The 72,089-nt window shown below is 44.9% G+C and overlaps 1 protein-coding gene across 1 annotated transcript; it reads right to left on the bottom strand.

Annotated features, from left to right (window-relative positions):
* Positions 1 to 48,030: 48,030 nt before the first annotated feature.
* On the bottom strand, positions 48,031 to 50,237 carry SLITRK1 (SLIT and NTRK like family member 1). Its single transcript, XM_060233627.1, has one exon. The coding sequence runs from the start codon at positions 50,118 to 50,120 to the stop codon at positions 48,045 to 48,047; it is 2,076 nt and encodes a 691-aa protein (XP_060089610.1). The 5' UTR covers positions 50,121 to 50,237; the 3' UTR covers positions 48,031 to 48,044.
* Positions 50,238 to 72,089: the final 21,852 nt, after the last annotated feature.

Genomic DNA, 72,089 nt, shown 5'->3' with positions numbered 1-72,089 from the left:
TTGTGATAAGCTGAGAAATAACTGCCCATCCATTTTGGCATCAATCTAATACGTCTATATTTACTATGACTTGCGTAAAATAAGTAACTGACAGATAAGGGCAGATGCCAAAATACCGAGAGCTGGACGGTAAGAATAAATCATACATCATCAGATGATTTGGTATGAAGTAGATACGTATCACCTGAAGCAGGCATATAACTCCCAAGTTATTCCCAAAATGTATTGTTACCTTAATTTATGGTATATCCCCCGTTCCATGTTAGTTGACATGCCTTTAAATCCAAATTTACAAGGATCTGATAACATTTTCCTGCTGATATAAACTCATTCATTGCTGCTGTTCTTTTCTGGTGAGCCAACTATGAAAATAAAGGCCAGAAACTATTAACTATTTGGCCAAGAAGATGGAGAGAGATGCTGGAAGAGGGGGAGTCTAATTTTTGTATGCCAACTGTGCATGCTTCATGCATCTTGAAGGGGACACAGAAGAAGAAGAAGAAGAAGATGATGATATTGGATTTATATCCCGCCCTCCACTCTGAAGAGTCTCAGAGCGGCTCACAATCTCCTTTACCTTCCTCCCCCACAACAGACACCTTGTGAGGTGGGTGGGGCTGGAGAGGGCTCACACAGCAGCTGCCCTTTCAAGGACAACCTCTGCCAGAGCTATGGCTGACCCGAGGCCATGCCAGCAGGTGCAAGTGGAGGAGTGGGGAATCAAACCCGGTTCTCCCAGATAAGAGTCCGCACACTTAACCACTACACAAAACTGGCTCTCCTATAGTCTCTCATATCTGTTTTAAATACTGACCTTTTGTTGAAAGAGTCCAAACAAAACACATCTGTTTTGTTGAAAGAGTCCAAACAAAATCTTTACCTTCCCTCATTGGATGTAATTAAGAGTAGATGCTAACAGCCTGCCTTCTGTTAATGAGAGCTTAATTTCAGTTGTCATAGTATGGTAGGACAGAAGGTAAAAGTGTGCTTGAGTCAGGCCCATAGCTATGAGGGGGCCTGTAGGGGCACAGCCCCTGACTTCTGGGTGAGGCCCCCTGAATGGAGGCCCCAACCAGCCCCTGGGGCCTCTGCCATGGTTCTGGGGGCTGCCACTGGCCCTGTGAGCATTTGGCAGGTGAGAGGGTGTCAGAGAGGGAGAACAACTAGAGGAAAGGCCGTGTGGGGCGCTGGGGGGCATCAGTGCCCCCCCCCGGAAAATGTAAATGCTCCCCGATCTTCCAAATCCTGGCTAAGGCCCTGGCTTGAGTTCATATGAACATGGTCCAATGCCTTCACTATTGTGGTAGAAGAATAAAATGGGAACTAGGGATGGGCACAAATGAGTCATGAAGCAAAATCCATCATGAACTTCTACAGACTTTTAACGCAGCTGTTTTTGGCTGTCTTGTGCAGTCCATTTGAACTTTAAAAAGATGGCCGAAGACAGCGTGAAAACAGTTGCATGACAGGGAGCCAAGCGAGAATAGGCCAAGAGAGAGTAGCTGCTTGCAAGATCACCAAGTGGTCCTTTATGAAACTGGGAGCTGAACAATGGTCTCCCCAATCTGAGTGCAGAGGCTACATTTTTATATATTTTAGCAAAACATTATTTTGTAGACTCCACTGTACATTTCACCCCCACAGAGAAATTGGTTCCACCTGATTTCACCATGTGGTGGTTGTAAAAGTCAATGCACACTGCGGAGAGGAGGGAATCACCTGTGTTGCCCTTGTAACTAGGACACAATGACTTAAAAGAGAAATGAAAAATTTCCCCTTAGAAGAGTTTGTGAATCATTTCCACATATTCAAACTGTGAAAAAAAAACTCTTTCCAATTACCTCCTGCCCTGAAAAATGAGCCATCCTTTGTTTTATTTTGCTTGCAAGAAGTTGTTTTGTGTTTTGATGATGTCACATATGCATACATTACAATTCACCTTTGATGCCCTCTTTTCCCCCTTCTTTGTTCTAGAGAGCCAATTTGTTAAGACAAATGAGAATCTGATACCTTCATTCATTAGACTGCTCAGATTCATACAGATAGAGGAGATTTTTAATTCAAATTCATTGAGAATACTGCCTCATTTCCACTATTTGCATTAGACATGATGCATCCCAGCCATATATAATAGAATATAAAGGCCTAGATAAGAGCAGCAAGCTCACGACTTTGGCTGCATCAAAAGTTATGGGGCAATATAGAAGGGGACCACAAAATATCAATGCCAAGACACTTCAAAGAGTGGTTTGCTGCCCTGATTGTCTAACATATCAATATAGCCACTGTGTGACACAGAGTGTTGGACTGTATGGGCCATTGGCCTTATCCAACACGCCCCCCCCCCTTTTCCCTTCTTCTTGTCAAGTGGGACTTTATTATATATACATTTAGAAGAAGAAGAAGATCACAGATTTATACCCCGCCCTTCTCTCCGAATCAGAGGCTCAGAGCGGGTTACGATCTCCTTTATCTCCTTCCCCCACAACAGACACCCTATGAGATGGATGGGGCTGAGAGAGCTCTCCCAGAAGCTGCCCTTTCAAGGACAACTCCTATGAGAGCTATGGCTAACTCAGGGCTATTCCAGCAGCTGCAAGTGGAGAAGGGGGGAATCAAACCCGGTTCTCCCAGATAAGAGCCCATACACTTAACCACTACACCAAACTGGCTCTAGCTATGCATCAGAGTCACTGAGTGCACTGCCTTCATTCTAATCCTCTGTAGATGACATCATCATCTAGCCCAGATTGACTGACCACACAGGGAGACTTTTACTAAGAAGAAGGCCAGTTCTGAACAATAATAAAAACATGTGTCCATATTGCTGCTTTGATGGGACTAAGAAAAGGCTCAACATGACACCTTTGCTTGATTGCCAGGGTCACAGACAATGTTCCCTCTAAGCTGCAGAGTCTTGTGAGCAAAATTTTTACTTTGTGAGCTACTGGCATAAAAGTCATGGGCTACTGGCATTAATATTGTGAGTTACTGCATAAATTAGTGTGCTCTGGGGTAGGAGTGTGCATTCGAATAGACTGCTGTATACTTCCTAATCCAATTAGAAGGCATTACACGGGAGCCGTATACGGCTCCCCATATACTTCCAAATCAATATTCGGAAGTATACAGAACTCAATGTAAAGGCGGGAAAGGAGCTTCTGCAGCCTCAGGGAAGCTGCTTGCCTACTTTCCCACCTTTGGAAGCCTTTTCCCGCCTCTCCCATAGCCTCCCTGGGATCAGGAAGGGAGGGGAAGGGGGAGAGGAGCCTCAGCAGCCAATCCAAAGCATGCATTTGCAAAATGCATTGCAAATACATGCTTTGCAGGGCTGTTGTGTAGCTGATGGTTGGGCTAATCCCTCAGGCATCAGCACCATTGTTGTTCTTTTTTTTACTTGGGTATCCAAGTAAACACTGTTATCTGGCCAATCACAGAGCAGTGTAGGGCCAGAGAACCTTTTCAAGGAGTCTGCCTGGCTGGATTCCATTCCATTGCTGCTGTGTTGGTGTGAGAGATTGTGCTGTGCTGGGCCTTGGCCTCAGCTGCTGCTGCTCTCTCCCAGCCTTGCCTGACCTGCCTGGAGAAGACATCTAAGGTAAGACAGGCTTGAGGTTCTTGTTTTTATTTTAACTAGGATAACTGTAAAAGGACTTTTTAAGACTCAGAGTCCCTTTACTTATCCAGATTTGGGTGGGTAGCTTATTTGGGGTTAGGGTTCTGGGGTTCTGGTGGGGGGGTTGCCAGTTTGCCTATATCAAACTTTAGTGAGAGGACTTTTAAAAGTGTAGTGTCCTTTTACTTTTCCTGATTTGGGTGGCTTGGATTTCTTGGGGTTAGGTGAAGGTTTTTTTGGGGGGAGGGGTTGGTTAAGTTTCTGTATTGTTAAAAGTCAAGTTTTTTACTGTTTTAAAAGGATTCTGTATTTGATTTGTTGCTGCTGTTGTTCTTTTCTCTTCTGGTTCTGGTTCTTGGCGGGGGTGGGGGGTGCTGTTTGGCCTAATTTTTATTGGATTGGAGTGCAAATCTCAGTTGGATTTGTTTGGATGTGTTGTTGTTGGTTTTGCATCCTGTCCTGTTGTCCCTTTTCCTGGTTCTGTTTTTTTTTTTTTTTTGGGGGGGGGGATGTTGACTGATTTGGCCTGAGTTTTTTTTATTGTTAAAAAGTTCAGGTTTTTTTAACAATTGAGTTTGTTGGCCTTTTCTCGGATTTGTTTGGATCTGTTGCTGTTGGTTTTGCATCCTGTCCTGTTGTCCCTTTTCCTGGTTCTGTTTTTTTTGGGGGGAAGGGGGGGTTAAAAGTTAAGTTTCTTTCTGTCATGTTTTTTGGGGTTTTTTTAATTACCTTTGGTTGGTGTGAGGGGGTTGGTGTGTGGGCTGTGTGGGGTGGGTCATTTTCATGTTTTTATAGAGCTATTTTTGGAGTCTGAGGGTTCCATGCAGTTTTGGGGGCTCTCCCTCAAACCCCCTGCCCCTCAATAGCCTCTGATTATGCCCTATGTTGCCATTGAGTTAAATGGTGGGTATAATGGTGGGATAGGGTTCCCCTGGAATGGGAACCCCTGGCCCAATCTTTTTGGGACTTGGGGGGTTCGTAGGGGAGAGTCCCCTGCAGGTCCCCTGCAAATTTGGGGGCTCTCTCTCAAACCCTCTCCCCTCCAGGTGGCTTTCAATATACCTTATTTTGCCATTGATTTCAATGGTATATAGGGTATAATTGGGCCGTATATTCGGAAATGGCCGTATATCTCCCAAGAAAAGCTTGGAACCATTTAAATCGAACAACTGTGAAAAAAAATCCCTGCAAAAATCTGTGGGATGGAGAAAGCATGGGTTTAAGCTTTAAATAACGCACAAATTGATATAACTAGGTTTATATTGGGTCGTGGTTCAGTTCATAGTTCAGCCATGAACCGAGCCACAAAAAATATGGTTCATGCCCATCTCTAAAGAAGTCACAGAGGGGAGTTACTGTAATTTCCCTTAAAGAGAGACAGGATATCTGGAAGAATTAGGGCTGTCATGCCCATCTCTAAAGAAGTCACAGAGGGGAGTCACTGTAGATTCCCTTAAAGAGAGACAGGACATCTGGAAGAATTAGGGCTGTCAGTCTCCAGGTGAGGACTTTCATTCCCCTAGAATTGCAATTGATTTCCAGACTATAGAGATCAGTTTTCTGAAGGTAATGGTAGCTTTGGAGAGTAGACTCCATAATCTCCAAATATCATCCCCAAATCTGCAGGAATTCCCCAAACTATAGGTGGCAACTCTAGGAGGAAGAAGAAGATATTGGATTTATATCCCACCCTCCACTCCGAATCTCAGAGTCTCAGAGCAGCTCACAATCTCCTTTATCTTCCTCCCCCACATCAGACATCCTGTGAGGTGGGTGGGGCTGAGAGGGCTCCCACAAGCTGCCCTTTCAAGGACAATTCCTATGAGAGCTATGGTTGACCCAAGGCCATTCCAGCAGCTGAAAGTGGAGGAGTGGGGAATCAAATCCAGTTCTCCCAGATAAGAGTCTGCATGCTTAACCACTATAAATTGGCTCGAATTGGAAGTGAGGCAATTTGGTTCAGGAATGCTATTCTGTCCCCCCTCCACATTTATTTTCTTGTCTTTTTGTGTGTCCGTTCAATTTGTCCATTTTAAACTACGACCCTCCAGGTCAGGAAACTGGCTATTTTTATCATGTCGAAGTCCCTGTTCCTTATAGATGATGACAAAGAGGAGGAGGCTAGCTCTACATTGTAACAATCATCTGTATCAACTAGTAGGAAAACAGAGTACGTTTCTAGGTCAGCTACAGATTGTATTACGGAAAATAATCAACCTCTTTTTTCTCCATTATTCCTAAGAGGAAAATGTTGTCCACAGATATCAAATATTGGCTGTGATGTAACCAAAGATGATCATGTTTGTACAAAACAGATTTCACTAGAAGCATTAAAAATGTGCTTCGAACTGCAATCCTATGAGCGCTTAGTTGAAAATATAAACCACAGTAGACTTTATGGGACTTAGAAGTATTTTAGCAAAGGATCAAGATGTATGTTTATTTCCTTTACTGTTGTTCTAGGGAAGGGAATTTCTTTTTCCAAATTCACTTTTTAGCTATAGCCATTGATTCCTCTTATTCCCTCTCCCCTACCCTTTTTTATAAGAGGGATTTGTCTTTCATTTCACTTGGTTTTCTATTTGTAGAGAAAGTAATGCACATCACTTTTGCAACTTCTTGTCCTTGCAGTTCTTTTGTCTTACACACCACATGTTGGTGCTTGGGAAGACAATACCTTTCTGTGCATATACAGAGTGCAGTTCTCAAATTCTGCAGAACCTTTTTCTCTGCTCTTCTTCTCTTCCAGTTTCTCTGTGCTCAAAAAGGAATCGATGAGAAACTTATTCCATATTTCTAATAAAGAGGAAAAGAAAGATTTCTGGGAAAAAGTGGGTAGAGAAAAATTAAGAGATTTTTCTCTTAAAATGCTAATTTAATTGTCACGACTAATATGGTTCTATTGGGGAGGAGAGACTCAGCAGGCCCTTATCCTGCCAAAACTGTGGAGCATAGCAGTTCAGCAACCCAGTCCCAGGCATGTTGACTTTTAAATGAGATTCACTGGCTTCAACAAGCTTATTTCCAATATGTAGATTTGCAATGTCTTCCCCCACTCTTCAAGAAAAAAGGTATAATAAATGTCTGCCCTTGTACAGGCACAAACAAATCTGAATCTTCAAATCTTCAAATGCACGAATTGTTCTTCATTAATCTCATGCAAAAAGACAAAGTATGCGAGTACTAGTCTCTTGTAGAAGTGTGAGATTTTCTGTTATGATGTAGAATGTCAGTATTCTTTTTACTGCAATAGCAGTTATCTTTCTTCTCTTCACACCTCCAGCCCCATCCTCCATCTAGGTAATCACTTGGTGATTACAATGATTTCATCATAGGGCTGGTTCACATGCATAGCAGATGGCTTGCAGTTATGCCAGCTTCGAATTCAGCCAGACGTTCCATTCCTAAAGAAAAGATCAATCAATCACGTTTCTCGGGCCTTTGGGCCATCTTTTTTCAAAGATCATTGCTTAAAGATAGATCAAGATGGGTAGCCATTTTTGTCAGTAGCAAAGCAAAAGTTCAGTAGCACCTTAAAGTCTAACAAGCAGGCAGTGACTCATGAAAACTCATACCTTTGCAACAACTTCCTCCTCCCCCCCCCCACTTAAAGAAGAAGACTGCAGATTTATACTCTGCCCTTCTCTCTGAATCAGAGACTCAGCGCGACTTACAATCTCCTATATCTTCTCCCCCCACAATTTATTTATTTATTTATTTATTTATTTATATTAAGATTTATACCCCGCCCTTCTCACCTAAGTGTCTCAGGGTGGCTGTGTGATGTGGGTGGGACGTGGGTGGGACACCCTGTGACGTGGGTGGGACTGAGAGGGCTCTCACAGCAGCTGCCCTTTCAAGTACAGCTCCTGCAATAGCTATGGCTGACCCAAGGTAATTCCAGCAGCTGTAAGTGGACAAGTGGGGAATCAAACCCGGTTCTCCCAGATAAGAGTCCGCACACTTAACCACTACACCAAACTGGCTCTAAACAAAGATTTCTTTTTTATCCCCTCTTGGTAGGCAGAACTGTTTCCTTTTATACCCTTAGGTTCCTTCCTCAGCGCTGAGTCTTCCTGGGAGGAAATTAGGCCACACCCACTTCCTGATCACCCCAAACGGCTTAGCAGGCAGCCATTCTCTTAGCAGCCTTCCCTCATGAGTAGACCTCAGGTTCACTTTGCTAAAACACAATGCATGCCATACTTCATATAATTTTCCCAAAGGAACCTTATCTACATTTACTAAAAAAAAAAAAGTCCCATTCAACAGGCCTTACTCTCCAGGCCTGATGACTTCACACTTGAGCCTAGTGGCTGAATATGTCAGTCTCTCCCTCTTTTAAGCACTGTGATACCAAATGCTAGCCACAATACCATATGTGCAGTCCTAAATCATTTGTTGATTTCAGTTAATGAAAAAGATGCAACCCTTTTGATGATTACAATGTATATTATGCATGGTTAAACAATTGAACAGGGTGGAGATTGGCAACAGTGGTTCCCCTGGAGTGACTGGTTTGGAGGGTGAAGTCTATATCATTGTACCTGTCTGTTGCCTCACCCCTCCTCAAACCCTACCCTCCCCAATGCTTCATCCCTCGAATCTCCAGGAATTTCCCAACCTGGAGTTGGCAACTCTACCTCCAGACAACAGATCTCTCTCTTCTCTGGCTAGCAGCTTCCCCAGTGACACAGTAGTATTCTGCTCTCAAAAGGATGTATGCATCCTATTCATGATTATCTGATGAATCAGAATCAGTGATACAGTGCAATGATAGGCATACCTATACTTGTTGCTTGGAGCAGAAAGCATTTTACACATATATCTTGGTTTTGGCCTAATGAATACAGGTGGGAATCATTCATGGTAGTCTGGGTGAGGTATATTTTTAGATATTCACCCAAAGTAGAACATGTATGAAATCAATGGGGACCTAAATTTGGCTGGATGGTAGGCCGAATGTTGTTTCGTTAAACATGAACACAAAGCAAAAAGCAATTAGCAGGCATTTTATAAATGACATTCCTATACAGTTCCTAATTATATGTAACTAACATTTTCCTAATTCACAATTATAATGGAAACCATGCCTCCATTGAGCACGTCTTTGATGAAGCAGGGTTAATTATGTAAATGACATACTGAAAACAGCGAGATAAAAACCATATTCTATGCATTTCCTGAAAGGCTGAAAAAAAATATAGTTTACTTGCCAACAATATTAATGAGAGGCTATATAGACATCAACAGCTGTGATCTACCAACCACAGAAGGTGGGATACTGCATGCAGACTGCTCCGAGTCCTTTAATCAGGAGGATGAAGAGGCAGTGCATTCTAAAAACCAATTACAGGTAAATCCGAAGAAACACAGCTCTGCCTTCCAAGTGCCTGTTCAAAAGCTCAGGCACTGATAAGGAGAGTGCAGTTGATATTGGCATTCTGAAACCCTACCGTTGATACCCAGAATGGCACCTATGAGCTTCATGGTCCCTGCTTTTGCATATTAGGCCACACCCTCCTGATGTAGCCAATCCTCCAAGAGTTTACAAAAAAGAGCCTTGTAAGCACTTGAAGGACTGGCTACATCAGGGGTGTGTGGCCTAATATGCAAAGGAGCTCCTGCTAGAATTCCATCCCTGCTTCTTAGTAAAACATCCTTGGAACTACCAAAGCTACCAGATGGCCATGGGTCAATTCTCCATTAAACCCTATGGGAATCAGTCTCCATAGGAAATAATGGAGTGCCCAGACATTTCCCTCCCCACCCCCACCTCCACTTTCTGATGACCCTGAAGCGGGGGGAAGGCCCTCCAAACTGGGGGATCCCCTGCCCCTACCTGGGGATTGGCAACCCTATCTAAGATGGTAGATGAGATCTGTTCCCCCAAATGTAGCTGATAAATTCACTTAACTAGTCAAAAGAGATGCAAATGCATGTATAAACCAAGTCAACAGATGATGTAACCATCATCTTGAATGTGAATTAAGCCTTATGTCCAAGTAAATTCAGGGCTCTAATGTATTTGCTAGAAGACAAAGCAGCAAGGTAATGGCCAATCTCATCACATTTTAGAAGCTAAGCTGGTTTGGTACTTGGATGAGAGACCACCAAGGGAGGCTCTTCAGAGGAAGGCAATGGCAAACCACCTCCTCTCTTGTCTTTGAAAGCTCCTTGCTGGGGTCACCATAAATCAGTTGCAATTTGATTGCACTTAATATATTTGCCAGCAACATTGATTCAGCATGGTGTTTATATCTGTAAGCTGATAAAAAGCTTCCTTTGCATGATACATAATGAAGCAAGTGCATAACTGGAACACTTGCACATTTTTCTACTCCAAAGTCAACCAAGTAATAGATTTCAATGCTATGATAATTCTTATCTGGAAGCATACCTATTAGGAGAAGTTGCTAGCGTGTGACTTGAAATTCCAGAGAAGTCCATCATCAGAGACAACCATTCAAGACACCATTGCATTACCAAGATGTGATATATGTGATACATTCCACCTACACAATATACTTTTGTTCCCAGTGGCTAATCAGAGCAAGTTGTCATTGTAATCTAAAGTTTCTTATTCTGTCACCAGAGGGGGAAACAAAAACTAAACCACTCTCTGGTGGGAAGGCTGAATCCTGGGCTTGCCTGAACACAGCACATCTCTCCTCAGATGAATGAGATGCAAATCTAACATGTTTACTAATATAAAAAGACACCTGTGCCAAGATAACAAGAATATGCTAAGGCCTAATCCAGGGTGCCAAACATGTGGTCCAGGGACTGAGCAACTGGCTGTCATCTGCTTCCTTCTCCCTCTCTCTTGCTTCCTTCTACATCACAGGTTGCTTTGCCAGGCTTGCTCAATTGCACAGGAGCTATAGAGCAAAGCCTCTCTTCCTTCTATTGGCTGAGGCTCCTCCCCCTCCTGGTCCCCTGGGGAAGGAAGGAATGAGCCAGAGCTTCCTTTGCCCAACTCCTCGGATCCCATGGGAGAGATATGAAGAAAACACCTTAAAGACCAACAGGTGCTAATATTGTAATCATGTTTAAAGTTTTTTTTTTTTTTAAAAAAAATACTTAATTGTGTTTGTGTCCTTTATAAAGTTACTATCTCTGCTACCTGGCATTACATTTTATGACACACATGGCCCGGCCCAACAAAGTCTCATTTATGTCAGATTTGTCCCTCATAACAAATGAGTTCCATACCCCTGACCTAATCCTTTGCTTCAGTACCTCTCATAACAAACAAACAAAAATACCCAGGACTTTTTTTTGTAGCAGGAAATCCTTTGCATATTAGGCCACACCCTCCTGATGTAGCCAATCCTCCAAGAGCTTACAAGGTTCTTAGTACAGGGCCTACTGGAATCTTCAGGAGGATTGGCTACATCAGGGAAGTATGACCTAATATGCAAAGGAGTTCCTGCTGCAAAAAAAGCCCTGAAAATACCCAACCAGTCTGCCTATCTATTCTATCAACTGGGTTACATATTTTATATTAATACATAGCAAAGGGTCCAGTAGCACCATTAAAAGTGCTTAAAGGTGCTACGGGATTGACTCTTCATCATTTTTCAGCAACAGACTGACTCCGCGGGATATATTAATATACGCTTCCTGTGTGTAACTCTGCTTTATGATAGATTTAAACCCCCTCCCCCCAAAACAACAACACCCCCCCCCCGCCACCGAACAGCATTAATATCCTTCACACTGCAAAACAAAACAAAACCCTGAACATTGCTATTTGGGTTGCCATTCTCATTCTCTTGAGATCAGGTTCAAGATCTTGAAGCCTTTGCCATTTCTAAGCAATGTACCATTTCAAGTCCTTGACATTAAAAACAGACATTTTTGCAAAGACTTGGTATGTGCGCTGGAAAATAGAAAGAATAAGAGCTGTGCTTTCAATTAAGCAATATCGGGTTTCAAGAACAGACAAAATAATGGAGACCTTTCCTTCTCATCTCAGTCTTTGTCATACTTGGAGACTCATCCGACTCGCTTTCTATGAGGGGGGAAAAAAAGGAACTTCAATATTGTGCCTTTATGTACAGGCTTGTTGATGTTGAAAATATGTCCCATGGGTTGTTTGCTGCCAGAGACAGAAGGAAAAATGTAGCCATCATTATCAAGGCAGCTTTGAGCACTAGGCAATGAGAGGACCAATGATGTTTCAGTCCTCACAGAGAATGTGCTTGAAAATGGACCTTCTCCTGCTCAAAATGCATATTTGTCCTTGAGTCAGGAACCCCATTTCTTTCCCCATCAAGTCATAGCTGACTCATGGTTGATCCTGTAGGGCTTTCAAGGCAAGACCGATTTTGCACTAGGGCTTGTTCTGAGTGGAGAGCCCTTTTGATCCTGGTGCTTTGCCCTGTTTTCGCACAAGTTGCCTCAGAGCTGCGAGTTGGCGTGCTGTTCTCCCGCGGCAAGCAGAAACACAACAAAGAGGATTCTGCTTGCTGCAGAAGACCGCTGCACCAACTCGCAGCTCCAGGGCAACTTGTGGGAAAATGGAGAGAAGCCCCGGGAGCAAAAGGGCTCTCCACCCGAAACAAGCCTCGTGCAAAATTGGTCCAAGAGACAATGAGAGATGGTTTCTATTGCCTGCCTCACATGACCCTGGTACTACTTGGTGGTCTCCCAACTAAATATTGACAAAGCATGACCCTGCTTAGCTTCCAAGATCTGATGAGATCAGACTAGTCTAGGTTATCTAGGTCAGGGCTATATACTCACGTAGATACGTATAAATTAAAAAGAAAACTATTTCGTGTTCATTTGTGCCTCCACAGGTGGCAGTATTCATCATTACACAGGCTTGGAAGCTGCTGTTTATGCTTGGAACTGACTGGATTGCTGATGGAAATTATCTTCCAATTAAAGTAATCAAAACTAAAATCCTCATCAATCATGGCAGGGAAATACTTTGCATGCAGAACGTCCCAGATTAACTCGCTAGATGGGAAATATCCTTGCTTCAGACCACAGGAAACCGCTGTCTGTTGGAACAGACAACAGGACTCTAAACTTGCCAGTCATATAATTCATTATAAACCAGCTTCATATGCATATTCACTGAATATGTAGGAGATGATACCTGCCTATTGGAAAACGATTTAATGACTGCTAATTTGTTGAAATGACACATGCTGAAATTTCTGTGTTCCTGTCTGTTGTACATGGGGAGGTGAACGGAGGGGGGAATAAATTCAGTCTCAACTCCCAAGCTGCAGGTGTTCCAGAAACCTAGACTCCCCTGCATGCCTAGCAACTGCTTTCTATATATAAACCACACACTACCCACATGTGCATTTTTAAACCAAACAATATAAAAATTCTGTGCAGTCTGTTGTGTACTAATTTCTCTAAAACAGTCACTGGCCAGACATTGTTACAACTAATTGCCATCATAATGTGTAATTCATGAATAATTCAAAAGTGACACTCTAGCTAGCAAGCGAAAGGCACCCACTTACGTTTACACATGTGTAAATCAAAGCAAAGTTTTACTTTTGAAAAAATTACATTCTTAAGTATTGTTACTGGGATAAAGCATATGACCCATTTTATGCTTAAGGAAAAAAAATGTTTAGCTAATTATACTACGTATCATTTCAGGATTACGTTATGATTTCAGCACAACCTTGTCCTTGTGAAACTCTGGGCTTCCACCAATGGATTTAACTATACCCCTTATCTATAGCCCAGCCTATCCATTAATATATTTGATCTTAAGGATGTGTCGCTGGCAACCAAAAGCAAGATAATTCATAGAATCATCGAGTTGGAAGGGACCTCCAGAATCATCTAGTCCAACCCCCTGTACAATGCAGGAACTTCACAAATACCTCCCCCTACACACATACATCCCAAGTGACCCCCACTCCATGCCCAGAAGATTTATCATCATCGTCGTCATCATCATCCAAACAAACTGTGCACAAATAGCGTACATAAAATCCAAAATAGTATATTATTATAGAAAAATCAATATGTACTACAATTCTGTTTGTTCAAAAATACTCTATTATACAGATAATAATACAAATTGTCTTCTTCAAAGGATGTAAGGAAGGAGTTTAGAGATTTCAAATACACTGTTAGTACCTCCTTAAATGTTCAATATGTTCGATTTCAGTTCACACACACACAAAAAAAATCTTCTTCACCGTACAGATCTTCCTTCTTTCTCTGACGTGAATGCTAGTTTAATTCAATCGAAACATGTTTCCCAAATGCTTTCTCAAAGAACAGATACGATTAGATTTTATTCCCGGTGGGTACTCTGTTATAATTTCAGCTGGGCCATAGTCCTCTGAAGTGGATTGCATTGAAAAGCTGTGTCCTGGTTTTGAAACAAGTAAAAGCTTGTCTTAATCTAACTCTTGTCTTCATAACTCATCAGTTCCTTTCAATACCTCTTTTACCATTTCCCCAACTACCATTTCTTCAACTGACATTCCTTAACTGCCTGCTTTTCAACCTTTTCTCCTGCTTCTCCTTCCCCAAGATTCTAAAAAGGATCTCCCTATGGAGATACAGGGCCACCACCCGGATAGGCTCAACTCTGTCTGTATCCTGATCATATCCCAGTTCTTTTCTAACCAATGAACTCGGGTTTTACAATTTCAGATAACATAGTTTTAAATTTACATATTAAAAAAGTGATTACGTGTATTTAAAATGTTTATAAAATTGTCAGTCATTTCGTAACCCTGTGAAACGGGCTGGCCCTGCCACTAGGCAAACTAGGCAAATGCCTAGGGCGTTGGCCTTCTGGAGGCACAAAATTGGGCACCTCCCCATGTGACTTAGTGATGTTATTAGTGTGGGGAGGGATGTACACCAGAAATTAGCCTTGTCTAGGATGCCAGCCCTGTGTGAGACAGGACACAATCAAATGTACACCTTTAGACTTCACACACAATGTCCAATCTCTGTGTGGAGGTCTGGAGCAGAATGTGTTTCTGTATTCTCATTTCCAGCCTCCATGTGTTGACCAGACTTTCTTTGGCATTATGGTAAAACAGCTACATGTGTTCAAGATGCGTATTCATTGAAGAATATAATTAGGATCTTTCACACAGAGGAGTATTTCAGTTAGCACAAAGAAGCGTGAAAAGACAGACCAGCATCCACCAAATTCCTTTATAACAGTTTACCTAGATCTAGTCTAGAGATAGAAGAGTCATAAACAAAACCTGCCTTGGAACTTCTCCAGATTCTGGTACTTGGGAATTGTAACAAAACACAGGCAGCTATCTGCTTCCATAAAAAAAACAAAATCTTGACTGCTTTCACCTGCTTCCAGCAGTATCTTCCAGCCCTGGGAATAATAATCCTTGAAGACATAGGACATATGTGGAGTAACAGCAATTGAAGCTGGTGAGCTGCAGTGAGGAGAGGGAAAGGATGAAAAGTGCTTCCTCTTTCATCAATGCAAGCCTTCTCACTGCAGCCAATTGATCCATATAGCTATTGCATAGAGCTTCTAGGTCTCCTGCTATTGTAAATGACCTCCGGCTAGCTGTCCCTGTTCCCCTATGTCACTTGGTGGAGCAAACCTGGAAGTGACATCATTGCACCAGTGCACCACCCTAGGATTCTTCAGAGTGAATCCTAACGCATCATGTCCGTGCCCCATCATCCCACTCAGGTGCCGTCCACTGGCTTGCAACCCTACTAATTAACACTTGCTGGTCCCGTGATTCCAGAAATCATTTTTTTTCCTAGGGTTGGAAGGGATTGCAGGGGGGGAATGTAAAATAGTGTATATTCCTGTCAACGCCTTCCGTTCCCTGGATTCAATGCATTGAGTGGATATTTGAATACTGAATTGTGAAGGATCAGACCTTGAATGCAGGCAGAAGACAGTATTAGAGTATGAGCCTACACTGTCCACCACCAGCCATACTAATGAACCCATTGCCCCTTAACTTCATGCAACTTAGAATCGCTTTCTCATTTCAATCCCTAAATCATTTCATTATTTCTGTGTGTACTATATGCATCGCCAGCTGGATAAATCAAGTATCGTTACATATTGTCTGATACTTAGTGTTTATGAAATGTGGACACATATTGGAGTATCTCCAGGCAGAGTCAAACCAAGCCCTGTCACTTGAGAAACCCTATGGGTTTCCCTTACCCTTGAATGCCTTTTCCTAGGCAACCATCACTCTACATCCTCTCCTCTGTATAAACACTCAGCCAGCTTCTGGCACTGAACCACTTCTTCTCTTTGAAGAAGTTCTCTGTTCATGACTCTTTCTAAAGACAAACTCCGAAAGTCTTTAATCAAACAACAGTGTCATTGAAATCAGCTGGAGTTTTAGTCACTCATGCAGCGCCTGACTTGCTAACAAAGATTTAAAGTTCAGAAGTGACGGTGTTTGTATTTCTTGGACTTCAGTGCTAGTCATTCAGAGAGTCCTACTTCTGATGGAACTTGTCAGGAAAAGGGGTTACTGGCATTGCTGGGCAAAAAGGGGGGAAAAAAAGGAATGAAAAAGGAATCTTAGGCTGTTATCACACTCACTGCATAATGCACTTTCAATCCATTTTCAATGCACTTCCCAACTGGATGTTGCCAGTTCACACAGTATTAGAATATGAGCCTCACCAGAACTATACTAAGCAGAGTTACACCCTCCTATATCTACAGAATAGATGGCTTAGAAGGGTGGTACTGTGAATTCCCTTCCAAACATCTTTGGACCAAATCAAACAACTAGCAGTATCCTTGTGAAGACTTCTGAGAATGTGAGGAACAACTGATGGCTTGCAACCTAGCTGATATTGCATAATGATATGGATTTATGATATAAACCCATGGAGAGAGCATTTGTCTTCTACAATTTGCATTATCTCAGCTGTCAAGGGTCACCACAATCAAAAATATTGCATGAACTGCATTACAATACCTTTATATGGAAGCATTAATTCCATACAATCCTAGCTTAATTATGCTGTGTTGGAAGTCCCTCTATGTCCTCTGCATTTATTTGATCATGACAATTATTATGATGCTCTACCACCATTTTTTCAGCAATCTACCCACAGATCTTTGGCATATTTCTTTATGAGCTGTCTACCTGACCAGATATAGCACCAGAATGGTTTCACCTGATGCTCATTTTGCTAAACTTTTGAGTCCTAGGGTTCTTCCACATTCTCATTTCCTTTGCTTGTGTGTCCTTATTGCTTCAGGCTTGATCCCCCGACCCCCATATGTGTTTTGCTTCCTCTGCTGGTCAAATTAATAATATACTGCTATATGTTTGACATCTCTCCCTGAAATTTAAAGTGCAAGGAAATATGCCAGACATGCAACAATATGTGAACTAACTTGATAGAAATGTGTTGCATCAGAGGGTATATGAAATATATATATGAATGTTTTGTGCTGATATATCTGTGACTGATATATCCAAGTCACCACAGGACACTTCAATCATTGCTTCTGTACACCAGTCGTTTCCAACTCTGGGGTGACCTCACATCATGACGTTTTCATGGCAGACCTTTGCAGAGTGGTTTGTCATTGCCTTCCCCAGTCATCTATGCTTTCCCCCCAGCAAGCTGGGTACTCGGAAAGATGGAAGCTTGAGCTGGCTCCCTGAATCCAGCTTCCACCAGGACTGAACTCAGGTTGTGAGCAGAGAACTTGAACTACAGTGCTACAGTTTTACCACTTTGCGTCACGGGGCTCCTACCTCTGTACACTTACTAGACCACAAATACTAAATAAATAACAACAACAACCATCATCATCATCATCATCATCATCATCATCATCATCATCATCATCAGATTTGTGAATTGCCCAATCCCTGCAACTATAGGGCTCTGGATGATATACAACAATAAAACATCACAACCACAGAATAAAATATGTAAATAATACTAGTACAGCAAACCTAAAAAAAGATGGCAAATTTCATCACTAGATGATGAATTTCATAATTTCACCATCCACCATCCATATAGAGAAACCAAGAAAATGAGGCCATTATCAAACGGTCATCTTGAAGCGCCCCACCCCCATCAGCAATCACATAGCAACCTTCAAATGACTTTCCAAAGGAGTAATAGTTGTATTATCTTCATCAGCATCAGCGTGCTGTCAGTGATTAAGAGGACTTTGGGAATTTCAATTTCTGGTTCTGATGCACTGGCTAATCATAATTTGATTTGATCTGATAGCTGGTATCTACTCTGTGGATCCCCACCATTATGCATTCTGGTTCTTATCATTCATGCTATAGATGCTGGAGACACATCAAAAGCAATAGGGCTTTGATGCTCCCTCTTCCCTATGGTGTACATTTACAGATATATTTAATGCTAAATTCTCATATTGAAATGACTTATGGGGGAAAGGCTGTGACTCCGTGGGAGAACATCTACTTGGCATTCTATAAGGTCCCCACCCGGTTCAACCCATTCCCTCTCCATTTCTTAGCAGGGTTTTTTTTTTGGGGGGGGGGGGTAGCAGCAACTCCTTTGCTATTAGGCCACACATCCCTGATGTAGCCAATCCTCCAAGACCTTGCAGGGCTTTTTGTACAGGGTCTACTCTAAGGTCCAGGAGGATTGGCTACATCAGGGATATGTGGCCTAATATGCAAAGGAGTTCCTCTTGCAAAAAAAAAGCCCTGAGTCTTAGGTTGTAGGTGACATGAAATACATTTGCCTGAGAGCCTGGAAAGCCACCTCCAGTTTGAGAAGACCAGACTGACTTGGATGAACGAAGGGTGTGATTCAAAGGGCAGCTGCATGTGAACTAACTGGGATTTTGATGAGTCAGGGGATCTGCTTCAGAAGAAAGTAGCTTCATGTGTTCACATGAGCTAATTTGGGAAATAGCAAGGGATTTGAATTATACCTGACAGCGGATTAATGCAGGATGTACATTTTCAGTGCACAAAGAAATAAATTCACAATTAAATAAATATTTGATGTAAGTCACGGATTTCAATGAAACTTTTTTCATGTAAGTATGGTAAGAATCTTGGAATTGTAGCCTTGGGCTGTGGTCACACACACTAAATAATGCACTTTAAATCCATTCTCAATGCACTTTCCAATTGGATTTTACTGTGTGAACTGGCAAAGTCCAGTTGGACAGTGCATTGAAAAATGGATTGAAAGTGCATTATTTAGTGTGTGTGAACACAGCCTTAGAATTTGCCTAGGCTTGTAGCATTTCAAGGAGTTCAGTTGATTAGGGACCATACTAAAACTTCCAGTCTTTGCTTGGATCAACTATGGCTCCCTGACAAATGAGTTGTTTCAGCTATGTTCTGCTTTTCTCACCATGAAACATCATCATATTATATCATGAGCAGTATGAAGCTCGCCATCTTAGCTATTGCTGAACTGCACAGCTTTTTGAGCCTAATTTCAGCTTTGGTTTGCAATAAGGGTAAGGATTATTCTCATTCTAGGGGAATCAGCTTCTTCATCATCGACAAGAAGGATCAATACTTTCAGTCACCTCAGTCCATAGGTTTGTGAATAGCAGACCTGAGATACATGTTTGTTGGGAAATATGTTTAGCTAAAGCAAGAAAACGGCTGATGTCATATATTGACTACATATATGAATGTTTAGTTGGTACAGTTAATATTTTTTTAAAATGCTTGGATAAAAGGACTCTGCTTCTTATTAGATTGGAAGGTTGGGGGAAAAAAAACCATTTTAACAAAATAGCTACTTCTAGCTCATCACTAAAACAGCCACAAATTCTGGATTCATGTCACAACTACAGCCAGCCAAATCACCCACTTGATTTCTCTCTTTTGCCCTTTTCTCTTCCTGTCATTCCCATGGGTTGCTCTCTCTGCTCACCCCATTTTCCCAAGCCCCACTGCCTCCTCCAGACCACAGCTCCTCCATACCTAGGTTGGGTCTCATCCCTAGTGCTTCTGTAACATACAATACATTTAGATAATTGCTGCTAGAGTTATCAGTCCTGTGAAATATTTGAAATAATTAAATACTGATAAGTTTTACAATATAGGGGTGGGAAAGGAATGCAATTCACAGTCAATCTAGCCCATTGCTTTAATTGCTTATTCATGAACATATGAAGCTGCCTTATACTGAATCGGACCCTCGGTCCATCAAAGTCAGTATTGTCTATTCAGACTGGCAGCGGCTCTCCAGGGCCTCAAGCTGAGTTTTTTCACACCCATTTGCCTGGACCCTTTTTTGGAGATGCCAGGGATTGAACCTGGGACCTTCTGCTTACCAAGCAGATGCTCTACCACTGAGCCACCATCCCTGGCTCATTCAGGGTAGAATGAAACACACACCCACACACACCGATTGGAAGAGACCCTGAAAATGGCAGCCAATGTCTCCTTCCCTAATGTTTAGTAAAACTTATTCTTTACTCTGATGTCATTATCCTGAGCACACAGGACTGCCAGCTATGAATTAAGAAATAACTGGAGATTTTGAGGGTGGAGTTTGGCAAGAGCAGGATTTTGGGAGAGGATATACCTCACTGGGGTAGATGCCATTATACCATGCTAGCATTGCCAGGACTTTCTTGGGGTATATGCCATTACGCTGTGTTAGTGTTGCCGGTGGGGGATTTCTCTATGGTGCCATAGAGTTTCTTACCCAAATGCTAGAGCATCCTTATGCAAGGTGCCAACATGATGATGTCATTTCCAGCTGCCTTCATTGTGCCAGGCACGTCATGCTCCAACAGAGCTCTTTGAAGGCAGGGCTCCCCCAGCAGCCAGTTCTGTGCTGGTGAGGTGGAGGCCCAGAAATTGGGGAAATCATCACCCCCAGTAGGAGACTGGGAATCCTATACTGTACAGTCACAAAAAGGGTTGCCAGATATGAATTAGGAAATACCTGGATCATGTGAGGGTGGAGTCTGGAAAGGGTGGGGTTAAAAACTCTAGGTATTTTTCCCCTATATTGCATATATTCCACTTTCCTCAGCAGCCATTTTCTCCAGGGGAACTTGTCTCTATAACCTGGAGAACAATTATAATCCCAGGAGATCTCCAGCCATCACCTGGAGTCTCCCTAAGGTACATATCAGACTTTTGTACCTACACTGAGAGACAGAATCATGTGGAAACCCATTTCCATGCCCTTCCTAACTGGAGGGGGTCCAGAAAAAACCCACCATTTCTTTTTCGTTCTGATTCCCCCTGAAATCTGCTTCGCTGTGACTTTGATCCACTGCTTAATGTTCTTCTTGTTCTTCTCATAGTAACCCTGAGAAATAAATCTTCACCTTTTTCTTGTTTCCTCTTCCATAAAAAATACTGCATTCAAAGGATTAATAATCATTCATGGCCCTTAGGTGGTAGCTGACAGAAAGGGAAAATATTCTCTCTGCAGAGAAGAAAGAGACAGAGAGAGAGAACTCTTCAGATATTCAGCCCCAGAGCTGATAAACTATTGTGCTAGTTCAGCCATTCCTTTCAGGGGCACAATATCCAATACATATCGAACATAAGCAGACATCTCCATTGTTACCCTGTCTGAACCACAGAAAGGTGGCTGACCTAAATGTGGTTGGACAATCTAGCTCTGTGCCAATAAAATGACTCATGCATGTGAAGATGTTAGTAAACCCTACTCATTTAGAATATTCTAATGCACCTTAGAACATCCATAGGACTCTGGATAGTGCTGAATATCTTCTTTTGAGTCATTATTTAAAACCATTGGGCATTTCTCTCCCCAATATTACAGTTCAATGAGATAAGGACCGCAGCTATGGAGCACAGCAAATTAGAATCTCAAAAGACAACCTGATTTTTCAAAAGTCATGCCGAGCTTTCAAAAGCAAAGAAATGGTATGTCGGGAGTTTCCACTTGGGAGAAATGCATGTAAAGGCATCTGAAGTTAGATTTTTGCAACAGCTAGGCCAGAAAATTAGTTTCCAAAGTTCATGCTTTCCATTTATTCTAATCCTTTTATCCCTTCAACTCAAGTCACTGAATTTAAAAGGCATAATTCAATCTTTTTGGGGGGTGGGGGAGGATCTAGTAATCCTGTATAAACAGGAATATCATCATACCTGGAGCATTCTTGAAATATATGGCATTTGAGTATATCTTAAACTTGGGGGGGGGGGAGATTTTTAGCATATCCACCAAAGAAGACACCCAAACAATTTCAATCTCTATGAAATTTGTTCATATTCTGAGAGCTTCAAAGTGGGGTTAAGACAGTCTGAAGCTATTCCATATTTAAGAGCTTAGAGACTCAAGACGAAAGTCCTTGTTTTCTCATCAGTTATGTGAGTATAATTGAAACAAAGAGCTATATTAAAGTCATTCATAATTTAACGCACATGCTTTGCCAGTCTGCCTCTTTACTGCCCAAGAGAGGTGATGGCAGAAAATTACTCTTGATCTCTTTGAAAAGATTTTACCTATAATTCTAGAAGATGTGACTAAAGAACAGAGCAGTAGATAGGGTTACCAACTTCAAGGTGGGGGCTGGAGATCTCCTGGAGTTACAACTGATCTCCACGTGACAGGGATCAGCTCCCATGGAGAATATGGCTTCTTTGGACAGAAGACTGTATGGTATCATCAGGGCTGGCCCTACACTGTCTGGCACTCTAGGCAAGGCTAACTTCTGATGACCTCCCTGCTCTGATAACATCATTGAGTCACACGGAAGACACCCAATTCGGCACCCCAAGAAGGCCAACAGTATAGAAGTGTGGCATGTCCTTCTATATTTTGAGTGGCATAGCATTCATTCTTAGGAGGTGTAGATTTTCTAGCCAGCTCTCTCCGGTTCTACACATCAAATGTGCTTTATTAAAATTAATCAGTTTAAGTCGTTAGATAGACATTTGCTTTCACTAAGCATGGTGGGCCCTGGTTGGTGTTTGAATGGGAGACGACCAAGGAAGTCCCTATGCAGAGGGAAGGCACTGGCAAACCACCTCTTGCCTTGAAAGTGCTTCATGGTTGCCATAAGTTGGCTGTGACTCAGTGGCACTTTATAAACACAGGCAAAATGAAGACGAAGAAACAAACTGGTGCTGAAGGAAATGAGTAATAATTATACAACCTTACACATTTCACATGCAGCTTCATCAAGGAGTTGCAACTCTATCTAGAGTATACCATTGTCTATGTGGGGGTCTTTTTTGGGGGGATACTCCCTCATGAAAAGCTATTTGAATATTGCAAGCTAGCAATGGGTAAAGGTAAAAGGTAAAGGTAGTCCCCTGTGCAAGCTCCAGCCATTTCCGACTCTGGGGTGACGTTGCTTTCACAACGTTTTCACGGCAGACTTTTTACAGGATGGTTTGCCATTGCCTTCCCCAGTCATCTACACTTTCCCCCCAACAAGCTGGGTACTCATTTTACCGACCTCGTAAGGATGGAAGGCTGAGTCAACCTTGAGTCGGCTACTTGAATCCAACTTCTGCCGGAATTGAACTCAGGTCATGAGCAGAGTTCAGACTGCAGTACCGCAGCTTTACCAAGATTTCTTCAAATCCCCTGTAGCAAGAGGCATTGTCTATGCAGGTCAAGCTTGCCTGATTCCATCCAGCATATTTTATTGAACTGCCAACTGTATACTAATCTCCAGAAGGTTCTGTTAGATAGTCTTTCCTTACCATCCTATAATCAAGAAAACAGGATTGATTGACGTTTCCTACTAAATGACAACATAACCAATATCACAAGAGCTGTTGCCAAATTCTTGGCTGAAATTGTCAAAAAATAATTCTAAGCAGGTTTTATTGTGATCCTTAATCTTATTTTAGCCTTTTATGCTTTGAACAGATATATTGGATTGTTGTTTGGTTGACAAGTCTCTGTATATCTCTTTTGGTTATTCCAGTAAAGGTATGCTATTGCTATTGCAGGCTAGCTCATCAGACAGAGGTCCATGTTCAACCTTTCTGCTAATTTATTACATGCAGGGAAGTTTTACATAAGGGAGAGATATTCCTTTTCTCTGCAATCTGTGCAGTACAGAATTACCTCATTCACCTTAATGTGTAGATCAGTTTTTTTACCATCCATAATGCTGAAAGATTATATTCAGCCTACCAGTTATGATCTGCCTCCCAAGTCCTGCTGTTTGGTGGCTTCCGCATGGGGACAGAATGTTGTGTTTTCCTCATTGCTCTTTCAGCTACAGATAAAGTGCAGCAGCAAAACACAGCTTCTCTACATAGCAGGTTTCCCCATAGTTCCCTGGCCCCAATCCCCAGGACTGGCTACCCACCTTCCCCAGGCCACCAAGTATTTTGTACTTTTTAAAATCAGCATTAGAATATCATCATACCAACATACCATTGTAACAATAGTTATAGTTGGTTCTCTGAATTCCCAGAGTTCCCAGAGAGAAACTTACTTCAATAGGGTTGCCAAGTCCGACATAATAAATATCTGGGGACTCTGGGGGTGGAGTCAAAACCAAGGGTGTGACAAGCATGATTGAACGCCAAAAGGAGTTCTGGCAATCACATTTAAAGGGACCATGCTCCTTTTAAATGCTTTCTTTCCATAGGAAATAATGGAGGATAGAGGCACCTTCTTTGGGGGCTCATAGAATTGGACCCCCCGTCCAATCTTTTCAAAACTTGGAAATTGTTTTGAAGAGAGGCACCACATGCTATGCTGAAATTTTGGTGCCTCTACCTCAAAAAACAGCCCCTCTGGAGCCCCAGATAAAAAGGCAAGCACCAGTCATTTCTGACTCTGGGGTGATGTCACATCATGACGTTTTCATGGCAGACTTTTTACAGGGTGGATTGCTATTGCCTTCCCCAGTCATCTACACTTTCCCCTCGGATACCCACAGATAAATTCTCCATACAGTCCATTCTTCAAAGCAGTGCTTTTCTCCGGGGAAATTATATCTATATTTCTGGAGATCAGTTGTAAGTCTGCAAGATCTCCAGGCCCACCTGGATTAGGCTTCCCAACCCCCCCCCCCACTCTGGCGGGGGACTTCTGGGTTCGCAGCCTAATCTCCCGCCCCCCAGAAATTGGGAAGCGGGGGGGGGTGGAGGGGGGTGGAGAACATACCTGCAGGCTTCATATTGTTGAGATCCTGAGCCGTTTGTAAAATGTGTGGCCCCTTTAAGGCTGGGCAGCAAGCAGGAAGGGCTTCGGAGAACAGCCCCTCCCTTTTTTTCCCCTTTCGTTTTCACAGCAAGAGTTGTCCGGAAGAAGATCTGGTAAGTATTTGTGTGTGTGTGAGAGGGAGGGGGCAGGGGATTCCCTAGTTTGGAGGGCCCCCCCTTTAGAAAGCGTGGGGGGGAGGGAAATGTCTACTGGGCACTCTATTATTCCCTATGGAGAACGATTCCCATAGGGAATAATAGGGAATTGATCCGTGGGTATTGGGGGCTCTGGGGGGGCTATTTTTTGAGGCAGATGCACCAAATTTTTAGTATAACATCTAGTGCCTCTCCCCAAAATACCCCCCAAGTTTCAAAACGATTGGACCAGAGGGTCCAATTCTATGAGCCCCAAAAGATGGTGCCCCTATCCTTCATTATTTCCTATGGAAGGAAGGCATTGAAAAGGTGTGCCGTTCCTTTAAATGTGATAGCCAGAACTCCTTTGGAGTTCAATTATGCTTGTCACATCCTTGTTCCTGGCTCCACCCCAATGTCTCCTGGCTCCACCCCCAAAGTCTCCTGGCTCCGCCCCCAAAGTCCCCAGATTTTTCTTTAATTGGATTTGGCAACCCTAACCTGGATGTTGGCAACCCTAAAATCTGAAGAACTCTTTCCTGAAAGTAAAATTGATTGAACAGACCTAACTAGGAGTCTGAACATGCCTGCTGAGGATTGTTCTCTAAGTAATGTTTAGGGAATTTTAATTACGTTTGACTGTTGTAGGTTAGACTGTTTATTAATGATAGCTTAATGTTAATCACTGATAAACAAAAAAGCATAACAAAGCAGAGGAAGGAAGGAAGGAAGGAAGGAAGGAAGGAAGGAAGGAAGGAAGGAAGGAAGGAAGGAAGGAAGGAAGGAAGGAAGGAAGGAAGGAAGGAAGGAAGGAAGGAAGGTTCATATTAATAACTAGAAATCAATCCAGCACATCAAACTAATCTAGCAAGAGTAAGCTACAGACAGAAAAGGTTCTTTATGATTGCAAGCAGAATCTTCACCATCCATGCCTCCAGAATACATAAAAAGGCAGGCCAAGCCACACATAAAAGCCAATTTCTATGCATAGATCATCTTTACTAGTCTTTACTGTATTTCATTCATCTCTGGTTGGATTGGAAAAATCCAATGTGTGATTTGTTTTCAATTGTTCTGGAAAACATCCAAAGGCTTCAGATAATCGACAGCAGAGTTCAAAGGCAGTGTTGTCTTCACAGGGTTAGCGTGATCCACAGCTATATGAGCACGGTAAATTCAGATAAATAGGAAACCATCACAGTGCAAATAATCCATTAAATGGTTTTCATCAGGGCTTTTTTGTTAGAAAAAGCCCAGTAGGGACTCATCTGCATATTAGGTCACACTCCCTGACATCACCATTGTTTAAGACAGGGCTTTTATGTAGAAAAAGGCAATCAGGAACTCATTTGCACATTAGACCACACCCCCTGATACCAAGCCAGCTGGAACTCCACTCCTGCTCAAAAAAGGCCCTGGTTTTCATTGAAGTGTCATCAACCTGATCATCTTCCTTGTAAAGTTTGAAACATTTTTTTTTCCTTCAATTTCTGCCCCCCCCCCAAAAAAAAAAGGAACTCATGTTTAACGGGACAATGGTACAGAAGCCTTCAAAACATTTGTTTCTTTGGGCATATCCTTATATTACAGAGATGTTAAAAGTGGCAGGTTAAATTTTGCTCTCAATTATACTCAGGTTATTCTGTAATTAAATAAATGAATGGAATGGTAATTGCCCAGAACAGAATTCGATTCACTAATAAGGGGCAGCCCAATCCAGAGAAAGTGGTGAGGAAACATCCATCCACATGCCAAGTCTGGCAGCAACTCCTTCCAAGGTTGGACGGATAATTTGGAGTCCTCTGACCTGTACCTGGTTCTAGCAACAGCACAAGAGTCCAAAAGCAGCAGCAGAAAATCAGTAAAGGAAAGCTTCTGTGCTGGATGCTGCTTCATTTGATTTGGGGGTGCAGTCTATTTAGAACGGGGTTTGGGGAGGAGAAGGACCTCAGTGGGGTATAATGCTATAGAGTCCACCCTCCCAAGCAGCTGTTTCCTGAAGGGAAACTGATCTCTGTAGCTTGGAGAACAGCTGCCATTCCAGATCTCCAAGCCTTACCTGGAGGATGGCAACCATAATTCAGCCCTAAGTTTTATAAATGTGTTAGCCAGCATATCACAGTGTTCGTTTGTCTGTATTTTCTCTGCTAATTCATCCCTATACATATGCAAACATGTACTATGTTCAGTTATTCAAATAACCTGACCCTAAGTCAACAGCATAGGGCATCCAACAAAAGAAGCAATATAAATCCCAAGTATGTCTCATTGCTTATTGCCTCAATAAAATAGTGAATTCCCAAGATGCCACTACAGTATTATATTCATGGTTATTGGTCCTTACTAACATTTAGTCCATCCTGTGCCATACATGTTAACCTATTGTCTGTTCTTCCAAACTTTCATTTGAAACAGATCTACCCCTAGTAACTGGCTAGGATGCTCAATGATCTGCCAGTTCTGCTTATGTCCTATTATATTAGGGGGATGGTAAAATAGGAAGGTGGCCAGAACTCTAAGGTACATCACCTTACATAAGAGAAGCCTTGTTGGATCAGGCCAATGGTCCATCCAGTCCAACACTCTGTGTCACACAGTGGCCAAAAAACCCAGGTGCCATCTTTTGCATGCATAATGCAAAACCAAACCACAAATAACCCCAAGGATCCATTTTTGGATCCCCAGATGTGGAACCGAAGCAGAAAAAAAGCAACCAAGGGGAGAGAGAAAACGATCAGGGCCATGGTACTAGGGAAAGAAGAGTAACTCTTCCCAGTGCACTATTTCCAGATCAGCAATCTTCCCATCACCCAGGATCATTAACCCCTATGGGAGACAAAAGAGAGGCATGATGTAGCTGTTTGAATTTTCCCCATACTGGGGTATATAGCAACCAGGGAGAATTTCAGATTAGGGGAATGGCATGAAGGGACAGTGATTCCCTACCTTCTGCCATGCAACAGATTCAATGCACACATACACATATGTACACAGCTGCTTTCTACTGATCAACTGCACATGTAAGCATCAGGACCCTTAGCATCACGTGTACCTTGGCTTGTGGTTAAGACTGGAAGTTTAAAGCTTCTTACATAGCAGGATGGCAAATGACCGCTGTCTGAGACCCTGCTGAGCTGCTGAATAAATAATACGGGGATATATGGGTCAATCTAAATCTGTATCTATCTATCTAGGAATTTTTGTGGCAATAATCACTGGTACATTCAAACATAGTGCATGTTTGCAGCCCATTTCATATGATCCCTAATGCACATGCACGCTGCAAAACATTATAGTCTCATGAATGCACGAAGTTCCCTTCTATCACATCAGCAGACTATTGGTTTATCAAGGTCAGTGCTGTCTCCTCTGACTGGCCACAGCTCTCTAGGGTCTCAGGTAAAGATCTTTCACATCACTACCTAATTCCAGGATTGGAATTCTAGCAGGAACTCCTTTGCATATTAGGCCACATGCCCCTGACGTAGCCAATCCTCCAAGAGCTTACAAAAGAGAGCCCTGTAAGCTCTTGGAGGATTGGCTACATCAGGGGTGTGTGGCCTAATATGCAAAGAAGCTCCTGCTAGAATGCCACCCCTGCCTAATCCTTTTAACTTGAGAGAAGCCAGGGACTGAACCTGGAACCATCTGCTTGCCAAGCAAATTCGCTGCCACTGCCATTTCTCACGATAACCTGTCCCTCAGCTTTGTAGTTTGCAATGGCTTTATCTACATCATTCATTTTATTTTCCACACGTCTGTTCAATAATGATGGGAAAGAGCTAAAAATATACCACAGCGGATCTAGCATCCCTCCCTCCCTACCAGGGCCTATGCAATCATTGACAAATGGCTTGTTTCAGAAATTATACAACACAATTCAAGCTTGCAGCCTCCGCTCGCGACTAGTTGGCAAACTCCAAGGGGAGGTAATGAACTGAAACTATTTCACCATTCAGGAGAATAACGCCATAAGAATTTTAATAAATGTACAGAAACTTACAAGCAAGAGTGCACAATGCCGAAAATGATATTCACGCGCAGGGGCCGACTCCGAGTGTAATAATAATAAAAAAAAAACACATGGAAAGTAATTAAAACTCACTATTTGCAAAGGAATGAGCTCCATTAGGAACAGAAATTCAAATTATTTTTTTGTTTGTTGCAAATCATCATACTCCATATAATGTAATGGAAATGGAAGCGGGAAATTCCCCGTCGGGCCTCAAGAAATGAAAAGCCCAAATGCAATTTCACATACATTCATGTAAAATAGGACTGGCTGACTTTGACATGGTATACCAGCACCAAAAACCCATTCCATTTGGAGTCAAGAAAGGGAGTTTGAGATAGGGGCTTCCGTTCAGTTAACCAAAAAGCAGAGGCTTTGGGGCATTATTGCCTTGTCCCATGCTGTCAGGCAGGAGAAAAAAGCAAGACCTTGCTATGCCACTTTGCATCAATGCATTACTCTGGTTTGGATGGCATCGGTAAAGGGCTCATTGAAGAGGAAGCATAATCAAGTTCCTTTGCAGTGAGAGGAGCAGCCCTCATTTGGGGCAGGAGCTCACAGGAGCAGAGCTCCAGAACCTCTAAAGGTTATTGTGCTCTTTCTTGTTTCTGGGCTCAGTTGTTCAAACCCCCTGTGAGGATTTTGCTGAATTCTAAGATTTGAATTCTAACATTTTCCCTCCCACAAAAATGGGGATATAACCAGAACATGCCATGCAGACAGGCGGAAATCTTTATAATGCTACTGTGTCCGCATTAGCAAAAAGTAATTTTGAAAAGTGTGATGGGAATAAGGTTTTGTTATGACAATTATAATTCAAGAAGCATTTTAAGCTAGATGCTGAGCTAAGGTAGCACACCTTCCGGTGATGCCGGGGGTGTGTGGCATATGCAAATGAGTTATGCCAATTAGTCATGCTAATGAGCTCCAGCACCTCCTTTTTTCTACAAAATGACCCCTGGAGACACTCGTTGGCCAAGATGCTGCCCTTCTCGCCCCGCAACTGCTTCTGACACCACTGTAAATCTTGCAGTGCCACCTAATGAAGGAGGTCAGCTATAGACTTGCTCCAGTTTTAGCTTGAAGCTCCGATTGGTGACATGATCCTCGATATTCCAAACACAAAGAGGAAACCTCACACTGGCTTCCTCCCTCAGTGTGGTCATGAAGTTTCAGTCTGCTTCCATTGCATCTGAAGCTTGGCAAGTTACTTCCTTACTAAAAAAAAACCATGCCAATCTTTCCCCAATGGATTTTTTTTAACACTATGAAATAAAGCATATAGTTTGCATTATTTTTTAAAAACTATATATACAGGAATTGACGGAATGCTTTGCCCAAGGTCCAGGAATTTGATCCTAGTAACTGAAGAAATCTGCATTAGTCTTATAGAAATAGGTGCATACTATAGATTTATGTGCCCTGGATGGCCCAGGATAGCCCAATCTGATCTGATCTTGGAAGCTAAGTAGGGCTGACACTGGCAAGTACTTGGATAAGAGACCTCCTTGGAACACCAGAAGTCAGGAGGCAGAGGCAGGCTTTATTCAACCACCTCTCTGAATATCCCCTAGGCCCCCAGTAGAGGTCAGTCACCAGAGGTTGCCCTGACTTCCAGGAGCAGACACACACACACAGGATGACGACATTGGATTAATATTCCGCCCTCCACCCTGAAATCGGTATCAGAGCAGCTCAGAATATCCTTTATCTTCCTCCCCCACAACAGACACCCTGTGAGGAAGGTGGGGCTGAGAGGGCTCTCACAGCAGCTGCCCTTTCAAGGACAACCTCTGCCAGAGCTGTGGCTGACCCAAGGCCATTCCAGCAGGTGCAAGTGGAGGAGTGGGGAATCAAAGCCAGTTCTCCCAGATAAGAGTCCACGCACTTAACAACTACACCAAACTGGCTCTAAAGGGTAACTACATAGTCAAAGGATAACTACATAGAGGCAGGCAATGATAAACCACCTCTAGTCATCTCTTGCCTTGAAAACTTTACAGGGTCACCATCAGTTGGCTGCAATTTGATAGCCTTTCCCCCACACAGAAAGAGTCCACTCTAAAGGCTACCAAGCCAGTTTTGTTAGCATGCACTCAAGAGATGATATGCTTGCTGTCTCTGCAGCAAGAACAATGCCACCTTTTCCCGCATGTGGTGGAAATGTAATCAAGCTGACATGTCCTGGAAAATAGTAATAGAAATAATTTGTTACGGATATGAAATGCCTGTCCAAAGGGGACTAGTGTTATTGAGCTATATAGCAGCAGTATCTAATAGCATGGATTTGCTATTATAGCGGCACATTTAGTGTTAGTTTGATACTGGAAAAAAAAAAATAATAACCTCTCCCCTTCTACCAAAAGAATGGATTGAAAAATCGCAGGGTCTGTGCTGTACAATCAAGGTAAAACCATCAGCCCCGTCAAAAAGCCTACAGAGTTTGAATAGATGGTCAAAGAAGGTTCAGTGTATGAACCTTTACATGAATGCAATGATATATATTCCGGGTTTTCGCCTATAAAAATTAAATTGCCCTGTTTGCCTCAGTCTTGTAAGCAGTGTCTGTGTTTGTATTTGTACATATTTTATAGTTTTTAATGTCTGCATTTGTACACATTTTATAATTTAAAACATTGCAGTGTGACAGGAAGTGAAAAGGGGCATGGACATTGTGACTTAGAATTCTGTGCATCCATCATGGACACAAGAACACAAGAAGAGCCTTGCTGTATCTAGGGCTGCCATACCCCTGTCAGGGGCAGGGGAAACCCCGCTTTTGTGGGGCACTTCCCCACTGCTGGCTGGCAGGGAAAAATCCCACAACCAACTGCCTTGAAAGGCGACATGGTGACAACACTTGGAAGTGACATCACGTTGCTCTAGTTTTTGGGCAAAACTCTGTGGCAAAATTGGCTACAAACCATACAAACTAGAATGTCACCCCCTCCAATGCTGGGAATGTGATGACATTATTTCCTGGTGACATCATCATCAAGAAGACCCTGGAAAGCACCCAAGAATCCCTTGCTGGCTGCAAGGTAGGACCTGGAAACTCTAGCTGTATCAAACCAGTGGTCCATTAGTCCAGCATCTTGTCTCACACAGTGGCCAACAAGTTTTTTTTTTTTTAGAGAACCAGCAACAGGCATAGCGACCAAGGCCTTCCCTGAATTTGTCTCCAGGTGCTGGTACTCAGAGAATTATTGCTTCTGAATGTGGAGATTCCCTTTAGTCACCAGGGCTAGCAGTCACAGATAGACCTATCCTTCATGGATCTGTCCAAAATGCTTTTAAAGCTGTCTGTGGCCATCACTACATCCTCTGTCAGCTAATTCCACATTTTAAACACTTGTCACATAAAGAAGTTTTCCCTTTTGTCCCTCCTGAACCTATTGGCCACCAGCTTCACTGGATGCCCTTGAGTTCTAGGAAGAGGGAGGAGACTTTTTTCTGTCCACTCTTTCTACAGATGACTAAGGAAAGACATCCACCTTGTCTTCCCTTAACCATATGTTTCCTAAACTGAAAAGTCCAAGAATCTTCTGCCTTCCTCACAAGAATGGCATTCCAGCTCCCTAACCACAATAAGAACACATGCCACATGTGAGTACCTAAATCACACAGTGGGGAGAAATATATTTAAAAGGTAAAGGTAGTCCCCTGTGCAAGTATCAGTCGTTTTTGACTCTGGGGTGATGTTGCTTTCATAACATTTTCATGGCAGACTTTTTACAGGGTGGTTTGCCGTTGCCTTCCCCAGTCATCTACACTTTCCCACCCCCAGCAAGCTGGGTACTCATTTTACCGACCTCGGAAGGATGGAAGGCTGAGTCAACCTGGAGCTGGCTACCTAAGCCAGCTTCCACTGGGATCGAACTCAGGTTGTGAGCAGAGGGCTCCAACTGCAGTACTGCAGCTTTACCACTCTGCGCCATGGGCCCCTTCTTGGGGAGAAATATAGATAACAACATATCTTTCAGAAACCTTCCTACCCTAAGGTATTTATATACTTTTTGGATTACAGTACAACAATCCCCATGATACTTTTCGAGGTTAGGCATGGGAGTCTGGTTCTGCTAAATTTCAGGGAAAATGTTGCCGATTTACTGAATTTTCTAGATTAAGAGCAGTTTCTTCCTTCCATTTCACAATATAAGGAGAGGGGGAGCAGAAACAACTAAAAAGAAACACAAATAAGTACATTCGTTATTAGCATAATTATTACTCTATAAATATTTATGCTTATATAACAGGTGTAGATCTTCAACTTGCCTCATAAAGCACTAATGAAACTACACCAATTAATGCACAAAAGAGACAGCGTAGCTGCTCTAAAGTTCTGAATTCCCAAGTTGCCATCCTCACTAGTGAGGTTGTCAACTTCCAGGTTGGAGCTGGAGATGTCCTGTAATTACAACTGATCTCCAAACTACATAAATCACTTGTTTTTTTTAATTATTTATCTTAAACATTTATTCCACTTCTCCTGGAGAACATGGATACTTTGGAAGATGGACTGTATGATATTATACCCTACCAAAGTCCCTCCCTTCTCTAGACCCCATTTTCCAGGTTCCACCTTCAAACCTCCAGGTCTTTCCAAACCAGAGTTGGCAACCATAATCCTCAGCCATAAACTTATTAGGTGACCATAGCTAAGTTACTAATTAATTTATCCACCCCTAGGACATTGTCGTTCCTCCCTTCCTAGTGGTTCAGTGGTAGAGCATCTGCTTGGCATGCAGAATTTCTCAGGTTCAATCTCCAGCATCTTCAGGTTAAAAAGATAAGGTAATAGGTGAGGTGGGGACCTCAGCCTGAAACTCCAGAGAGCCACTACCAGTCAGAGTAGACAATAGTGGCATTGATCGACCAAGGGTCTATTTCAGTATAAGGCAGCTTCATATAGTCATGTATTCCTCCAGAGAAAAGAAAGAGGGATATATTATTCCTCCTGATTTTATCCTCATATCAAAACCTAATTGGGCCAAGGTCATCCAGTGAAATCTATGGGATGGGGTAGGGAAATTTGAACCAAGCTTTCCCAGGGCCAAGTTTGACATTCTCAGTAGACTTACCAACCTCAAGTTGGAACATTCCTGAAGATTTGCGGGCAGAGCTTGGGGAAAATGGCATCTGGGGAGGGGGAAGGAGTTCAGCAAGGATGTGATGCCATAGAGTCCGCCCTCCAAGGCTACCATTTTCTCCAGCGTGGAGGAAAGTTGAAATTATGGGAAATCTCCAGGTCCCACTTGGAGGTTGACAGCCCTAGCTCTGACTCCCTGCATGACACTGACCATTCATCTCAACCCTTTTATCTGAATTCCAGAAACAACTGTACTGGCTCATATCGAAGGACTGTTGTAAAAATACTGAAATGATATATGTGCAGGGCTTTGAACGCTAAAGCATTCTAATGGTGGAGGAAGGGAGATCTATGAATGCCACCTTGAACTTCTTGCATGAAGGGTGGGGCAAAACTGGAATAGACAGAAATACTGTACACTTGGGGAGTGGAGATTAGTAAGGTATGAGAGAGACTGACAAAACTCTTCATGGCAGGAAGAAAGTAGATATAATCTACCACCCATCCTAACATCTGAGTTCAAGACCAATGAAATTGACCAACGATGACATTCAGGCAAAGCCAGACAACAACAAAAAAAATTCAGGATGAGTAAAAAAGTAAGTACTTTTTCAGATAACACAAACTGAACTGATGGACTTTATTGTCACAGGGTCTGGTGATGTTCCTAGCCTAGAATCTGTGTTATGTTCTTGGAATTCAGCCACAGTTTTTCACAATGCAGCCTGGAGATCGATAAAAGTCACATGTAGGATTCCTCCTGTGGCCTTTAACATATTGATGCATAAGAAAGTTTAATACACACCAGTTATCAATAGCTGATCTGCCTTTTCTCAATCCAAGTGGTCCCAGTCTACCACACCCATTATTTTACTAGATGACCACTAGTTTACATGGCTTTTTAAAGGACTATATGAGTTCCTAAAAAATAGAACCTCTCAAGAGTTAACCATGAGTGCCAAATAAAACCTTCATGCTCAGAGGCAGTATAACTCTGGACACCAGTTACACTCACCAGATAAAATCCTCTTCTCAAGCTTTTTGCCCCCCACCTTTAAGCAGCCAGAGACAAGCTTTTTTCGGCTGTGGAACCTCGCCTTTAGAATACCCTCTCCTTTGAGATTCATGCAGTCCTGCTTCACTTTCCTGTAGACATCAGGCTAAAACATTTCTCTTTAACCAGGCTCTTAATTAAGAGCATTCATCTGTTTTAGCTGTTTTATAGGTTGCTCGGAAGCTGGGGTCATTTTTATCAATATCATTTTAGACTGCTCTGCTTGTTTTATGGTTGTTGTTCTTTTTAAATGGCCTGGCATGGTTTTTTTTAATTAATCTGTTTATATTGGCTTATCAGTTTTATTATTTTATCATCTTGGCTTGGTTGTATTGACTAGGCTGGTGGTGGTGTTTAGTTTTTAATCTATCCACTGGTATAGTTTTATTGTTTTAATTGTGACCTGCTCCCAGGAAATTCAAGAGAAGTGGCATACAAGTTTTCTAAATATATCTATCAGTACCATATATTTTGGCCCAACTAGCATTGCCAACTCTGGTTTGGGAAGTTCTTTGAGATCTGGGGACCGAGCCCAAACAGGGTTCAGTTTCTCCTAGATTCTATTATATACCACAAAGTCACATGAACACATGAAGCTGCCTTATACTGAATCAGACCCCTGGTCCATCAAAGTCAGTATTGTCTACTCAGACTGGCAGCGGCTCTCCAGGGTCTCAAACTGAGGTTTTCCACACCTATTTGACGGGACCCTTTTTAGTTGGAGATTCCGAGGATTGAACCTGCTTACCAAGCAGATGCTCTGCCACTGAGCCACTGCCCCTCCCCTTAAAGTCCACCCTCTGAAGCTGCTATTGCCTCCAGGAGAACCTATATCTGTAGTCTGGAGATCAGATCAGGGCTGGATTAACAATTAGGCCAAGTAGACTGGCCTATGGACCCCTATGCCTTTAGGGGCCCTGGGCCAGCTTTCCCCTCTGCCGCCCCCCCCCCATCCCATTTGCAGCCCTCCCAGTCTGCACATGCAACCAGCAACTGAGCTGCTCTTTGCCCAACTTGCCTGGTGTGACTGGCATTGTTGCTGAGTTTGCCTCTCTCTGCCTCTCCCCCACATAGGGTTGCCAAGTTCAATTCAAGAAATATCTGGGGACTTCGGGGGTGGAGCCAGGAGACATTGGGGCGGAGCCAGGAACAAAAGTGTGACAAGCATAAGTGAACTCCAAGGGAGTTCTGGCCATCACATTTAAAGGGACAGCACACCTTTTTAAATGTCTTCCTTCCATAGGGAATAATGAAGGATAGGGGCACCTTCTTTTGGGGAGAGGCACTAGATACTATACTGAAAATCTGGTGCCTCTACCTCAAAGAACAGCTCCCCCAGAGTTCCCAAAACCTCCAGATCAATTCTCCATTATATCCTATGAGAAACGATCTCCACATAGAAAATAAAGAAGTGCTCAGCAGATGTTATCCCCCCCCCCCCCGTTTCTGGCGACTCTGAAGTGAGTCAGGAGTTGCAGCCAGTACATGTCAAAAACAAAAGCCTACTCATGAGTTGCAGCCATCTTCTTCCAAGTAATACAGACACCCCATCCCAAGAGGAAGCCTTTCCAATCGGAGACTGGAGCCTCCGGAGGGGGTAAGTTACATGGTGGCTTTGGGGGTGGGGCTTCCCCTGCCAGCCAGCTGACTGGGGGCGGGAAGCAGCCTGGGAAAGTGGAAGAACCCCCACTGGGACCTGGGGATTGGCAAGCCTACCCCCACAGCTTTGACAAAGGAGCTTTTGAGAAGAAGAAGAATTGCAGACTTATACCCCAGAGACCCAGAGCGGTTTACAGTCTCCTTTATCTTTCTCCCCCACAACAGACACCCTGTGAGGTGGGTGGGACTGAAACGGCTGTCACAGCAGCTGCCCTTTCAAGGACAACCTCTGTGAGAGCTATGGTTAACCCAAGGCCATTCTAGCAGGTGCAAGAGGAGGAGTGGGGAATCAAACCCGGTTCTCCCGGATAAGAGTCCACACACTTAACCATTACACTAAACTGAAGGTGCCTGCAGGCTGCAGCAGTGGGCTGAAGATGGTGGGGTGGGTGTTCCAACTCTGAGATAATGTGGAAGGGGGCCCTTGAGATTGTGACTGCCTAGGGGCCTCCACAGGGTTTAATCCGGCACTGGATCAGATGTAATTCTGGGAGATCTCCAGTCGTTATCTGAAGGTTGGTAACCCTAGGTTCAACGAAAGGAGAGGGGTGTCAAATATACCCTTGCTTGGGAGCTTCTCAAAGACACCCGGCTAGTAAATTCTGTCCTAGATAGACCTGAAGGATCTTTTTCCTTACGTTCTCAGGGAGTATTATTAGGACACCTTAGCAAACTACATCTTCTGTTAAACAGTTTCTGTTTTATCCGCTCACCATTCCCATCACCTCTTTTCACATCTTCAGAGCCTGAACGTTCTCATTAAAGTTGTTGGCATCTCATCTCCTTCTCATCCCTATGGTCAGACAATGTGTAATAAGAGGTCTGTCGCATAACACTGACTAGCTGCTGCAAAACGGAATCCTTTTCATTAACAACTCTCGTCAAAAGTTCCTTGCTACCAATACAACACTTCCACAAGTCCCAGTCTGCACTGAAAGCTGCAAAATTAAGTGCCTGCCAGAGTCACAGTTTTCATAAACAAGTTGTTCACACCTGGAAAAGTGTTTGAATTTTACATCTCAGAGATGGATGCAATTCCTTAATAGACAGTGAGTGTCGCAAAGTTTGGTGACTGGACCAAGAGATGAATCAAAGCGACAGAACAGAAATAATATAAGAACCAACACAGAACAAAGGCCTGAATCACTTCAAGAGGGGCAAAACACACACATGAAGACGCCTTGTATCATTAGTTCAAAAGCTTTGCATGGTCTCAAACTCTGGCCTTCCTGACACTGGACTTTAGATCTTTTACATAGACACAGCAGGGATTGAACCTGTGGACCCTTGATTGATTGGCATATGCTGCACCATGAAGCAATGGTCCCTCACATAGGACTCCTCTAAGACTTATCTTTATGCATAAGACCAGGAGTCTAGGATCACCAGCTGCCAATCAGCAGTGGGCAATCCCTCTCCATTACACCCAACTGCCCACTGCCAATCAATGTGGCACTGAGAGGAAAAAGGGGAAAGAAAAGGTGGTATTGCCAATGCCATGATGTCATTTATGAGTGAAACCTGTTAAGTCACATCACAGGCTACTGTGATATTCTAGGAATTCCACTGATCTCTATGGTTTTTAACACAGAGATTTGTGGGATTCCTAGAGCACTGTAAGGTGGCTGTGACATCGCTTCTGGGCTTTTGCCTGGAACGTATATCTTGACATTGGTGATGACATTTACCAGGTCTTCACTCCTGGGAAGCTCTTTGGCTTTGCCAGTGATGGGCTGCCAACCTGATGGGGAGCAGAGGAACCCTGCATAGCAACCTACAATAACCCTTCCCAGCCTTGCTAGCAATAATAAGAAGATTTTTGGATTTATATCCCGCCCTATACTCTGAATCTCAGTCTCAGAGCGGTCACAATCTCCTCTACTTCCCCCCCCCCACAACAAACACCCTGTGAGGTAGGTGGGCTGAGAGTGCTTTTACAGCAGTTGCCCTTTCAAGGACAGCTTCAATGAAAGCTATGGCTGACCCAAGGCCATCTCAGCAGGCGCAAGTGGAGGAGTGGGGAATCAAACCCGGTTCTCCCAGATAAGAGTCCACACACTTAACCACTGCACCAAACTGGCTCTCAATAAGTCAAACATGTGTTACTCATAGTAAAACAAGTCCCTCTCAAGGCTCACTTCCAAGCACCCATCAGCCTGTTTCCCAACATGCTCTCCTTTGCTCCTGATTGAAGTACTCTGCCCACTAGGGACTTCAGGAGGCCTGGCTATTGGATGTTTGAAGTCTAAATACAGGAAGTCTTGTGAGCTTAATTCTATTTCCTGTAAACTTGCACAATGTCCTAGGAGACTCCTGATTAACTTTCAGACGGAGCAAGATCTACCTTGCCTCCCTCACAATGGTTGCTCACGCAACAACAATCTCTCAATCAATTTTGTCATTGTGCATTCTGTATTTCTGATTCAAATGGAAAAATCTTACATTGTTTGGAATGAACATTTTTATTATTGTGCGCCTTACTAACTCACATCCGTACTATACATATTCCCATACTAAGCAGTACATTCTGTGTATAACTCATTTCAACAGACGCTGGTTGACATCTGTGAAAGTATCCTTTCTTCTAGACATTACAAAGCAACAAACATGGATTTGCCAATAAATTTGTTTATGTTTAATTCAATTTATACCCCCTCCTCCCTGCCGATACACTCAACCAGAAGCTGCAGACATTCCTAGTTTCTGACCTGCATGATACAATAATTTCAAACGCTTGAACATCACGTGACAGATTTAACTAGACATTACACACACATCTATAGGATAACAGTAGCACAGTGCATTTTATTAAAAAGCAAAACCACTTGGAGATGAGGATGTTTAGAGTAAGTGTTTAACCCTTCCTTCAGCCATAGCATTCCTGGAGCAAATCTCCCCTATAAGCAGATTTCCTTCCTCCCAGTTTAAATGTATGCCCACCTCCAGTTCATAGAGGATACTGATACATTTCTCCAGAAAGCTCGAGGTTTACAAGCAGATTGCAGGGTAAGTCCAACTGAGAAATAGTGTCTGAATGCAACAAACTTTATGACTGAATGAAACTCTGACTACTCAAGTACATAGGCCAAGTCTGCCCATCATACCACATTGGAGCACCATACAGCACACCATTTGTGCAAAATAAAAAGGGCAGGAAGCATTTGAGCCAGAAAGGAAGGAAGGAAGGAAGGAAGGAAGGAAGGAAGGAAGGAAGGAAGGAAGGAAGGAAGGAAGGAAGGAAGGAAGGAAGGAAGGAAGGAAGGAAGGAAGGAAGGAAGGATAAATAAGTGAGAGAAATGGAGAGTAAGAGAAGAGGTGGGGTAGGGAGGGAGAGAGAGAGAGAACAGTGGGAGAGAAAGGACAAAGTAAAGTTGGGGGGAAGGAGATCAGCATCCTTTCAAGCTTCTGGCAGGTCCCTACTTGCAAATATATCATTTACAGTGTAACTCTAAGCTTGTAACTCTAAGTACTCAAAGCTAAATGCCACTGAGTCCTGAGACTGTAATACTCAAATCTTTCCCCAATTACTCCCCCCAAAAAAACTATTATTTTCCTTTCTAGAGCTCTGTGGCATTAATAGGTCAAATTGAGCACATTCACTTACAGATTCATGATTCCTTAATAAAGCCACAATAATGTGCCTAATTTATGATTAGTGGTATAATTCCAGTTCCATTTGTATATAGTACTAATGCATCATCGGCTTCACATCCATTCCCCTCATTCCACACTACTGTAATTTCCCTGAGCAGTATTCCAGATTTTTGTAGCCAAATCATCCATCTTGGGAAATATAAATAAATGCTCTTAAACCTAGATGCCATATGGCAACCAGGGCTTTTTTTTAAAAAAAAAAAAAAGCCCAGCAGGAACTCATTTGCATATTAGGCCACACATCCCGATGTCACCATTGTTTCACACAGGGCTTTTTTGTACAAAAAACTCAGCCGTAACTCATTTGCCTATTAGTATTGCCTTTTACTGTCAAATCTGTGATCATTAGTTTGTCCTATACACATGATATGTATATTTGCAGATCTTAAAGTGACTATTCTAAAAGTGAATTTCAAAAACAGGGCACAGCAAGAGACCTCTGAGATACCACTATAACCACTGGCCAACTCCCACCTTTTTCTGGGTTGGCCTGGTCCATGAGCATTTTTTGGGGGGGGATGCTCCTTAAATTTATGGGGAGGGAGCTTCTCCACAAATTCATAGGTAGTGATAATGGAGGCCCCTCCCTGTGATGTCACTGACTCCTCCCTATGATGTCACTGTATCAAATGTCTCTGACTGGACCCCAGCCCCGCCCCTGGGAAATTGAAAAGTCTATGCCCCTGATCCCCACACTCGTTGTGAAAGCTTACTCTCACTTGAACTGAATAACCTGAACGCAGTGCAAGGACTGAAACAAAGAACGCACAAGGAATTCATTTAAACAAGTGGTGGTAGAAAGTACCATCAAGTCACAGCTGATGTATGGCAACCCCCTGTGGGTTTTCAAGGCAAGAGACATTCAGAAGTGGTTTGCCAATGCTTGGTGGTCTCCCATCCAAGTACTAACCCAGGCTGACCCTGCTTAGCTTGAAACCTGGCTAACCTAGGGCATTCAGCTCAGGGCACAATGTCTTATAGTCATCACTAATTAACCATAATTAAACAAACTGTCTACATTTGGGTTTAGACTGAAGTAGTATCAGACTGGAAGGCATGATGTAAGTTTGAGCCTGTCATTAAAAAAAAAAAAGAGGGATTTGGGGGCCAGAAAATACAGAGGTTGACATTTAGAACCAGATTCAATGGTGGTTAGAATGAGTCATTCTCTGGAGAAATGGTACCACCGAACAAGGATCATGAACTTGATTAGTTGCCACAGCATAAGCGCAAAGGATCAGACTTAAAGAAGTGGCCCTGTTTCAAAGTCTATCGGCAAGAACATTCCCATGAAACCAGAGGCATTCAGACATCATAGAGTTTGGATCACTGAGCCATGCGTATTAGAAGAAATTGCATTAATACTAACACATCTTCTATTCACCATGGGCCCTGTGTCCTTGTTGGCCTATTATTCTCAAGAACACTTTTATTTTACCCACTTAGTCAAGGAGAAATAGTAACGGAATAGAGTACAGAACGAAAGGAGGGAAATGGGGGTAGAGAAAAGAATTGATTATATAAAACATTTAAATTTGTCAAGGATGTTCATGTTCTGTATAATACATAAAACAGAAATAGGGTATGAGGAACAAAGTTTGAGTCTAGTGGCACCAAGCTGTTGCCCCTCTCTGTCACATACCGAGGATATGAATAAATAACAACAGAAGACCCAAAGGATCAGCATCCTAATTGACCTGATTTTTTTTTCAAACACAAGACCTGTCTCTTTAACTCTGGTGTCTCCTTAACTGCTCTAACAGCTGTTATCCTGATCTTCCTTTCATCCATTCTCATCAGAAGTCTCTCTGACACTCATCCCATCTCAGGGGTCAGACTGCTAGTCTATCTAACCCAATGTTTGCTGTCTGAAAGAACAAACCAGGTTATTTGAAGCAGGGAAGGGGGTGACACTATTCTGGAAACTATGGGAGCATCCTTTAGGCAGCTCAACAAACGGACGTTGGCTTAATTACCCAGTACCCTATCACCTTTTAATGAAAATGAAACCAAAACTTATGAAGAACCTGAACACATAACCAATTGCCTTGCTGCATCAGACCATCAGTTTTCAATAGTGCCCAAATGTATGTCTTTGGAAACGCGACAAGTGGGGCATGAAGGTGATGCCCTCCTTCTATTGCTTAGCTCCAGGCACTGGTTCTCAAAGGCGTAATGTCCTTGAGCATTATCTGATTTCCACGTACCAAAACTTGACACTATAAGACTTGAAGCGCATCTACAAACCTTTGCCCCACATTTTCATCAAATGAGTTCACAGCCTTAAGATGGTCTTTCAAAATATATGACCTTCAAAGCAATATTTCACAATGGAATTCAGGCAGGCCTTTTCTAAGGCTGCACTGACATTTTACGCCAATGCTGTGGCTGTCATTACAATCGCAAACCATGTGGCAGACTCTCTGGATGCTTAGCTGCTAAACAGATGATTCAACAGTTGAGGCTAGATAAGACCACACCTGGAGAACTCAACAAAATTAAGGGATTCCCTGACTAGGCATAGTTACAGTTGGCCTCATTACAAGCATGGCACTTCATAGGACATCAACTGATCACGTGGATTAGCATCCATTGGTTTAGGATTGTAACAGCAGAGAAACAGCCCATGTTAGTAAACTGGGCTTTGGCTTAGTGCGATTTCTACTGTACAGAGATGCTTCTATTTACAGAAAGGAGTAAAGAAAACAAGACTGTTTTTCCCCTCCTCCCTCTTCAGGGGAACTCTATTTAACCATCTTTGGATTTAATAAGAATTTTGCCCAAAGTCCTGAAAGATCATCCATTCATGATATTGTGCAATCACACTAGGTCCCGTTCTGCACCCATTCTCCATTCATTGTCTGATAAACCTCAGATTCATTTCCTGACTCCTGTTTCCAGCCTAACCCTGTCCTTATCCTTCACACCCTTGTGTTCTACCGTGAAATACACAGAACCAAATGATCATAAGAACAAAATGAAACATACACTCAAAAGGCAATGGATACGACTGCAAAAACATGCACCAACGTGAACAGAAACAACAGAGACTTCCTCATGAGATAGAATCTGATTCATTCTTTATCCAATTCAGTGCATTACGACGTTGCTACAGGATAAACCCCATTCAGCTTTCTAATAAATAAGCACCAAAGCTACTTGTATACATTCAAGCATTCATTCCTATGGCAACAGATTAAGTTTGGACCTATTCTTAGCTCTGCAGCATCACAGGAAATACTCCGTTGCAAGTTGTGCAAAACAAATAAGCTATCTTCCCTTCCCCCCACCCCCTTCACACCTGGTATTACTGAAATCTCTCTCTCTCTTTTTTAAAGTTTGACGAATTGAAGACCAATTCAACTAGATGCAGCATCCTTCACAGCAGCATGAACAATCTTTACAGCCAGCAAGCCGGTTCTTTCGTTACCCTCGAACGAAACAGGAGATTGTACAAGGTATAATAAATACATAAATGACTAATAAGGCTAAGGCACCAATATCACGCACGCTTTTCCCACTGCATAAATACTGTGGAGGCCATTAGGCTTTATCCAGATGCATAAAACATTTTTTATGGCATTTAATAATAGATGTGAGTGAGATATATTGAAATATATCCCAACCTTATCCTCTTGCTGCTATTAGGGCACGCTTCCCTCTCCCGGATATCATTTTATAAGAATGCCAGAGAAACGCTGGACATACATGTCCCGCCCCCCCCCCCCAAAATCCTCCTGATAAAATCCAGAATCACTTTGATGAGGTTTTAATTGATCCTGGCTCATTAAGTTGAACACTTTAGTTTTAATCCTAGTTCTCTTTGAGGAAAAGAGTCCAAGAAACCTAAAAGATTACAGATTGTCGAAACCACATAAAGGTCCCCCCCCCTTTACTGGCCATTGATCATCTAAAAAAATAATCAGTGTTATTGGCAAAAATTATCTGGTATGTGAGGATGGGGGAAAAGATCCTTCTTCATTCCTTTTATGAGTAAAAAGGATCGGTCAAAAATGGTCAGGTCATGAGAAGTTTGTAGCCTGTTCTTAGTATAGTTAGGGTGTAAAAGGAAAGGGTAGGAGTCCTGCGGTTCCCAGAAGGAAGGGCATGCAGAAGGAATCCCCACTGTGATTTATTAGTACAGTGTGTCTTTCATCCCGGGTCCAGCATTTCTTAGCGGAAAGCATAGGAAAGCAGGAAAACTGCCAAGGTGAATGTGCACCTTGATAAGATTGGTACCAGCAGGAAGGGGGTTTTTTGGTTTGTTTTTGTAGAAAAAGCCCAGCAGGAACTTATTTGCATATTAGGCCACACCCCCTGACATCACCATTGTTTCACACAGGGCTTTTTCTGTAGAAGAAGCCCAGCAGGAACTCATTTGCATATTAGGCCACATCTCCTGACACCAAGCCAGCTGGAACTGTGTTCCTGCTCAAAAAAAGCCTCAGGGTACCAGTGCTAGGTTTGTTAAAAACAAAACAGTCTGAAGTATCAGGTAACTGGTAGCCCCTTTTTGCTCTGTTCTGGCCTCATCCTGTCTTTTTCATCGAAACTCCTCACCCGATCATAGTATCCTTGCTAGGCCTGAAAAGCCATTTTGTTGGGCGCCCCTAGAAAGGGAGGGGTTTCTGAAGCAGGGTTATTTTTTTTTTAAATGTGGAATACATTGCCATCCTTAACAGGTCTACTCAGAACCCTACTCAGATCTCTCCAATGGGGCTTACTCCCAGGAAAATGTTTTTTCCCCCTCCAACAACATCATTTTGCATTGGGTGAGGTGTTTAGTAGTGTTTTGCTCCACCCCCCCTTTTTAAATGGGCCAAACTCTGCTTTAAGGGGGAGGGACTGAGTGAAAGAAAAAAATGGTGATGGTTCTCTTTAAGCGGGCATCCTTTGTACAAAGCAGCAGGTATTATTATTATTATTATTACTACTACTACCAAAAAGTTATACAGACAATATAATAGCAAGACCAGTTGAGGAAGTCTCCATCCCCCTCAGTGTTCTCCCTGTATCATTCTACAGCGCAGATCCTGCAGTTTGGTTCTTGATGTGCAGTCGCTGCCAATACTCCCCTCTAAGCTGTCAAATCTTGTGAACAAAAATTGTACTTCATGAGCTACTGGCCTGAAAGTTGTGAGCTACTGCATATTACTGCAGCCTTCTATAAGCAAGCTTGTTCTGGGGCCCTTTTATCCCGAGCGAAGACAAAGACGTGTGAGCCGGAGGATTTAAAAGACAACAACTGTGAGCCAGCTCACACTCAGCTTAGAGGGAACGCTGCTCCCTTTCTAACTCAGCTTAGAGGGAACGCTGCTCCCTTTCTCTCGGTGCGTTTATTTTTAACCCCCAGCGCGCCAAAAAAAAGTAGCATTTTCTTTTTTTTATTTTTTAAAGAACCCGCATCCCCATCCTTGGCGCCGGGGAAGGGGGGGGGGCGTCCCACTGTTTCCGCCTTCCTCTCGAAAGAGGGTTCTCCGCCTGCAGAAAGCCACCAGCGACATGACTTAAAAGCTTCCCCCCCCCCTCCACCAGGAGGCTGCAGCTGATTCGCGGCGGGGGCTGCAGGCCGCCGGGCCATGTATTCCCTTGCTTTAAGGAGCCGGGGAAATCAGCAGAGAAGGCCATCGGGGTAGAAGCCGGACGGCGGCAGCGACCAGAGGAATTTATTTCCCAAGCCTCCCCTCCCATGGGGGGGGGGGGGAGCCAGGAAACTCCCCCGCCGCTAATTAGCTGCCTCCCCCCCCCTCCAATCCTCCGCCTCCCTCTCAGCTGCCGGAGCCCCAATCGCCACCAGCCGGCCCGCCCGGGGCTCTGTCAATCACCGCCTCGCGAAGGCGGCGCTACCGCAATAGAGGCCCCGCTCCTTTCCCCGCATTCGCCGAGCGCCAGCTCCAAAGGCCGTTTCCCCGCCCACCTCCCCCTGCCTGGTCTATCTGCAGTGAGCAGCCCGGGCTGCAGAGGCGAGCGGTAGCGTCCCCGGGACGAGGGGTGGGGGCGGGGAGGCCTTCACTGCTGCAATTCAAGCCAAAAAAAAAAGGATGGGGGGGGGGAGGGGAAGCGCCGCCAGCCCTGCCTGAAATTGACACGGTTGAAGAAGCAAAGAGACGCTCTGATGGGGAGAGAAGCCAAAAACCCGGGGGGTTCTCCACCCCCGCCGAGCGAAGTGACTCTGGGGAAGAAATGCCGGAGGACCCAAGCTTTGAAAACAGTTTCACTTTAATACTGAAAAAATATGCCATATTATAAAATCCTCGAATAGAATGACTGAAGTCTCGCTTGCTTACCCCCTCCCCACCCCCCACCCCCATCCCGCCCTCCCCAAAGCTCGGATTTCCTCCAGTGGTTTGCTTTTTTAAAGCGTGTGATGTTCAAAAGCACACCAAAAAGAAAAAAGAAAGAAAGAAAATAATTGTTTGAGCAGCTTCAGCACTCGAGTGGCGTTAAAGAAATGCCAAACTGCTCCGAATTATTATTATTATTATCTTTTTTTTTAAGCCTCCAATCTTTTAACACTTTGAAAACGCCAAGGGTATATTAAAAGGGGGGAAAAAAACATTCAGATGGAAAAGCATTTTTTGGAGATATCCTCTTCCAAAGGAAACTCAACATAACCAGAAGCAAACTGACCCCCACCCCGCTTCCCTCCCCTCCCCTCCCCTCCCCCAACAGAGAGAAAACTCGCCCGACAAACTAAGTAACCCCCCTCCCTCTACCCCGAAACGCAAAAACCTGAACCCATGAGACTATAGCCATGCAAACAGGTCTTAAATAAAAAAAAATCTTTACATTTGTTGTTGTGTTCTGTTGGTTTGTCCCTCGCTTGTTTCACAGTTAAAAGGACGATCTCTACTACTGCCTATCAATCACACAAAAATAATGGCGAAATGGCACTTTTTTTTTATTCTTAGTATACTGTATTTTTTTTTTTTTTTGTATATAGAAAGTTTGATACGATGGAACTTATCAGGTAAGAGGAAGGACGAGGTGAACTGGACGCTGCTTCCATTGGGGGGGCCGGAGCGTCCCTGCTGTGGTTTGTATCCATGCGAGCCATGCAGCAACTTGGGATGGTTCGTTTTCGTGTGGTGGGGGGGAGGGTGGGGGGGCGGGGAGGGCAGGGGAGGGTCGTCTGGAATCAGAGTCGTTTATTTACATTACATTCATGCCTTCGTGCAACTTGGACGTTCTCGCTCGGGTGACCGCTAGGGGGCGACCCCGCACACAGAGCCACATAAATCCACAACGGTCTTGGGGTCCCCCCATCTTGCAAGAGTGAATTTCTTTTTCTTTCTTTTTTTTTTTTTGGGTCCGGCCCCTCAAGCTGAGCCATCCCAGACTCTCAGTCCTTGATTCTTTTTGCCCCCTCCCCCCAAGAGCTGGGCGCAGTTGCGCCAAATACAGCTTCAAAGGGTTTTTTGGGGGGGGGAGGTGGGGGCTAGAGGGGAAACCAAATTAAATTAAATTAAGAGCAAGCCTCTCCTCCCTCTCGGTTTGGGTGAGCAGCAGGTAGGTGCGTTTCACCAGAAGGTAGCTTGAAGAGGGCCCAGCTCCCATTCCTGGTCGTGGTCCATTCCCACCAGCGGAGGAGACAACAATGTACAGGAGATTAAGAAACGGGAGCTGGAACCATCGAAGGGAAGTGGCGGCTGCGAACTGCTGGAGTGGAACTGATTGCCCATCCGTGATTGGGTTTTTTTGTAGTTTTCCCCCATTCTGGCGTCTCAGTCTGATATGGAGTGAGAACCACAGTCATAGACCCTGTGGGCTCCGTCTGTATTGTAGGGTCCATTGTGCCAGTAGGAGGAGTCACAGACTGTCTGTAAGGAGTTGATCTCCGAGGCTGAGGAGTTGGCGTCCCTCCTCTTGGAGCGCTTCCTGTTCCTCAGGATGAAGACCAACATGCCCACCACCGTAAAGGCAGAGGTGACGAAGACCAACAAGAGGCCAGGCACCAGCACCGAGATGGAGACCCTGCTGGTCTCTAGGTAGGAGTTGGAATGAGTCCCAGTCTCGGCCAGCCCGGTGCTGTTCTTATGGGTGGAAGTCAAGGTGGGCAGGATTTTGAGCTGAGGGCAAATGGCCTCGTTGGAGAGGGACTCGAAGTCCTCCTTGAAAAACTCTTCGGGCGTCTCGCATCTCAAGTCGCTCATCATCACTTTGGGCCTCAGCATCTCCACCCACTGCTTGAAAGGGACGATGGGGCACTTGCAGTCCCAGGGGTTGTCGTGTAAGTCTATTTGGGTGATGGAGGTGAGCTGGTCCAGCACCCCCGCCACGGGCAGGTAGAGGAAATAGTTGTTGTGGATGCTGAGCTTGGAGAGGGAGACCCCGGCGAAGACGTCTACGGGGAGGGACCTCAGCAGGTTGTTGTTCAAGATGAGGACCCTCAGCTTGGGCATGGCGTTAAAAGTGCCCGGCATGATGAGCTGGATGACGTTAAATTCCATGTTCAGGTACTCGAGGTTCTGCAGGCCGTTGAACTTCTCCCGAGAGAGAATGTCCAAGTAGTTGTTGTCCATGTACAGCCACACCAGCTCCAGGAGGTTCTTGAAGGTGTTGTTCTCCATGGTGGCGATGTTGTTGTTGCCCAAGTCCAACAGGTTGAGCTTCCGGTAATCCACAAAGTGCGACTTCCGGATGGTGTGGATCTTGTTGCCCCTCAAGAAGAGCTCGTGCACGTTGGCGGGCTTGGGCTTCAGCTCCACCAGGCTGCTGACGTTGCCGTCGTTGCAGTTCACCTTGAAGCCTCCCGGGATCTGGTGGCAGGTGCAGGTGGCGGGGCAAGGGGTGCTGCTGGAGGACTTGCCCTTGACGGCCAGGGTCGAGCCGGCGGCGGTGGGTCTGGTCTTGAGCTGCCAGTTGACCGGGATCTTGGTGCCCCCGTGCGGAGCCGAGCCGGGCGTCGCCAGGTCTTCCTTGCCGTGGACCTTGAATGGGGTCGGGATGGGCCCAGGGTCGAAAGTGTCCTCCTCCGCTGGGGGAGCGGCCAGGCTGGAGTCCACGCGGTTCTTCCTACACAGCTCCTGCTCGGTGGTCTCGTTCAGGTCCTTGCCCTGCAGCCGGGTCGGGGCCTCGCAGATCACCCGGCCGATCAAGGCGTTCTTGGGGATGTTCTCCAGCCATTCCTTCAGGGAGAGGAGATCGCACGTGCAGTCCCAAGGGTTGTCCTCCAGCAGGATCTCGGCGATGCCCGGGATCTGCTCCAGGACGTCCTCGTAAGGCAAGGTCTTGAGGCGGTTGCCCCGCAGGTCCAGGTGGGTGATGGGCACGTACTGGAACACGTTGGCCGGCAGGACGCTGATGAGGTTGTCGTTGAGGATGAGCACCTCCAGCTTGTTCAGGTCCCGGAAGGCGCCCGGGTCGATGTCCCTCAGCAGGTTGAAGTCCGCCTGGAGGTACTCCAGGTCGTCCAAGCCCAGGAAGGTCTGCTTGCGGAAGGACTTGATCTTGTTGTTGTTGATGTGCAGCCGCTTCACCAGCTGCAGCCCCAGGAAAGCCCCCGGCACGATCTCGTGCAAGCCGTTGTTCTCCATGTGCAGGCTGACCGCATTGTAAAAGTTCGCAAACTCGTTGGGGAAGAGGCGCGTGAGGGAATTGCCGTGCAGGAACAAATGGTAGAACTGCGAGGTGGGGGCCGAGAAGCGCTGCAGGCTGGTGAAGCCCTTCTTCTCGCAGTCGACGTGCAGGTCGCCCTCGACCTCGGCGCACGAGCAGAGCTTTTCCTTGCAAACGTCCCCCGTAACATTCCCGGCGGCCAAACAAAGAGACGTCTCCAGCAGCAGGATCCAAAGCAGCATCTTTACGCCCCGCGAGTCATCCCCGGACTGGAGCACGCGGAGGAACGGCGGGGCGAATCCCCTCTCCCTCAAGCCGAAGCCCCGGCAAGTCCCTGCCGGGCATGGAAGGTCCGAAGCATCGCCCCCCCAAAAAAGAAAAAAAGGAGGTGGAGGACAGGGGGGGGAGGGGAGATCCCCCCCAACGAAGAGAGAGGACGCGGTGGGGAGGGAGAAAATGAAATTTTGGGGGGGAGAGATCGGAGTGGTGGTGGGGGGGCGCCGTCCGGTTTCCTGTTTCCCCCCCTAGCCTTCTCTGCCCCCGCCGACACTGCAACAGCTCGGACTCCTCGGGTCGGAGATCATATCCACAAAACTCTCCAGGCACGTAGAGGGGGGGCGGGGGTGGGGAGAAAAAAGAGGAAGGGAAAAGAGCAGCGGGAGAGACGAGCCCCCCTTCCCCCGGTTCATAACCCCCACCCCGCAAGGCCCCCACCCCCCCTCCCCCTAGGGGAGGCAAAAGGAAAAAGACAAAAAAAAGAATCCGCCAAGACTTCGATCTTCCAGGGTCGCGTCGGCTTTCAGGGCAGCGGCTCGCTAAGAATCAGCAGCAGCCCCGGCCGCTGCGTCGGCGGGCGAGCGGCGAGGCCGGGAGCGCAGCGGGGGGAGAGGCGAGCTGGCCGGGCGCATGGCTCGGCTGCGGACTGACCTTGCCTCTTCCGTTGGCTTTTCCCCCCCCACCTTCCTCCGGAATGGCTGGTGGCGGCCGCCGCCGGCTGCCGGGGAGACCCCCCGCTGGGCGCTGTCCAGTCCGCCTCGGTGCTGAAATCACGCCCAGTCCAACGCCTGGCTGCCGCCGAACCAATGGCGCGGCGCACATTCTGCAATCGCTGCGTTTTTCGGGCTGGCCATGGCTCCCCCTTTGCCGCGTCGCCTCGCGTTCCTCGCTCGCTCGCTCGCTCGCTCGCTCGCTCGCTCGCTCGCTGTGGCTCTGCCGCTGGCTCCTTCCTCCTCTCTTCCCCCTCTTCCCTCTTCCTCGCTTCCCCCCCCTCCTCCTCCTCCTCCCGTCTTCCGAGCTGCACACTTTACTCACTCACTCATTCACGCGCCGAAGGCGAGGAGTTGCGGAGAGCTCCCTCGCTCTCTCGCCAGCCCTGTGCGCTCCGCCAAGATCTGACACCCTCTGCTGAGCCGCAGTGGCAAAAATCCATCTGCCGAGGGAATGCTGGAGAAAGGGGGGGGGGGGGATTTACGGGGCAGGGGGGGGGGAAGAGAGGGAGAGAGAGAGAGCGAAAGAAATCAATCCAGGTCCAGGGCGAGCGTTATGGAAAGAAACTGCCGGCTTTCTCGAGCTGTCCTCCGCGTCAAGGGCTCCCTCTTCTCCTAAATGGATCCTTTCATCGCTGGCGTTTAAAAAAAAGAATGGGGGAAAAAAGTTGAACGGTTTCCCTTCCTGCCTCCCTCCGCAGCTCTTCGCTCGGTGCGGGGCGATCACACCTGGCTCGGAGTTCAGGCGGGGTGTGGGGGGGGGGGAGAGTCGCCTTTCGCTAGCCCGACGTGGCTTTGGCTCGAATTAGTGTCAGGGTGTCAAGCGACTAGCGATCGGAGGAGGTAATTATACCGCACGCCATTTTTCCCCCTCCTTCAACGTATCGCTTCCTCCCACCCTGCGGTAGCGCGGCTGTCACGCTGCGCTTGGCGTCTTCGTGGCGTCTTTCTGTTCTTTTTTTTTTTTCCCCTCGTCCCCCCTCCCTCCCCATCTGAACTGTGGAGCACTGCTATATTTATATACGTTGGGATGAGACGGAGGAGTGCGAGCTGGCACTGGAGAGCTTCCCACCCCCACCCCTCTTTCTTCCCCCATTCGGGTATGGATAACATGGGGGGAAGTGAGTTTTTTTTTCTCCCAAACTGACTTCGACGGAGGTCCTAGCCCTCCCTCCCTCCTTGATGTTCAACCCCCTCTCTTCTTCTAGGCACAACACGACACCCGCTTACCTTGTAGATTTCTGGCGCGGGGTAGTGGGGGGGGGGATGGTGGAGAGTGGTTGTGTGTGGAGAGTGGGTTGGTGCGGGGGAGGGACGGTGGCTCAGTGGTAGAGCATCTGCTTGGGAAGCAGAAGGTCCCAGGTTCAATCCCCGGCATCTCCAAAAAAGGGTCCAGGCAAAGAGGTGTGAAAAACCTCAGCTTGAGACCCTGGAGAGCCGCTGCCAGTCTGAGAAGACAATATTGACTTTGATGGACCAAGTGTCTGATTCAGTATGGCAGCTTCATATGTTCATATGTTCAAATGAGCTATAGTAAAACAACTGACCAGATTGCCCACTAGAAAAAAAAAAAAAAAAACCAGGAGCGCCCTAAATGTCCATTGGATATCATGGGGACTAGGAATGCCAATGGATTTGAGTGGCTTCCATTGAAAGACATGTAGATAGATCCAAGCGGGCAGCCGTGTTGGTCCGAAGCAGTTGACCAAAGCAGGAGTCAAGTGACACCTTTAAGACCAAACAATTTTTTATTTAGAACGTAAGCTTTAGTGTGCTCTTAAGCACACTTCATCAGACGAGGGATCCAGCACAGTATGGCTTTCCTCACTGTGCTTGATTCCTCGTCGGATGAAGTGTGCTTAAGAGCACACGAAAGCTTCCGTTCTAAATAAAAATTGGCTGGTCTTAAAGGTGCCACTTGACTCCTGCTTTGTTCAATTGAAAGACATGGAAAGACTCCAGAAAGCTGAGATAAAACAAGGGATGGATTCAAAGAAATAGCCTGCGTAGAACATACCTCCCCCTCCCCCGGAGTAGAATGTATGGTCTAGGATCTGGAATGATGGGCGTCATTCCTCACCCAGTGACTATCATTCCTTTCATGGATGGATCAGACTTTCCCTGGAGGTGTCACTCCACTCCCAAGGACCTTCACACCGCTCCTAAATACCGTCACTCCACTTTGGCAGCTAGCGCGCTTTTCGTGGGGTGTCATTCCATTCTAGAGGCCGTCATTCCACCCGCTCTGGGTTGTCATTCCAGGCCCAGGGCCACGCTTTGCGCCATTCATTCCACCCTTTCTCTGAAATCTGTCCCTTGTTTTATTCGCACCTTTGCAGCATTCCGGTGCGTTTCAAGGGAGGTTAGTCCAGTCAACTGGCATCCCTTGCCCCCCCACCCCACACACCCTTCCTGTCCACCGGGCCTTCAGGGAGCTCCTGTTATTTCCAGAGGGCATTCTTGTGATTCGTTTGAGCGCATCTTATGAAAACAATGATTTGTCGAGTCAAGTCGGACAGGGCTGTTGAACCCGGGGGAAGGCGTGTGTGTGTCCCGTATCATCTGATGAGCTGGCTGCGGAGATATCCCCAAGCAAAGAACCAGTTGCGTCTCCGCTGGGGCGCAGAGCAGCTCCAGCTCCCCCCGCCCCCCTATTGAAACAGACCCCGGAGCCCAGTTGTGACTTGCCTTCCCGTCCGTAAGCTGGACTCTCTCCCGGGTTTGCGCCTCCGCCGACCCATCCCTTACGCTGACTCCATTGGCCAACTTTTGCAACCCCGCCGGGTCGGCTGCCAAATGCAGAATCCACAGGACGAGCTGGCAAGAGCCGGGAGTGGGAAACGAGTCAGGGTCCAGGGAGCTTCCCCGCCGAACGCTCTCTCCCCTTCCCTTCCCACGCGAGCCGAGCCTTTCTGCAGTTCCTTCAAGTCGGTCCCCCCAGCTGCTGACTTCATTTCACTGAGCGATTCGCGAACCGCAACTTTGCATCATTTCGGATGAGCTGACCTGCAGCAGATGTGGAAAGAAACAGAAAACGGGGGATGGCTTTTTTTTAAAAAAAAAAAAATTGACCCCCCCCTCCCCAAATCCAATTCCCCCTCCCCCCCCCCCAGGAGCTGGTAAGGAAACACCGACGGGAGCAAGGCGCGGCAAAGCAGGGAGTGTGTGTTTTTTTGGAGAGGAATGCAACGCGTGGAAAGGAGAGGAGCGCCGCGGTAAGGCTGCGCGGAGTCGTTTTTGCTCTCTGTCGAGTTCCTTGGACTTCGTCGTCTCCCGGAGTCTGGGGGAAGAAACAGGGTGTCTTTGGCAAAAGCAGCTTTCCCCAGCGGCAGTCTGTCGGCCTATGGAAAGGGCAGATGAGAGCAGGCGTTGGGGATGAGGAGCTCCCCAAATGAAGCCGTGGAAGGGGCCGGCGAGGGGACCGGGGTCAGGGGAGTCTCTGGATTTTTGCAAAAAGAGGAGCAGGGGGGGAGGAGGACCATCAGTAGGTTTGGAAGTTGGCTCTTGGGCAAAGGGTGCAAGAGACATAGGACATCTGGATTTCATTTTTCTTCTTCCATCTTGGCTTCACTGCTGAGGTCATTTCAATCAAAGAAACTTCCATCAACTAGGGATGTTCCAAAGCCCAGCAGAAGTCATTTATGTAAAACAAACTTCCATCAGCTAGAGATGCTCCAATACCCATCAGCTGGGCTTTCCCCCTAACCACCAACCACTTCTTGGGCTTTTCAACTGGGGTCTAGAGCAGGGGTGTCAAACATCAGGCCCCCAAGCAACTGGTTGTCATCTGCTTCCTTCTTCCTATATCTTGCTTCCTTCTGCATAACAGCTTGCTTTGCAAGGCTTGCTCAATTGCACAGGAGCTATAGAACAAAACCTCTATTTTCTCCATTGGCTGAGGCTCCTCCCTTGTGGAGGAATAGCTTGCTTTGCCAGGCTCTCTCAATCACACAGCAGAGCTACTGAGCCAAGCCTCTCTTCCTTCTATTGGCTGAGGCTCCTCCACCCTCTCCCCAGTTCCCTGGGGAAAGAAGGAAAGAGCCAGAGCTTCCTTTGCCCAGTTCTCTGGATCCCATGGGAGAAATACAAAGAAAGCACCTTTAAGACCAATGAGTGCTAACATTTTAAGCATGTTTTAAGTTTATATATGTGTGTGTGTTGTGTTTGCGTTCTTTATAAAATTTATATCTCTGCTACCTAATTTTAAATAGGTACACACATGGCCCGGTCCAACACGACTTGGCCAAACCTGACATGGACTGGCCCAACAAGGTCTCTTTTATGTCAGATTCGGCCCTCATAACAAATGAGTTTGACTCCCCTGGTCTAGAGCCTGCTCCTCCCATTTGAAAAGAGTGGCCTCCTCCAGAAAAGAGGGAGGAGTGGGGGCTGATGAGTGGAAAGGTCACAGGCAGGGGCTGTCAAGCAGTAAGGAAGGTGTGTGACTTAGTGGCAGAGCCTCTGCTCAGCATGCAGAAAGCCACAGGTTCAATCCTCGGCATTTCCAGTTGGAAGGATGAGGTAGTAGGTGAGGGGAAAGAACACCGCCTGAAACCCTGGAGAGCTGCTGCCAGTCTAAGTAGCTGCTGAACTTAATGGACCAAGGGTCTGAGCAGACACTGATGGACATCCAGGATAATATGTGTGTGTTTGCTATTTATAGTCCACCTTTCACACCAGGACTTAAGGTAGAGTAACAGAGCGACTCAACACATTCACATGAGCCCCAGAGAGCACTCCGGTTAAGTTCACAAAAACCTTCTCAGGATCCCTGGGCCAAAAGAAGCTCAGCTGACCAGCACTGGAGCTAGAGCCTTTTCAGTGGCAGCCCCTGCCTTGTGGAATGCTCTCTTTGAAAACATCAGGGGCCCTGTGGGGACTTGCCACAATTCTGCAGGGCCCGCAAGACAGAACTGTTTAGGCTGGCACTCAACATCTAATGGGAAGACGACCACCAGCCTGCCATCCCACAGCATTGGTAATTGAACTCATCCCAATAACCACGCCATCTGGATTCTAGGGAATGAAACTAAAATTGAACAAAATGTTCCTGAAATGTATGGCATCGTATGAATTGTTTTAATGATTTTATTGTGATTTTATTTTGCGCTATGCCGTTTTAACTGTCGTTAGCTGCCCCGAGCCCGTCAGGGGAGGGCGGGATACAAATGTAATAAAATAAATAAATAATACAGTCAACAAGATGGGACATTTCATAAGCAAATGGAATAGGATTTGGGCTGCAGAACCAACCAGGAATCTGAAACCAGAACTGAAGCAAAGTATAAGCATTAACATGACACATTACATGACTCATGATGACATAGCGGGATCCTACTAACACCAAATTACGCAGAGTTGTATAGACCACAGTCGCTAAGAATTTATCCAAATAACTTTGGGAATCATTTTGTACAGTGCCACCCTATTGCCCGAGTAGCAAAGATCCTTGAACAATTCAGTTCTGCATAGTTTTCCCAGCGGGAGCCCTCCTGACTTCCTCAGGCAGACCACCCCACAAGGTGGGGGTGGGGGTGGGCTGCAGTGGAGAACGTGTGTGTTCGGGCAATTGCTGATTTTGCCTCTTTGCAGGTTGGCACCTGCAGAAGGCCATGTTCAGATGAGCAAAGCTGTCATGGTGGAGCATAGGTCAACTCCATGTGTTCGGTTGAGGTGTGGGCAGATTGCCGAATCACAGTGGTGGCCAAGGAGGGAGAGAAGTGCCATGAGAGGCTACTGAATGGCCACTGCAGGGGGGAAGATGTAGTGCAGCTACCAAGCAGAGGTGGCAGAACAGGAACAATGGGTCCTGAACAGCAGTGACGGGTCAGAGGGAGGGTTTGGAGGTCTGATGGATGGTAGAGGGAGGCGATGGCTACCAACTGGCAGGAGCTCCTCCTGCATTTCTGGCTCCCTTTCTGCTTCCACTCAGGGCCAGCCCTAGACTGTCTGGCACTCTAGGCGAGGCTAACTTCTGTTCCCCCTATGATAACATCACCAAGTCACATGGGGGCACCCAATTTGGCATCTCCCAGAAGGCCAGCACCCTAGGTGATTGCCTAGTTTGCCTGGTGGCAGCGCCAGTTCTGCTTCTACTCAACCTCTCCTCAACTGCTGCCACCACAACTCAGTCTTCAACAGTTGCTCAAGAATGATGGTAGCAAGTAGGGTTGCCAAATCCAATTCAAGAAATATCTGGGGACTTTGTGAGTGGAGCCAGGAGAAATTAGGGGTGGGGCCAAGATCAAGGCTGTGACAAGCATAATTGAACTCCAAAGGGAGTGCTGGCCACATTTAAAGGGACAGCGCACCTTTTCAATTCCTTCCTTCCATAGGAAATAATGAAGGATAAGGTTACCTTCTTTTGGGGGTCATAGAATTGGACCCCCTGGTCCAATCTTTTTGAAACTTGGTGGGTATTTTGGGGAGAGGCACTAGATGCTATACCGAAAATTTGGTGCCTTTACCCCAAAAAACAGCCCCTCAAAGCCCCAGATACCCGCGGATCAATTCTCCATGATTTTCTATGGGAATAAATCTTTCTAGGGAATAACAGAGTTCCCAGCAGACATTTCCCTCCCCTCCTCCCGCTTTCTGATAACCCTGAAGCGGGGGGAGGGCCTCCAAACCAAGGGATCCCCTGCCCCCACCTGGGGATTGGCAACCCTAGTAGCAAGGCAGAAAGTCATCTGGAACCCCTTCAAAACATTTTGAGTAGGCCAAAGGAGGTCTTGGCTCAGAATCTACTTTCAGCACTGAAAATATGTGAAGTAACATGAAAGCGCACCTTGGATCATACAAAGAACACATTCTTTTAACATACAACCTATTCCAGGATTGTAAAGCAGATACATTGCTTACCTGTTCTTCTTCAAAACACAACCAGCTTTGGTAAACTATGGAGTAAGAAAGCAACCCTTTGCTATTTTATTATTTAGAAGGAGCTATGGGTCAGGGCATGCATTGTATGCAACGGAAAGAAAGAAAAGAGAGGAAAGAAAGACACTGTCATAGAATCATCTAAAGCAGAACTACACATGATCTTAGAAGAATGTAACATTGTTTAAAATGTGCTATAAAACCACATCCTAAGAAGATCAACCTTGAAGCCAGTCACATTTTATTCAATGGGGCTTACTCCTTGGACTGAAGCCTTAATCATCCAATTGCACTGTGAAGAAGCAGATCACTTTAAAACGTTTGGATACATTGGCTTATTGAAGAGAGAAATCTAAATATAATTAAACTGAAAAAAAAAATATTTTCTTCATTGTGTTATGACATTTGCTCAGGTATAGATGGTTTTACAAACAATACAGGTCTCTAGAGACTAGGTTTATCTATCTCTGGTTGTTAACCATGATAGCTAAATGGTTGAGAAAGACCACCTGAGGTTCTGAAGAGCCACTGCTAATCACAGTAGACAATGCTGAGATGTATGGACCTTAGACTGATCTGAAATAAGGCAGTTTCATATTGTGAACATTCACTGTCAGGAACTGTTAAAGGCCTCAGGGCCTTGATAATAATACGATGCAAATAAGGTTATCACCATTTAAATGGGAAGTTCTACTTGTGCCGAAATCTCAGTTTGATCTGCAGCAAATTTTCCTCCATGCCATAAAATGCTTCAAACACCAGTTTCCAAATATTAAGCCTCTATTAAAGAATGGAGTGTTTTTTTCCTGGCCAACTGACCATAGATGTGAAATGGCCACTGGCCAATCCAGCTCAACTGGCTCCTATTGTCAACTCTGATCTTTAGCAGGTCTCCAGAGTCTCAAACACTGAAAGGTCTTCCTCATCTCCTACTACATGAGATTCTAGATATGTCAAGGACTGAATCTGGGTCTGTCTGGATGCAAAGCATGCTCTAGTCATCACATCCTTCATGTCCTGCTTCTGATATCACAAAGTTGTGCCTGATTTAGGCCTGATTTTGTAAGACATATTCATTCTAGCTTCACAGAAATGAAACAACAATGTAGTTCAGGCATGTAGAGCTAGGTACAATGGAGAGTTTGTAAAGGTGCCTAGGATGCATTGGAGCACAAGAGACTGGGAGGAAAAAACATTAGAAGTAGGTTGTAGGTTGAACCATCATACTCTAGATCAGGGTTTCCCAAACTTTTCTTTCCTGTGGCCTGGTTAATTTTTACACTTCTCCTTCATGGCCCACTAAAATTTGGAGGTGGAGCCAGGAGACTTTGGAGGTGGAGCCGGGAGACAGGAATTATGTCATTTCCTGTGGTGTCAAGGGCCAAGTGATGTCACTTCCGGGGCATACTGAACCAAAACTTCACCTTTTCCTGTGATGTCACTTTGAGGGCATTCCCCCAAACCTGCCTCTTCTTCTGAAGTAACTTAATTTTCAGAAAAATCTCTCTGAAACTCATGCTGAGCCAAAATGGGGGTGAAAAGTGAGTGGTCCTCTCTTTCCACCCCCACACCTGCATGCACCAATCTGTTTGTGTGTTCTTCTCCAGCTTGCAAGCACTCCTAATGCCCATGTTCAATTGCCTGAACCACCTACCCACCCCTTCCTCAACAGTACTGGCCAGTGTATGCAGTTGGGAGTGCTGTTGTCATTGCCATCAGGAATGCCAGCATTGTGTACCACCCACACCAGGCCCTGGCAGCTGCTCTACCTCAAAATATGCTGACATATTTAGTAGGCCTTTCCTTCAGCTGCTACTACTGGAACCCTGCCTCAAGCTACAACCAAGCTTGCTTGGTTTCAAGAAAATCTTTTGACAGCTATTTTTCATACTTTTTTTTGGTTGAAACACTGGGAAATTGCTGTGAAAAGAAGCAGAGAATTGTACTGCAACTAATGAATTAATTTCAAGTTATATGAAGTTCATACAAGCTTTTCTGCAGTTATCCCAAAAAGGATATTTATGAGGGGCTTGCAGCTTTTTACTGGCTGTGTTTCCCATGCCTTTAAAAGTAATTTGTTGTGCAGATACTTAGCAAATGAACTTCTTTCATCTTTTTTAATATCTGCAGGAGGAGTTTAATTTTGGTGTCAGACAGCCGTTAAAAGAAGAACCAGTAAAATGCTGCCAAGTTCATAGTACCATCACTTTCAGTGCTGTTGGGATATACCGCAGTAATCTCCAATAATCTCTTTCTGCCCCACACCTCTCACTCTCACTCACTCACACAGAAATATCATAGAAGGCCAGCTGGCTACAAATGGGGGTGCCATCTTTTCATTGGCAGAGCTCCTATGTCTGCAACAACAGTATGATGAACAGAAAAATTTCATCCAGTAAAAATGGAAGGAAGGAAGGAAGGAAGGAAGGAAGGAAAGAAAGAAAGAAAGAAAGAAAGAAAGAAAGAAAGAAAGAAAGAAAGAAAGAAAGAAAGAAAGAAAGAAAGAAAGAAAGGAAGGGAAGGGAAGGGAAGGGAAGGGAAGGGAAGGGAAGGGAAGGGAAGGGAAGGAAAGGAAAGGAAAGGAAAGGAAAGGAAAGGAAAGGAAAGGAAAGGAAAGGAAAGGAAAGGAAAGGAAAGGAAAGGAAAGGAAAGGAAAGGAAAGGAAAGGAAAGGAAAGGAAAGGAAAGGAAAGGAAAGGAAAGGAAAGGAAAGGAAAGGAAAGGAAAGGAAAGGAAAGGACATAAGAGAAGCCATGTTGGATCAGGCCAACGGCCCATCAAGTCCAACACTCTGTGTCACACAGTGGCAAAAAATGTTATATACACACATACACTGTGGCTAATAGCCACTGATGGACCTGTGCTCCATATTTTTATCTAAACCCCTCTTGAAGGTGGCTATACTTGTGGCCGCCACCACCTCCTGTGGCAGTGAATTCCACATGTTAATCACCCTTTGGGTGAAGAAGTACTTCCTTTTATCCGTCTTAACCTGTCTGCTCAGCAATTTCATCGAATGCCCACGAGTTCTTGTATTGTGAGAAAGGGAGAAAAGTACTTCTTTCTCTACTTTCTCCATTCCATGCATTATCTTGTAAACCTCTATCATGTCACCCCGCAGTCGACGTTTCTCCAAGCTAAAGAGTCCCAAGCGTTTCAACCTTTCTTCATAGGGAAAGTGCTCCAGCCCTTTAATCATTCTAGTTGCCCTTCTCTGCACCTTCTCTAAAGCTATAATATCCTTTTTGAGGTGCGGCGACCAGAACTGCACACAGTACTCCAAATGAGACCGCACCATCGATTTATACAGGGGCATTATGATACTGGCTGATTTGTTTTCAATTCCCTTCCTAATAATTCCCAGCATGGCATTGGCCTTTTTTATTGCAAACGCACACTGTCTTGACACTTTCAGTGAGTTATCTATCATGACCCCAAGATCTCTCTCTTGATCAGTCTCTGCCAGTTCACACCCCATCAACTTGTATTTGTAGCTGGGATTCTTAGCCCCAATGTGCATTACTTTGCACTTGGCCACATTGAACCGCATCTGCCACGTTGACGCCCACTCACCCAGCCTCAACAGATCCCTTTGGAGTTCCTCACAATCCTCTCTGGTTCTCACCACCCTGAACAATTTAGTGTCATCCGCAAACTTGGCCACTTCACTGCTCACTCCCAACTCTAAATCATTTATGAACAAGTTAAAGAGGATGGGACCCAGTACCGAGCCCTGCGGCACCCCACTGCTTACCGTCCTCCACTGTGAAGACTGCCCATTTATACTCACTCTCTGCTTCCTATTACTCAGCCAGTTTTTGATCCACAAGAGGACCTGTCCTTTTACTCCATGATTCTCAAGCTTTCTAAGGAGCCTTTGATGAGGAACTTTATCAAAAGCTTTCTGGAAGTCAAGGTAAACAACATCTATCGGGTCTCCTTTGTCCACATGTTTGTTCACCCCCTCAAAGAAATGCAACAGGTTAGTGAGGCAAGATCTTCCCTTGCAGAACCCATGCTGAGTCTTCCTCAATAACCCGTGTTCATCAATGTGCCTACTCATTCTGTCCTTGATAATGGTTTCTACCAACTTTCCCAGTATTGAAGTCAGACTGACTGGCCTGTAATTTCCCGGATCTCCTCTGGAACTTTTTTAAAGATGGGGGTGACATTTGCTACCTTCCAGTCCTCAGGAACGGAGGCAGATTTCAATGAAAGATTACAGATTTTTGTTAGAAGATCCACAAGTTCAACTTTGAGTTCCTTCAGAACTCTCGGATGTATGCCATCCGGACCCGGTGACTTATTAGTTTTTAATTTGTCTATCAGTTGTAGGACCTCCTCATTTGTCACCTCAATCTGACTCAGGTCTTTCAACACCCCTTCCAAAATTAGTGGTTCTGGGGCGGGCAAAAAGTTCTCGTCTTCTACAGTGAAGACGGAGGCAAAAAATTCATTTAGCTTTTCAGCCATTTCCCTATCCTCCTTCAGTAATCCTTTTACCCCATGGTCATCCAAGGGCCCCACTGCCTCCCTGGCTGGTTTCCTACTTCTAATATATTTGAAGAAAGTTTTATTGTTGGTCTTTATGTTTTTTGCAATATGCTCCTCATAGTCCCTTTTTGCCTGCCTGATCACAGTCTTGCATTTGATTTGCCACAGCCTGTGTTCCCTTTTACTAATCTCACTTGGACTGGTTTTCTACCGCTTAAAGGAGTCCTTCTTACCTTTTACAGCTTCCATTACTTTGTTTGTTAACCACGCAGGCCTTTTCTTATGCCTGTTTGTGCCTTTCCTAACTTGTGGTATGTATTTTATCTGAGCTTCTAGGATTATAGTTTTAAATAGCGTCCAAGCTTCCCCAAGGGTTTTGACCGTATGTACCTTTCCTTTCAGTTTCTTCCTCACATGTCTCCTCATCTCAGTGTATTTACCCCTTTTAAAGTTAAACGTGGTTGTGGTGGTCTTTTTGGACAACTCCCTATTTATACAAACAGTGAAATCAATAACATTATGGTCACTGCTCCCAAGCGGCGCAATCACTTTTACATCTCTCACCAAGTCTTGGGCATTACTTAGGACCAAATCCAGGATCGCCCCACCCCTGGTAGGTTCTGAGACCATCTGCTCCATAGCACAGTCATTGAGAGCATCAAGAAACTCAATCTCTTTCTCTCGACCAGAACACATATTGACCCAATCAATCTGCGGGTAGTTAAAATCACCTATTACAACACAGTTTTTACGTTTAGCCGCTATCTTTAAGCCTTCCATCATATTATAATCCTCCTCTCTCTTTTGATTTGGTGGGCGATAACAAACTCCCATAGTTAAATTTCCTTTTGGGCCCTCTATTTCAACCCAAAGCATTTCTAAAAGTGAATCTAATTCTCTGATCTCAGCCTTACTGGACCGTATATCCTCTCTGACATACAGAGCCACCCCACCTCCAACCCTTCCCTCCCTATCCTTCCGATATAGCTTATATCCAGGAATCACCGTGTCCCACTGATTCTCCTCATTCCACCAAGTTTCTGAAATTCCCACAATGTCTATGTTTTCTCCCAACACTAAACATTCCAATTCACCAATTTTACTTTGAACACTTCTAGCATTTGCATACAAACATCTATAATTTCCCAGGCGAGCTAGGCCTGCCACCTTCCTCTTGCCGCCTCGAGACACTGGCAGACAGTCCATATTGTTTGTCACCTTCACAGTGGACAACTCCGGTCCGTTACCCGGTAGAAAAATAGCAGCTAACCCTTCATCTCTTTGAGACGAGTCCTCCCGAACCAGAGACATTTCATCTCCTGTCGGCTTTCCCCCAAGATTTAGTTTAAAAACTGCTCTGCCACCTTTTTGATTTTAAGCGCCAGCAGCCTGTTTCCATCCGGGGACAAGTGGAGACCGTCTCTTTTGTACAGCTCCCGCTTGTTCCAGAAAGCATCCCAGTGCCTAACAAACTTAAACCCTTCCTCCTTACACCATTGTCTCATCCACACATTGAGACTTCTAATTTGTGCCTGTCTCTCCTGCCCTGCACGTGGAACAGGTAGCACTTCTGAGAAGGCTACCTTGGAGGTCCTGGCCTTAAGTCTCCTGCCTAGCAGCCTAAATTTTTCCTCCAGGACCTCACGACTGCATTTCCCCACATCGTTGGTGCCAACATGCACCACGACCACAGGCTCCTCCCCAGCACTGTCTATCAGTCTATCTACTACACGCGTAATGTCCGCTACCTTCGCACCAGGCAGGCAAGTCACCATACGGTCAGTACGCGGTTTCGCCACCCGGCTGTCTACTTGCCTAATGATCGAATCACCAACTACCAAGACCCCCCCTCTCCCCCTGCTCAGGGATGGTTCCTTGGCGCGAAAGGATTCCCGCTCACCAACCGAAGAAGAGGTCCCTTCTGAGGGCGCATTCCCCTTATCCTCAGCATGGTGCCCTGTTCCCTCTCGACCCTCACGCTCTCCTGCAGCAACGGGGCTGCTACGTTCAGAGCGGGGCTCATCTAATACGCCCCCGAGAGTCTTCCCCAAGTGCCTAACTGACCGTCTCTGCTTCTCCAGGGCAGTCACCTCAGCCTCAAGGGTACGAACTCGTTCCCTGAGGACCAGGAGCTCCTTGCATCGAGCACACACCCAAGACTTCTGTCCTTTGGGCAGATAGTCATACATGTGACACTCAGTGCAAAACACTGGAAAGCCCCCAACCCCCTGCTGGCATTCTATCTTCATTGTATATATATATATATATTAAAATATACAGTCCTCTTTAAATGCTGTTTAAGTGGCTCCCCTTCTGGCGGGTCAACTTACCTAAACTTACCTTATTGGGAACTTACCTTATTTGGAGAACAAGGAAGCCAGGGATCTGGGTTCCTGCTCCTTAGGGAGCCCCTAGGCGAAGAGCCACAGGCCAAGAGCCCTTTAGCTCTCGCCCTTCGGCTCGCGCCTTTGGCAAGGCGCAGCTTAAAATGCAAAGAGGTGGAGCAGAGGCACTCCTCAGCAATCACTCTCAATCAGCAGCAATCACTCTCAATCTCTTTCACCCTTAAGGCAGTCAACCAAACAAAGAGCAGTCAACCAAACAAAGAGCAGTTCCCCAGCTATCACACCTTAGAATTTTAGGCAGCCCCACAAACCTTAGAATGTAGTCCTTCAAAACTCAGAAATTCTCAGCAATTTCTCCAGCTGTCTCAGCTATCAGAGCTGCTCTGCTCTGCTCCTCTCAGACCTCTGTGAGATGTGCTCAGCCTTTGGCAAGGCGCAGCTTAAAATGCAAAGAGGTGGAGCAGAGGCACTCCTCAGCAATCACTCTCAATCAGCAGCAATCACTCTCAATCTCTTTCACCCTTAAGGCAGTCAACCAAACAAAGAGCAGTCAACCAAACAAAGAGCAGTTCCCCAGCTATCACACCTTAGAAAGGAAAGGAAAGGAAAGGAAAGGAAAGGAAAGGAAAGGAAAGGAAAGGAAAGGAAAGGAAAGGAAAGGAAAGGAAAAGAAAAGAAAGACATGGAAATAAAGAACATAAGAGGAACCATGCTGGATCAGGCCAGTGGACTATCTAGTCCAAATTCTTTTCATACAATGCTCAAAAAGCACCAGAATGTCCACCAGTGGGACCAGGGCACTAGAAACCTTTCCACTGTTGCTTCTCCCCCTCCCAGCTCCAAGAATACAGACAGAGCATCACTTGCAGGGAAAGAAAGAAGAAGGGGGGCAAAGAAAAAAAAAAGCCTTCCTCACCATCAGATGACCCCAGTCAGCAACAATTCTGCCCAGTGGTCATTTGGTAAAAATATAGCTACTGGAATGTCCACTCCCCGTCCCTCCCAGCTGAAATAAACACACACACCCTTCTTTGCCGCCCAGGCCTCCCAGGGAAATCTCTCCAAAAGAACATACTGCAAGGCACATGAAAGCCCATACCTTGAAGAACACTTTATGGGTCTAAAGTGCCAGTGGATGCCAGCTTTTCTCTTAAACAATGGGAGGGGTGGAGAAGGAAGGAGAGGCAGCTGATCTCCTCTCTGTACAACACAGAGATAGGGCAGGGCTAGCTTTGGCTTTTCTTTTGACCCGGTAGTGAGGCTTCCATGGCCCGGTACCAGGTCATGACCCTGCAAATGGGAAACACTGCTCTAGATCATAATCACCACTGGGTCATGGGACTTTGAGTGTTTGCCTCTTTGCAACACCAGATCTGTTCTTTTCTCTTCTTTTCTAGCCTAAATATGTTATACTTGGACAGGGACTTATTGGTGAGCAGATAATACAAATATGGTTATCATGTAACTACATCTGTTCCCTGGGCAAGCTCATCTGAGTAAGTCAGAGATCATCATACTGAATGTGTAGCTATGTGAACATCTGTGGGACCATCCATAGCCATGCCATGACCTAGTATAAACTGGGATGCAGTCTTTCACACCAGGACTTTTTTTGTAGCAGGAACTCCTTTGCATATTAGGCCACACACCCCTGATGTAGCCAATCCTCCTGGAACTTCCAGTAGTCCCTGTACTAAGAGTCCTGTAAGCTCTTGGAGGATTGGCTACATCAGGGGTGTGTGGCCTAATATGCAAAGGAGTTCCTGCCACAAAAAAGCCTTGCATACAACTATTGGTCAAACATCTGGCCTTTCTGGCCCATTTGCAGGCATGAAGAAATTCCTGCCATGTCCTCCATATGTTAAACCATGAGGCTTGACCATGATCAGTGTATCTTTGGAAACAAGGTTTGGACATTATAGAAATTCGGCTGTGATCAGGCTTGGTCGTGAAGTTTCCCTGACTGCCTTCTAATCTTAGCGTAACTAGGAAGCCAGAACAAATTTCAGGGGCTCCATAAAACGTCCTTGTTATAACAATTCTCGACTAGCACAATTAGATGTTGTGATCAATATACAATATTGTGCAGCACTTCTACTAAACTGACCTTTTTTTGCGATTTAATTCCCTTCCTTGCTTTGACACATCTGAGGCGGCGAAACCAGGAGAGCAATGAAGCAGCCAACAAGATATAGGACAGAATATTAAATTGATCAAAGCAATTTCAGCACTGCAAGACTTTCAAGGTATGTGGATGGTAAAAATGCAGGCTGCCCTTTTCTTACGTAAGTAAGAGTGTAATGAAGGAGGTTTTCTTTATTTAAAAGGCATGCTAAAGTGATACAGGGCTGTACGTAGGTGGAGATCCAGTACTTTACTTATTCATAAAGCTCCACTGAGAAAGACATTTATTACTTTTTTATTAATCTTAAAATTTACATCAACCTTTGGGGTTGGGACTGGAGGTCTTGAGGCACAGCCAGTAGGTGCACACAGTCTAAAAAGAGTTTAATTTTCACTCACAAATATGCCGCTTGGACTGAGAAGCTAAATTTTCTGAATACTGGTGGGCTTAGAAGGGTATAATTTGGCTTGGGAGGGCATTGCATGTCACTGAACAACTGTAAAACTACTATCTGGGCTCCAGTATTTTTTGCTTTCAGATCCCAAGTCACTTGTCTTTGAATTAGCTTATGAAATTTATTGCCCTGGCCTGGATGGCCCAAGATCTCAGTGGGTCTCAGAAGCAGGCAGGGTCAGCCTTGGTTAGTATATGGATGGGAAACCACTAAGTAAGTCAAGGGCTGCTATGCAGAGGCAGGTAATGGCCAATCACCTTTGTTCATCTCTTGCCTTCAAAACTTTAAGCCTTAAGTCAGCAGCAACTTGATAGCAAAGAAGAAGAAGAGGGCAGGTAAGCAATGCAGCAGGCACTACTAGCCTTGAAACAGCAAGGGGAAGTGAAATGGATGGGTTAAATGGCTGCCAGCCATTTAATCCTTCCCAGGCAATCCCCTCATAACATCATTCCCCTCACAACAGCATGGTCTTACTCAAGACTGCTTTCCTCAGTGAGCTCTAAAACCTAGAAATGAATGCCCCCCTCTATTTCATTTCTTTTTTCATATTTAGACTTTTGCCAGTGGATTTGTTTCTCCACTTTTCATTGAAGTTTGATAGATTGCTGTGTGTTGTGCATGTGACATAGCCACTGAGAGATAATCTGGGGCAAAATACTTTTTGGGGCCATCTCCTCCACCTTCCTGTCAAGTCAATAGACAACATAAGGTATTTAAGAACACTAGATGTCAATCCCCCATCAGAGGAGGGTGGGATATAAATCTGATAAGTGCATCACTTAATGAGGGCAGTGTCTCCAACAGAAGTGGGGAGGGGATAGAGCATCTTCTTGACATGCAGAAGGTCTCAGGTTCAGACCCTGGCATCCCCAGTTTAAAGGAACAGGCTCAAGCTGATGTGAAAGATCTCTGCTTGAGACTCTAGACCAGGGATGTCAAACTCATTGGTTATGAGGGCTAGAGCTGACATAAATGAGATCTTGTTGGGCTGGGCCATTTGTGTCATAAAATGTAATGTCAGGTAGTTGATATGTCAATTTTATAAAGGACACAGACAAACACAATTAAATTTTAGGTTTTTTTTAAAAAAAATAAACAAAATATTGCGAAAGAGTGCTATTTTTTTAAAAAAAAAACTTAAAACATGCTTAAAGATTATCATTCTTCTCAATATTTTGTTTATTTTACAGTTTCTGATAACTGACAACACTTGCTCTGAATTATTGCATCAAAATCTGGAGACAATATCTGTGCTGTAGCAATCTTGAGTAGGCTGTTCAGGTGTGTATTTGTCCAGTTGCAAACCTAATTTTGATTTATTGATATTCATTACAGAAATCTCATGGTCAATGCTTGAAGCCTAAACTCAGGGGAAAACATGAAATGGCTGGGCATTGCAAACTTTTGTACATAAGTTTTTCATATGCTAGTCAAGCAATAGAGAAAATAGAGGCTTTACTCTGTAGCTCCTGTGTGATTGAGCAAGCCTGGCAAAAGCAAGTGGTGATGCAGAAGGAAGCATGAGAGAGAGAAGGAAGCAAATGACAGTAAGTTGCTCGTGGGCCTGATAGGAGCCTTCCAGAAGCCTGATACAGCCCTCAAGCTGCATGTTTGACACCCCTGCCCTAGACAGCCACTGCCAGTTTGAGTAGACAATACTGACTGTGATGGGGCAATAGTTTGATTCAGTATAAGTATATTTCATGTATTTATGTATGGCCATTAAAAGTCAGGAAAACCAGTTCACTGGCCAGGATAATGGGCTTTCTATTTCCTCCTGTATGCCATCAATCAGATACAGAAATACAAAATATAAGTGGTTGATGATTGCTCCGGGAGTGACCCTACACTGGTCAAAACTGAACATTCTCATTCCAACAACCTTGTTTGTCCACTATTGATATGCAACATGAACAACCATGTTGGGGGTCTCCAGCCTTCTAGAGCCCTGGCCTTATCCCATCTTTGCTTTAGCTCTTTGCCTACTGGATTGTACACACATGTATAACTTCTGAAAGCAATTTACTTGGTATTTTTATGGAAAATGTGCCTGCTTTAATGCGGATACATATATGCCAAAAATGTTGAAAAACACATACTTTTCACAGGGAAAAAAAATGAGGCCAAGGAAACTGAACACAGCATGCAAACTAAGGACTGTGTTTTTGATGCACACAAGGGAGAAGGCAATACCGAAACAGAAGTTTGGAGGAAGAAGCAGCAGGCCTGAAATGTTGGAAACTACTCCTACCAAAAACGCAAAGCTGGCTGCAATCACACACACTAAATCATGCAGTTTCAGTCTACTTTCCGTGCACTTTCCCAACTGGATTTTACCATGTGAACAGGCAAAATCCAGTTGGAAAGTGCACTGAAAGTGGATCAAAAGTGCATTGTTTAGTGCTTGTGTGATCACAGCCTGTGTTTCTCTTTCTCTGAACAGAGTCAAATTGGGGGTGGGGAGAGGTGGGGACCCAGTCTCTTTTGGGCCTTGGAGGCACACTGAATTCAATGGCCCCATCCTGCTGAAGGATTTTCCGGGTTGCTGAAACATCCTTATGGTTTTAGCAATGGCACCAGCGCTCATTAAAGATGCTTCCTGAGTCGTCAAGCGGCACAAAAGCCCAGAGTGCTGCATATCTCTTCATTTTCTGCACTAGATGGCTATGACAGTCTGTCAGTCATTTTTTTTAAATAGAAGCCTAATATAGTTATGAGATGCAGCAAGTATATCAAGACTTCATTTGCTCATTAATTTACAGCTTAATCATGTATCATTTAAATTATAAAAAGTGGACACCTTCCAAGATTCCAAACCAGCTCATTTATTGTACAGACAAAGAATAAATACACGAGGATTATGCTGTGTTATCTTGGAGCTCACCCTTCTATTATTTTTTCTTCTTCTTACCTAATTTCGGGGGGGGGGGGGGTTCCTTTTCCTTTTTAGCTACAGGGCAGTTCCTCAAGCAAACATACATCTAGTCAAGCAAACATACATCCAGGCAGGTGAATGGACAGTACACTCTCTGATAAACCCAAAATCCACATGGATCTTATCAAAGGTGATAGTCATAAATGACTATGTGGGAAAAGCAAAGTCAAGTAGTTGGTAAATGCAGCAAAACTTGAGGGGGCATTTCTGCATCTTACATAAGGCATCAAGTTGGTTTTTTGTGAAGTATGTTGTAATGCTGGCTTTGCTTAGCAGGATTTCATCATTCAATAAATATTTATTTATTTACTGTATTTGTACCTCCACTTTTGTCCCCAGTGAGGACTCGAAGTGTCCAACATCGTTCAGCTTTCCTTTATCTAAAGGGGGGGCCAAACTTGCTTAATGTAAGAACCACAAAGAATAAATGTCAGATGTTTGAGAGCCGCAAAACCACACTACATGAACAAATACCATATGCACACTTTTATTAAAGCTCTTCATACTGGACTCAGTGGCACAGCCACCTTACATACTCACTTTTCTCCCTCGGCTCTTGTGCTCTTTCCCTGTTCTAGGTCTCCAGGCAACTTCTGTGGTGGAGGAGAATAACTTGCAAACCTGCCTTTCCCCCCCTCTTTCCCCACTTCACACATGACAGAAATAGTTGCCTACCTATGGTTCAGCTCTCAGAGGCTGACTGAGGTCCTGATGCTATGCACACTTACTTAAGAGTAAACCTCAACCTCCAGGAACTGCACAATACGTGTGAAAGAGCCACGTGTGGCTCCCAAGCCACAGTTTGGCCACCCCTGCTCTATCTTATCCTCTCAACAAATCTATGAGAGCCAGTTTGGTGTAGAGGTTAAGTGTGCGGACTCTTATCTGGGAGAACCGGGTTTGATTCCCCACTCCTCCACTTGCACCTGCTGGAATGGCCTCGGGTCAGCCATAGTTATCACAGGAGTTGTCCTTGAAAGAGCAGCTGATGTGAGAGCCCTCTCAGGGGGCGGGGAGAAGATATAGGAGATTGTAAGCTGTTCTGAGTCTCTGATTCAGAGAGAAGAGTGCAGTATAAATCTGCAGTCTTCTTCTTCTTCTTCTATGAGGTATGGTATCATTCTTTATCACTCATTGCTGGTATGCATCTTAGTTTGTCACCTGCCATGTTGCCTTGCTATGGAAAGTCAGCTGCTGGGCACAAATGAATCTTGATGTCAAATTCCGGTTGCATTCCCAGCTTGTACATTTTGGTCTTAAAGATGCTTCATGCTTTAAAAGGAAACAAATAGTTACTGGCGCTAGATCTTTCTAATGGGGTGGCAGCAAAGTCCATCACTGGGCTTTTTATGGCTAGAGTCAGCAGGGTTGTAGGAGGCTGTGGGTGGCCTTCCCCATCAACATCAGTCATTTTGCTGTGAAGCTAATTTCAGTGGAGCAGACTTGAAAAGACTTTTGCTCCAGTTTTGGCCTTTTTATGTAATTCGGATTAATTCAGATGTGTCAAAGGCAATTTTTGCAATGACTGCACGGTGAGATCTGTTTGGCATTGGTTCTCCAAATGGTTCCAGTGTAAAATTAGAGATAAATGGATTTCTCCCATTACATTCTCTTATTATTCAATGGGTTTGCCCATCCCTGGTGATAGACAATTGATTTTTTTAAAAAATTTATTTTACAAAGTTCCTATTCAGTTCTTTGTGCAGGCTTCATCAGGGGGAATCAGGGTATTCACCTAGTGCTAGAACTACCCGTAACAATTAAGAAAGTTCCGACACTAGGTAAATGTTCTGATTCCCCCTGACAAAGCCTGCATGATCAGTGCCAGACTGAACCCTGTGGAGGCCCCAGACAGTCAAAATCTTGGAGCCGCCTTTGCAAACGATCTCAGAGACAGAGCAACTGCCCCACTGCCCATGGCTCCACTGCAGCCTGAAGGAACCTTCTCAAAAGCCCTTTGACAAAGCTGTGGGGGAGAGGCAGAGAGAGGTAAA

This window comes from Heteronotia binoei, chromosome 3 (genome assembly GCF_032191835.1).
Source record: "Heteronotia binoei isolate CCM8104 ecotype False Entrance Well chromosome 3, APGP_CSIRO_Hbin_v1, whole genome shotgun sequence".
Taxonomy (NCBI): Eukaryota; Metazoa; Chordata; class Lepidosauria; order Squamata; family Gekkonidae; genus Heteronotia; species Heteronotia binoei.
Note: the sequence above shows the minus strand (reverse complement) of the source record. Positions and strands in the feature narration are given on the sequence as shown.

Coding starts and splice junctions, on each gene's coding strand:
- SLITRK1 (XM_060233627.1), bottom strand. CDS start 50,120: ATGCTGCTTTGGATCCTGCTGCTGGAGACGTCTCTTTGTTTGGCCGCC.